The following is a 72,089-nucleotide window of genomic DNA, read 5'->3' on the forward strand; positions in this document are numbered from 1 at the left end:
CAAAAATTATAGTAAATATCAAAATTACTAAAAATATAAAAAATAAATTTATATTTATTGAAATTAATTTTCCACTAAAAAATTACTGAATTTTTTAATTATTGTTTGATAATATCATTAAATATTAATAAATTGACCAAAATTATTGAAAAAATCAATAACTACTTATTGATAAATATTACTGATAATTTTTTATTATTAAATTTGTATTTATTAATATTTTAATTAACTATTAATTTTTTAGTAATTATTGATTACAATAATTAATTTTCAAAAAAATCTGAAATTAAATTACCAAAATTAGTAATTTTCAACAAGTAGTTCTTAGTAATTAAAATTTTCAATTTACCAAAATTATGAAAAAATATAGTTTAGGTGTTGATATTTACTAAATGATATTCAATAATATCAGTAATTATTGAAAATATAAAAAGTATTTCATAAATTAATTTAATTAATTAGTTTACCCACGTTTTTTGTTTTTAGATGGTTTATAATATAGATTAAGAGGTGTTTTAGGAGGAATTTTAGATGGGAGTGATTGTTTAGGAGAAATATTAGGAGGGGTTTAGCCAATTGGTAACATGTGAGAGAGAGAGAGAGAGAGCACTCGGGATTTCCTACCCTCTCTCTACCTGCCGTGAATTGGAGCCACACATCTTTATTATGAATTAAGAGATGTGTGGCTCCAATTTATGACGGATAGAGAGTGGGTAGGAAAAGTTTGTAGGAAATCTGGGCTTGAGAAAGAGAGAGTTGGAATCAAGGTTCAAAGTATCAATACGTATCGGTTCGTATCGGCCGATACGTATCGTGCCGATGGCTTCCCAATACGCCCCTACAGGGGTTGTATCGGGTTAGACACTAGTTCAGAGGGTAGTCGGGCCTTAAACTGACCCCTCTGAATTGGTTTTGAAAAAAAAATAAATAAAACCTAAAAAAAGTACTGATACAAGCCAATACCAACGAATGGCCTGTGTCGATACTTTGAACCTTGGTTGGAGTGGAACTCTAGTGAAGAAGAGAGGGCTCCCACGTTGCAATATAGATCAAGAGGTGTTTTATGAAGAATTTTAGATGTGAGAGATTGCTTAGGAGAAATTTTAGGAGGGGGTTGGCTAAGTGATTGAGAACTTTAGAGAGAGAGATTTGGAGTGGTACTCTAGTGTAGAAGAGAGAGCTGCCACGTGGCTACATGGAAGGGCTAGGAAGGGGTAAGGGAGAAAGGAGAGAGGTTTAAGGAGAGAAGAAAGAACCTAACTGCTATATAAATATAATAAAATTGGACGGTCCATGTTAGCATGTCTCTCCTTTAAGAGAAACTATTTATCTATTTTCTCAATTTTTTGCATTTTTTCTCATTTTCTTTTATTTTAAAAATATAAAACAGTAATCATTACTATCTTGATTAGATTAATAAAGCTACACACTATTAGAGAGAAACATTTGAGTTTTCCAAGGCCTCTTATTTTAATGCATGTTATTATTACATTTAAAAAGACTTTAGAGAGAGAGAGCTTTGGGTTTTCCAAGACCTCTTATTTTAATGCAAGTTATTATTACATTTAAGAGAGAGAGAGAGAGTAGTAAAAACAATAAAAAAATTAATAGTTTAAAAATCCACTAAATTTTCACTAAAAATAAATATTAACAAAACTTAGTAAATATTAAAAATGTGTTTCAATTCCACTTAAAAATCAAACATAAAAACACTAATAAAAATAAAAAATTAAAATATAAAAATATTAATTGATGGTTCTAATAATATTATTAGATAACTTATGAGTTAAGACCTTTATTGTGCATAATGAACTTGATGAGGGCAGATTTGGCCCTCCAGTGAAATTGCGACACGTGGCACCTCGTGACAACTAGGGAAGCACCCAGGCAACAACTTACCAAGTTGGTGTCCCCCTCCCCGGGCACCGGTCTGGCTGGCCTGGCGAGACCTGCACGCGGCCTGGCGTGGCTCGTGCGGCCTGCGCGCGACCTGGCGCGGCCTGCACGACCTGGCTGGATCAGCCTGCCACAGGCGCCAACCTGGCAACCTGGCCCGGACACAGGCGCCGACCTGGCAATCTGGCCCGGACACAGGCGCCGACCTGACAACCTGGCCCGGACACAGGCACCGGCCTAGTAACCTGGCCCGGACACCGACCCGCCAACTGACACAGGCGCCGACCTGACAACCTGGCCCAGACACAGGCGCCGACCTGGCAACCTGGCCCGGACACCGACCCGCCGACAGACACAGGCACCGGCTTGGCAACCTGGCCCGAACACCGACCCGCCGACTGACACAGGCATCGACCTGACAACCTGGCCCAGGCGCCGACCTGGCCGCCTGGCACAGGCGCCAGCCTGACAACCTCGAGGAGTTCATCACCGTACCCCGGTTCTGACGGGATATGACGTCTTACCGTTTGATGGCTTTTCACCCACCTAACCCGCGAGGGCACCACTATATAAGGACTCCAACCCCCAAAGCCAAAGGGGAGGAAAAAGGATGGTAACCCCCGCTCTCTAGCTCTCTCCAAGCCCTCTGTAATCAGAATGCTAACTTAGGCATCGGAGAGTCCCCACCGGGAAAATACCCCCAGGTCCTCTGATTCAGTTCTCGCAGGTCCCTTAGCTCCCGCCGTCTACAAAGGAGAGAAAATCACCTCACGCGGAGGGTAGTCGGGTTGCGCTGCACCAGGGAGCTCCACCATCCTCTGAGTTGCAGATCGCCTAGGAGCAAGTCAAGTGACGAGTTCGCCACCAGGGAGTTCACCACCAGGCAGTTCGCCACTAGGCAGCTCGCCACCAGGCAGTTCCCCACCAGGCAGTTCGCCACCAGGGAGTTCGCCACCAGGCAGTTCGTCCCCAGGCAGTTCGTCCCCAAGCAGTTCGCCACCAGGGAGCACCACCAGGCAGTTCGCCATCAGGCAGTTCCCCACCAGGGAGTTCGCCACCAGGCAGTTCGCCCCCTGGCAGTTCGCCACCAGGCAGCTCGCCACCATGCAGTTCACCACCAGGCAGTTCGCCACCAGGCAGCTCGCCACCAGGCAGTTCGCCATCAGGCAGTTTGCCATCAGACAATTCGCCACCACGGAGTTCACCACCAGGCAGTTCGCCACCAGACAGTTTGCCACCAAGCAGTTCGCCACCAAGCAGTTCTCCCCCAGGCAGTTCACCCCCAAGCAGTTCACCACTAGGGAGTTCGCCCCCAGGCAGTTCGCCACCCGGCAGTTCGTCACCAAGTAGCTCGCCACTAGGTAGTTCGCCACCAAGCATTTCTCCCCCAGGGAGTTCACCACCAAGTAGCTCATCACCAAGGCACGTCAGCACCGGGTCAAGCAACGAGGTACTTAGCCAAAAAATTTATACATCACAAAAAATGGTACGTTACCAAAAACGGTTACATCAGAACTCAATAAAAATGATAAAAGTTAATGAAAATTTAAATGCAGAACCCATTTTATTAATAGTATTTTATTGCAAAAATTACTGAATAATAATGAAAAATGCCAACAATTAATTAAAAATAAGAAATTTAAATATAAAATATTAATTGAAAGTTTCAATAATATTATTAGATAACTTTGTATTAATGCATTTTTAATTAATTAATAATTTTTATGAGTTGAGACCTTTACTATGCATAATGAACTCAATAAAAATGATAAAAATTAAAAAAAATTTAAAATGCAGAACCTATTTTGTTATTAGTATTTTATTGCAAAAATTATTGAATAATAATGAAAAAATACCAATAATTAATTAAAAATCTGGAAATTTCGGAAAAACCTAAACATTATTAAAATACTACAAATAATTAAAAATATTGAAAAGTAAGAAGATTTTATGTTAATAAGGGTATTTACTGAAAATAATTAAAAATTACAATTAATAGTATTTTATTATTAAAAAATACCAAAAATTCTTAAAACAATACCCAAGCAAAAAATTATTCAAAATTAGTTGTATTTTTTATGAAATATGGTATTTATTTAGTTATTTAATTTATTTTTACTGAAAGCAAATGCAAATTAATTTTGTAGTGACTAATACGCAAAAATAAATGCTGAAAATACAGAAAATTAATGAAAAATACTTATACGCAAAAATTGCTGAATAATAATGAAAAAACACCAAAAATGAATTAAAAATCCGAAAATTATGAAAAACCTAAAGCTTAATTAAAATACTAATAATAATTAAAAAATTAAATTAATTGTATTTTATTGCATAAAAATACTGAATAATAATGAAAAAAATAATGTATTTTAATTATTAATAGTAATATAATTAACAACAATTATTTTTGAACTGTAATTAAAAGTAATTATAATTTAAGCTATAAATAGTAGAAAATTATATTTAATTACCAAAAAGTTATACTTAATTACCATAAAATTACATTTAATTAGTTTTAGCCCAGAAATTAGCAATATTTCTGAAAATATGATAATTTCCAGAAATTACTGTATTTTAAATAAATATAGTAATTTAATAATTACAATATTTTCAAAATTACTTATAAAAAGTAACAAATCATTTATAACATAACCTAACTCGATTAGATCTATAAATTTGCATGTTCAAGCAACTATTTTCTTTTGAGTTAGGTCTAGCTGAGATATGCACCATGCCCACACATTATTGGGGATAATCAAATTCAAACTCTAATTGGGTATCAAACTTTTGGAGTCCAATGATGGCTTTAGCAGATAGGGCCTGTTATGGACACAGCGCCCAGCAGCGCACTGCGACATAGTCATAGGCAGCAGCACGCCCAGCGGGCCGCACAGCAGCACGCACCGCACTGCAGCGCCTCACAGCAGCCCGGCAGCGCGCCGCACGCACTGCCCGGCAGCGTGTAGCACGCACCGCACGGCAGCAGCACGCACCTCACAGCAGCAGCACTGCGAGATGCGTGCACCGCCCGGTAGCAGCAGTAGGGCGGGGCCCACATGACAGCTCATCAGGGTAGGTCCACACTTATCTTACCACATCAGCTCTGCTCACCAACTCGCCGCCAGCTTCACCATTCCTTATCCCTTATCCTTATCTTATCTTATCTTCTTAAGTAAGAGTTGTGTTGCCATTAGGAGTAGGTAATTAGGAGTTTGAGTTTGAGTTGGATTACCCTAGCTTAGCCGAATCCAACAGGGAATTTCCTTCTGTAATCTCCTATTTAAGGAGCTACGAGTTGAAGTAAAGACATTCAGTTTTCGAGTCAAGAGAAGAGTGAGGAGAGTTCGGGTGGTCTCTTGGACAAATCACCCATTCGGTTTTCCACAATAGGTTCTGCACGCAAGGGAAGGCGCAAGGGAAAGTAGGGCTTTCCCCCCGTGGACCGACCTGTGACGAGATCCTACGCCCGGGCCCATAACAGAGCCCAAGCTAAACAACCCCTTATAAGCTCAACATGGAAGTTATATGCATATATGGTAAATGTTAGGGTAAATTTCTTAAACTACCCTTATGGTTTAGTTAATTGACTAAGTGTACCCTTACTGTTTCAAAATTGAGTAACTTTACCCCCTACTGTTTTTGACAATTGACTAATACATCTCTTTAGGGGTGTCAACAGTATTCGAAAATCCGATTTCGAAATCGATATTCGACATAATCGAATCGAATTCGGATAATTCAAATATCCTATTCTTACCGAATAGTTAATCGGATTCGAATTTGGATACGACCTAATTCGATTCGATAAATATTTGAATTCGACCGATTATTTAATACTTATATATAATATATAAAATATTTTATATGATATATATAATAATTAAGTTATATAAATAATTTATATATTTATATACTTTATATCAATAAAATATTTATTTTATATATTTATTAATTATCTAAAATAATTAATTAATCAAATTCGAATCGAATCAAATATTTGAATATTTAATCGGATTTGAATTTGGATATTAATATTCAATATCCGTCGAAATCGGTCCGTTTACACCCCTACATCCCTTACCATTAACGTATGTTAACAGAAAGACAAAAAAGACTATTTTACCCTTTATTCTTCTTCAAATTTTCAAAATAAAATCTTCGTCATCTAAGTCTAAGGTGTTCTGCATGGCACTGAGAGAACTCAGCAAGATCAAAGATGAAGGTTTAAGATTTTTAGGTTCTAGGGTTTCAAAACTTTGGTTATAGTGGAATTATAGAGAGAAGGAGAGGAAAGGAGAGAGAGAGACAAGAAGACAAGAAATGACGAGTAATTTCGGAAATGAACCCAATGACAATGGATCTATGGTAAAGGTCGTAAGTCGTAGGCGCCGACCAAAAGGTTCGCTGAATAGAAAAACGACTTCTACTGGCAGAAAAGTTCAAGATTCACGGGACGAAGAAGTAAGGAAAGTGACGACTAAGACCAAGAAAGGCAGGAGGGATGGATTTGTGGAGGAGCAACAAAAATAGATGTATTTCTACGAGAAAGAAAAAGAAGATGAATTTGCTGTTGACAAGAAGTAAACTGTTGCCGATATAGACATTAAGAATTCTGCCCAAAGTTTCTAGCCAAGAGAAGATTCACCGAAAGACGGAGGAATTCTGGCGGCTGTACAAAGACATTAAAAAGTTCTAGCACAGTGGGGAACAAATGTATTGACAACGTCAAAGGATCTCCCGCGCAGAAGCAACAGTGGGAATGCTTTGGATCACGTTCTCGAAGTAGTACAGATCGACCTTCAGTTCAATTCATTGCTGAAAGTTCACAACCATCCAAAAAGTGGTTGCCTAGGAAGGGAGGAGCTTCCTCACTCGTATGACCAAATGCCATAGTTGAGTGCAGAGAGATGAAATCTTGATTGTTTGATCAAGGCTCTTGCTCTCTGTTTCCCATGTATTGAGATTTCGAAATTGCGTTTCACAACTATCTTCCAAGAACAGATGCAATAGTCACAAGTATTGGGAACCGTCACAGGTGAGGTGACCTTCTCGCTGATAACATTGCCTTTGGGTTTTCGTGACGATGAGGATCAATGTTCAGTGGGTGTTGGAGCTGGTTTTCCGAATGATGCCGTGTTGCGACGAAGGGGATGAGGGTAATATTGGGTTTTGAAAAGAATTTATAGGTCACGTGGAGTCACATGTGCACAGATCGTGATGGAGTATTAACGGATGCTAACGATAGGGGTAGAAAACTAGTAAATTATCAGAAACAGTAAGGGTAGGTTAGTCAATTTTGGTAACAATAAGGGTACACTTAGTCAATTAGCTAAACCGTAAGGATAGTTTAAGAAATTTACCCTAAATATTATTATATAATACTTGAACAACAAATTTTATATTAATATATATAGAAATGTTATATACTTTGTTTATACTGTACTATAATTAAATAATAATTCTAATTTGTAAAAAATCATAGTTTTATAATTAACACGGGCTTCTTTATCAACAGAAAATGTGCAAGCCTAAGCCCGAGCCTGGCCCGACCATCGGTCCTAGATCTTGAGTCTGAACCATGCCCTTATATATAGCCCGAAGCTCGAGCCCAAGCCCGAAGCCCAACCTGTACACAAAATGTCTTATTTTCAATATACTTTTATAAACTACTATTATATTTAATTTAGTAATAATTTAATAAATTAATAAACTAATTATATTTCCTAATAGTAAATTGATATTTATTAATAATTTAAGAAGCATATATATACATATATATTTATTTATTATATATAATATAATTACTTTTTATATATGTAATAGTATCAGGTTAGGCTTTTTTGAGAAAGCCCGAGCTCAAGCCCACGAGCCTGAAATTTTGTCTAATCTTGAAAAATAACGGGTCAGGCTGCGTCGGGCCGTCGGGCTACCCGGCCCATGAATAGTCTAATTGTATACATAAAAAATCATATGAAATAAAAATTTAAACATCTTTTTCAATTTTTTTTAAATGAACCTTGATGAGGGGTAGTTTGGTCCTTCGAATTACATCACAACACATGGCTTCCAAGTGACACCTCAGCGCTGAGTAAGCAAATCACCTCGGCAGGTCAGCTAGTAGCACCTCACCAGCTAGGGCCAACCTAAAGGACCTCTGAGCAAGGAACGACCTACCTCAAGGACTAGTTGAGCCAAGAAAGGTACTATCGGTGATCTACAAGGCATGACCGCTGACTTATCACATAGATCCGTTGCCAGACCGAATTCTCCAGAATATTAATGAGTCGATCGTTAGGCTGGCCTACCCACATCACGCACATCAGAGTTAATTGGACGGACCTTAGCCTTGTACGTAGATTACATAACCGATGTCATTACTCTCTCCCAACTTAATGGAAACAGCTCTACGAGAATCTGGGACCCATTACAGAAGGTCTCTAATCAGAGAAGGTACACGCGATTAAGCTCTCGCATTCTCTAATCTTCTAAGCATCTCAAAGAACTCTTTGCTGACTTAAGCATCGGAGTGCCCATCCTGGGTAAAAGCAACCTGGGCACTCTAACTCTCTCTCTTGCAGAACTACATAGCTCGGCCAAACTTAGCTCGACCACTGACAAAGGAAACTTCCAATTCAGTGTTCGAGTCACTTGCCAATTGAGTGCCACTAAATCGCACACCATCAACTGGCGTTGTTTGTGGGAACCGCTACAAAAGGCTAAGTTCTCACCTCTCAATTGTTTTTAACAGCATCGATGGCTTCTTCAAGCAAGCAAGCAACCAACAACAATCTAGTCATTGGTGGACATGACCAACTCGGACTAATCCCAGAAGTTCCTTCAGTGACAATTGGATAAATTAACGTACCTTTGACTCCACCATGCGTCCCTCCTACCCTGAACCCAACCTTTCCACCATCTCAAGTGAACACGCCTCCTCCTGCGGTCGAGCCCTCCATGGCTCCTACTGGAGTTGATGTGCGCCCGTTCTATGACTTGGTGCAATGTGTCCGAGGGATCAATAATCAAACGAGGACATGGGAAGATAAGTTTGCCATCCTAATAGGGGGGCAACAACAGGAACAATAGCAGCAGACTCAGCAACAGAACCAACAAACATAACAACAGCGACCACAACAACATCAGAATGCCAAGCTGAACCCTAACCCGGCTCCTGTTCGGGTTCCTAGTCAGGTTCCTAACCAGGTTCCCAACCAAGTTCCTGACCAAAACCTGAACCAACCCCAGTGGAAAGCCGAGCTACCGGATCCATCAGAATTGAAATCGTCAGTTCATCCGAGGGGTCTAGAAGGAGGCATCACAAACGCACCCACCGTGCTTCGAAGAAGAGTCAACTCACTCCATCTGTGAGCGAGATGGACAGAAGAAATGAAAATAAGGAGCTAGCCAGGTGGGCAACTCGTCTAAGCGGTCATTATCTCACACCTCGCCACTGGCCCCTAAGATACTCAAAGCTCTGCGGCCTAAAGACTTTAGGGCCCCCAGCCTCGAATTCTACAATGGAACAACAAACCCTATGGACCATGTTGACAGTTTCCAGGCCTTAATGCAACTACACGGGGCCAACGATGCAAGCTTGTGCATGGCTTTCCCAACAACTCTCTGAGACACAGTTTGGCTGTGGTACTTAGGATTGGCCCATGACTCCATAAAAAGTTGGGATCAGTTTGCCAATCTATTTATCACTCAATTTGCCACCAATAAAAGGTGTCCTAAATCTGCAACCTGCCTACTAAACATCGTGCAGCGACCAAATGAGACGCTCTGTGAGTATATCAAAATATTCAACCTGGAATGTCTCCAAATCCCCAACCCAACTTGGCGGTACAGCTCACCGCGGCAGTGAAGAAGCACTAGGAGACAAGTTCTATGGAGAAGTTCTTCACCAAAGCAGACAAGTTCACCAAGGTGGAAGAAGCACTAGGATCCCAGTTAGAGTTGTTTAGGAAAAGGAAGTGAGTAGAAGAAGTAGGAAGGAGCAAACAATGGCGAAGGAGTAAGTCGCCAAGGAGAAGTCGGTCACCCCGCAGCAGGCGAAGCAAGCCGCCGAGAAGAAAGAGCAAGTCTCCTCATCAGAGTTTAGGATCGTGCCAACGATCTGGGACCCCACTTATACAAAATAGAAACTATACCACCCTAAATGCAAAAAGGGGCAAAATTTTAATGCATATTAAAACAACTAAATATGTAAAGTGGCCACCCAAGATGAAGGGTGACCTAACAAATAGGAACCCAAATAAATATTGTCATTTCCACCATAACATAGGTCACGACACTGAGAACTGCAAAAACTTGAAGGACAAGATCGAAGAGTTGACCCGTCGTAGGTACCTAAGACTGTTCATCAAAAGGGAAGAAACAGGCCGACCTACCGAGCAGTGCAGGGAGGCACTTTAGATAAGCAGGGAGCAAGAAAGAGACCACCCTCCCCGAGACCAACAACCTGTAGAGTGGCCCGTCTATGGGGTCATTAACATGATCACGAGAGGGCTAATTGTAGTAGAGTGTACAACTTCAACAGGCAGAAACTCAGTCTGAGACCTCGAACATGACAATGATAACTCGTCAAAGCACCCTTGCAAAGAAGAAGTAATCTACTTTACTGAAGGTGACACTCGCAGCATATAGTACCTGCACAATGATGCCCTGTTAGTGAAATTTACAATAAATGACTTTGAAGTCAAAAGAATTTTGGTTGACTCAAGCAACTCGACCGATATCATCTTCCAGGAAGAATTCGAGCAAATAGAGCTCGGCAAAAAGGATCTACAGCCAACCGACATACCCTTGGTTGGCTTCAACAGAGAAGTAGTCCAGTCCCTTAGCCGAGTGAGGGTACCAGTTGTAGCAAGCTCAACCCCCAACTTGGTCCGATTTGATACTTCCTTGTGGTTGCAACCTCCTCACCATATAATGCTATCTTGGTCGACAGTAGAAATGTCCGGCATAGACCCCTCCATAATAACTCATAAGTTAAATGTTGACCCCTCAGTTAGACCAGTCTGACAGAGGAAAAGGAACCTCGCCCCAGAAAGATGAAAGATAGTAGACGAGGAAGTAGGGAAGCTACTTATAGTAGACTTTGTTAGAGATGTCCAATATCTGAGCTAGATTGCAAACCCAATACTTGTAAAGAAGGCCAATGGCAAATGGTGCATGTGTGTCGATTACATAGACCTTAGTAGAGCCTACCTGAATGATAGCTTTCTGATGAGGGGCATTTTGGTCACCCCACACAATTATCGACACGTGGATGCTAGTGATAACACAACGTCCAACATAGCAGAGCAGATCACCAAAGTGACACATGGCAGTCAGCATCAAGTATGCGGTCGAGCTAGAGCGAGCTCGGCCCGCAACACCCAACATAGCTGAGCAGTTCACCAAAGTGACATGTGGTAGTTAGCATCAGGTATGCAATCGAGCTGAAGCGAGCTCACCCCACCTACTCGCCCGAAACTGTTCCGCGCATCGCGCCCGCTCAAACACCATTAATGTGACTATTGGAATAGCTCACCAAACCATACATCGTAGGTAAACCTGTTCATGGGCCGGGTGGCCCGACGGACCGGCCCGGCCCGGCCCGACCCCCAGATGGGCTTGAACAGGCTTTTTAGCCCGCGGGCTTAACCTCGGGCCAAAAAGCCCGGCCCGCATAAAATTCGAGCCGGTCTCGGGCTTTGCCAAAATAGCCCGGCCCGAGCCCGGCCCGACCTATAGTTAAACCTAAGTAAAAACCCTAGATGTCCATTTGAATAAATTTTTTGATTTGAGAATGTGGTTGATTCACTTGTAGGCCCATTGTTCATTTAAATAGGGGAAAAAACATCTAAATTAAAATAGAAAATGTCCATTTGAATAGGGAAAAATTCGAATTTCTTTTATTAAGTCGGGCTTCGGGCTCGGGCTTCGAACTCGGGCTCAGGCTCGGGCTTCGGGCTTTTTATCAGGGCCGGGCTCGAGCCCAAGTTGTAGGCCCGTTGGTCGGGCCGGGCTCGGGCTCGGGCCTAACATTTTTCTATTAATAAAGAGTCAAAGCCCGGCCCGAAACCGACCCAACCCGGCCCATGAACAGGTATAGTCGTAGGACTAACAGGCAACCTGCAAATGCCGCGCAAATCTAGCAACTAACACCTTAATGTGCCTGAAAATAAGGAAACAGCTCTACAAGGAGCTCAAGACAGTTACCTAAGTCCAGGAGCCTATATAAGACATCGAGATCCACTCAAAAAGGTAGGTACACTAATACTCTCAAGCTCCCTTACATTCTCAAAGATTACTCCGACACACTCACGAACTTAAGCATTAGAATACCCTCCCCGGGTAAAAGCTATCCGGGCACTCTCACCTTCTTCTCTTTTTACAGCTCTCTTCAACTCAGATACCCAGTTCGCAGCTCGTCTACACAGCTCAGCCCAACCAGATTGCTACCAGTTGGAGTCCGAATCATAGCACACGAGGGAGCGAACAGATTCTGTGCTTCATCTATTGGTGGACCTATTTTGTGCTTCATCACTTCCCACTTCCAAAAGTTGACCGCCTAGTAGATGCAACCTCAGGGTTCGAGTTGTTGAGTTTTATGGATGCATACTCCGGCTACAACTAGATTTCGATGGACCCGATCGACGAAGAAAAAAACGCGTTTGTAACTGAGATGGGCTTGTACTGTTACAAAGTCATGTCCTTTGGCCTAAAAAATATTGGGGCGACCTTCCAGCGTCTTGTAAATAATGTTTTTTCAAATTTAATCAAAAATAAAGTTGAGTGTTATGTAGATGATATGATTGTAAAAACTGAGTTTTTAAATTCTTTAATTTTCGACCTAGATAGCATTTTTAACGTCTTAAGAAAGTACAACATGAAACTCAACCCAAACAAGTTTGTCTTCACTGTCACGTCAAGTAAGTTTCTCAAATACATAGTAGCCCGATGTGGCATCAAGGCCAAGCCAGATAAAATCCAGGCAATCCTAGACATACGACCTTCAAGTTGGTCAAAGAAGTACACAAGTTAACTGGCTGAATAGCTGTCCTGAATCAATTTATGTCTAAGTCGGCTGGGCGGTGTCCCCCATTTTTTAAGGCCATAAAAAAGAACCAAGATTTTGAATGGACTGAAAAGTGCTAGCTCGTCTTTGATGAGCTAAAAAAGTATTTAAGTTCGCCACCTTTGTTGACCAAACCCGAGCCCGGGGACGAGCTTAAGCTCGGTCTCTCTACGAGCGATGAGGTAAACGGCTCGGTCCTTATTAGGGAAGTAGAAAAGGTATAACGTCCGGTATATTAGCAGCCCAAAAGCTAAGGCCTTACTTTTAGGCCCACACTATCGTAGTCTTGATTGATCAACCTTTGAGACAAATCCTGCAAAAGCATGAGGTCTCAGTGAGACTTACGAAATGGGCAATCGAACTCAGTGAATACAACATCTGGTTTGAGCCGCGACCAACAATCAAAGCGTTGGTCCTAGCAGATTTCGTTGTCAGGTGTACCTTCAGCTCGCCAACCCCTGAAGTTGCTGAGCTAGTAACCACTTTGGAGGCATTGACCAGTGTGGCACCTTCCCCGGCCCAAGAAGTCCCAACCTGGGATGAGGAGAACTAGATCCTCCATGTGGATGGGTCGTCCAACCAGTGTGGAAGTAGGATTAGACTAATCATCTTTGGGCCAAGCGAGGTAAAGTTGGAGTACGCCCTCCAGTTCGCATTTCGAGTTTCGAATAATGAAACTGAATACAAGGCACTTATAGTCGGGTTGTCACTAGCGAAGGAGGTCAGGGCCAAACATCTTGTAGTGTGCAGCAATTCACAACTAGTAGTTAACCAAGTGAATAGACAATATGAGGCCCAGGAGCCCACCATGTCGGCCTACTTGGCCAAGGTAAGGGAGCTCCTGCCCGACTTCCACTCTTGGCACATTCAGCAGATTCCAAGGTCAGAAAATACGGAAGCCAACACACTCTCAAAATTGGCTAGGGAGTTCGACTCTACGGAAAGGACGGTCTACATAGAAGACCTGCCACGCCTAACCATAGAAAGGGTGGTAGAAGAGGTTGTCCTTGTGTTGGCAACATAGTTGAGCTGAATAGACCCGTTCGTTGACTATCTGTGCCATGGGACCTTACCGAAAGTGCGTAATGCAGCCCGGAGGGTAGAGTGACAGGCAGCTCGCTATGTGATCGTAGGCAAATAGTTGTGTAGAAAATCGTTTACTCTCCCTACCTGCACTGCTTACGCCCAACTAAAGCAAACCAAATGCTGCGAGAGATTCATGAAGGTCTCTGTAAGGGACACTTGGGGGGCAAGGGCGCTTACCCAAAAGGCACTACGACAAGGCTACTTTTGGCCTACACTGAAAGTGGATGCAATTGAACTAGTGTAGAAGTGTGACAAGTGTCATCGGCACGCCAACATCCTACATCAACCAGCAGCCAACCTGAAATATCTTACGAGCCCATTTTCTTTTGCACAATGGAGGATCGACATACTTGGTCCCTTTCCACCCGTGACCAGGTAGAGAAAGTTCGTTACGATTGACTATTTCACAAAATGGGTGGAGGTCGAGCCACTGTTATCTATTACAGCTCGGAATGTGAAGAATTTTTTCTGGAGAAGCATCATCTGTAGATTCAGGCTACCTAAAGTACTAATCTCGGACAACGGTAAGCAATTTGAAGACATCAAGTTCCAAAACTGGTGTGCAGAGATGGGCATACAGTAGAACTTCACCTCAGTCACTCATCCCCAAGCTAACGGTCAGGTTGAAGTAACGAACAGGGAAATACTTCGTGTCCTTAAAGCTTCGCTCTCCCGAGCTAAAGGTTTGTGGATGGATGAGCTGCCCAGTGTCCTATGGGCCTACCGAACCACTATCAAGATGGCGATCGGTGAAACACCTTTCAACTTGACATACGGAACTGAAGTTGTGATCCCGACTGAAATCGAAGTATCGGCCTTACATTCTGAGACATACGACGAGGAGACCAATCAGGACGACTTACGAGCTAATCTCAACTTGGTAGAAGAGGTTCACGATTTGGCCTGCATTCGGACCACAGTATACCAACAACGAGTGGTTCAGTACTATAATGCCCGAATCAAGAGATGTCAATTTAGAGTTGGCGGCCTAGTACTCAGGAAGGTTATGGTACCTGAGCCCGGTGTAGGAAAGTTAGGTCCAAACTAGGAAGGCCCATATAGAATCTTCAAAGTAATCAACAAAAACGCATATCAAGCTTGAAACACTAGAAGGAAGTTAGTACCTCGTGCGTGGAATATAGACAACTTGAAGAGATATTATTTGTGAAAGAGTTCAAAAGTTCCAAGCTATGTCCATAAAATTATGAAATTTTACTAAGTAAGAAAGTGAAGCTATTCGTTCCAGCAACCTAAGCCGACCTCTTAGTAGCTCGGCCAAATGAAACTTAAGGGATGCCAAATTGCTTTTAGCACTAAGAAACCCAAGTCGACCTCCTAGTAGCTCGGCTAAATGAGACTTAAGGGATACCAAACCGCTTTCAGCACTAAAGCACCCAGGCTGACCTCACAGCAACTCGGCCAAATGAAATTTGGAGGATGCCAAATCGCTTTTATCACTAAAGCACTCGGGCTGACCTCCCTGCAGCTCGACCAAATATAACTCAAGGGAAATCCTGAATTGCCTCTTCGGCTCTAAGGCCCCTAAGATGAAGATGGTTCATACAACACAATATCTCAACAGAATTGAAAAAGTACAAAAAAAAGACGCAACATATACCAAAATGAGCTTCATTAAGATTGCGGAATAGGTACATAAAAAAAAAGAACTCCAAGAAACAAGTTTGTAATATAGAAGCACGCAAGCTCCAAGGAACATCTGATAGAAGCACACAAGCTCCCAGAAACATCAATTGAAGAAAAACATCTGACAAAAGCTCGGACTACCTCGGCTGACCTATTCATCATCACCACCTTACATCTCATTGTCGACATCGTTTTCCTCCTCGCCCTCTTCTTTGTCGTCTTCTCCCTCTTCCTCATACGGAGTCAAAGGCTCCTTGTCGACCTGCACCGCCAGCTCGTCCGACACATCCTAAATAGATAGATGGCCAAAGTTGAAGCTATGGTTCAAGGTTTTGAGGTAGTGGCATCAAAGTTAAAAAACTCTCTTCATAGTGGGAACAACGTTAACAACCTGCTCCTGGGCGTACTCAGGCGATAAACGAAAACACTCAACAGTTTCAACCTCGGTCTAACGGATGTCCTCATTATACTTTGTCCGTCGTTCCTCCAACTGGCAATCCAAAGTAGCAATGGTCTCCTTGGCCGCCTCTAGCTTGCGTTGCCTGTCGGCACTCAACCTAACAAAGCGATGATGATCCTCCTCAATGCTGAGTTGGATTCCTTGCACCTGACCCATAGTTTTTGCCTGGTCCAACAATACCTGACCCATAGTTTTTGCCTACCAGAAAAGAAAAGAACAGTTAGTACAAAGACGACAGGACAAGAGAACAGAAACATCATAAAGCAAAAAGACGAACCTGGAGGATGCACCAAGCCATCCTGGCACCGACCTCAGAAGGGTCCATACAACCGTAATATTGCATGTCTTTTGGAAGTAGCATGCCTCTCCCCATCCAAAGACCTACCAGGGGATCAATAAGGTGATTGAGTACAGAGACATTGATGTTGGGGACAAAACAGGGTAAGTCCGAGGTGTAGGGACCGACATGACGCTCCTCTTGGCCGACTTGGAACGAGGAGGCAATAGGATCCGTGGGGACCTGTTCAGTGTTCATGGGGTCGCTGCCTCCCTCGAGGTTGATTACATCAGGAGCGAAGGCCACTGACCTCACCTCAGCACTAGTCGGGGTACCCTCCATTGACATGCGATCGGCCCTCCTCTTCTTCCTGGATGTCTTCTTCTTTGCCGCTGCCAAAACTGACTCCATGCTCCCCATATCTGAACAAGACAAAGGGAAAATTAGCCAAGCTAAAATCAAGTTTTAAAACAAACGCAAAGGACATGTTGTCCGACCTATCAATGTGACTCAGGCCGGCCCGAATAAGCATATACTCGGCTAAGAATTTCTCTACCTAAAATCGCCAATGCGCAAGCCGTTGAACTTCAAGATGCAGACTATCGTCAAATTGTTCATTGACCTTTTGGCAATCCCTTTGCCATATGGTATCCATATTCCAGCCGGTTCTATGAGAAAGGAAGAAGTATTTGTTCTTCCAATCTTTGACCTTAGGTGGAAAGCCGTCCAACAGCTTGTAACTGCGGCGAAAGGGTAGGTAAAAATAGTAGGACACATGGGGGACCTTCTTTATAGTGCATAGCTTGGAGAAAATATCTATATCTAGGGGGACGTTTAGGTGATAACACAAGGAGATCAAGCCTACAAGTGTTCGAACAACATTCGGATGGAGTTGACCTAGAGAAACATTGAAAAATGAAAGCACCACGAAAATAAGGGGGTGCAAAGGAAAACAGAGGGTAGCGACCAGTGCCTCCTCAAAGACACAGACCTCATCTCGGCTATGACTCTATGGGTACTGATTTGGGTCGGGCTGAATATAGTCAAACTTCCTAGGTATTTGGTATGCAGTGTACAACTCTACTACACGCTTGCCACTCAACTCGGAATGACTGAACGGGGTTTCCACCTCTTGGGTGTTCACCTTCGCCTCTGGCTGAGACGTCGAAGTCTCGGCCTGAGAACCCTCTTGATCTTGTGACGAGGCTTCCCCTCTTACCCAATAGAAATTCAAAGATCTACCCTCAAAAGGACCCAAAAACATTACTACAAGGGAAATGGACTCACCAGTTGTTGGGGGACAAAAAGATAACACTAGCGACAACTAGGCTTTGGCAGGCAAACAAACGATGATACTCCAATAGAGCTCTCCTCCAACCGGTCACCTTCTCCCTCAGTGAAAGCTTCAAAACAGTGTGAGTGAGACCTTGGTGGGGACCCCCTATTTATAGTCTGCTAGGAAGAAAAATTAATGACTGAGTCACGCTAGTAGCGAATCAACGACTAAGAAGGCAACACCGTGCGTAGACTATTTAAATTTTGAATTTTGTGCGCCCATCTAGCGTGTCCCTTTCAAAATTTTGAAATTTGAATTTTACCATGGTCCCACCTGTCCTCAAGCCGGATCAAGTGGGCGAGCCGCTCAACTTACGAGTAGACTCGGCCCCCAGACGGGCTTGAACATGCAAATGAGACCGTGTGCTTGATCTCGGGCCAAAAAGCCTGGCCCGCAATAAATTCGAGCCAGGCTTGGGATTTGCCAAAATAGTCCAGCCCAACCTATAGACTAAACCCAAAAACCCTAATATCCTAACCCTTCTCATTCATCTCTTTCCACATTTCCTGTTAGCCGAATTGCCTAGTGCCGAACCTCTCTTCTCTTCACATCCTCCTCACACTCTCAAGAAGCCACAGAACCGACGAACATTCACCGATGCAACAACTCCGACAGACTGGCGGTGAGTCTTCTCTCTCTCTCTTTCTCTCTCTCTCTCTCTCTCTCTCTCTCTCGTTCCTCTTCTCACTTCTTCTCTTTCAAATCTCAGACACTGGCGAGGCGGCGAACATAGGCACTAGCAGCGGCGGCGAGTCCTCTCTCTCTCTCTCTCTTAGACGCGAACCGACTCCTCTTTTCACTGTCAAAATCGCATCTGACCGCGAACTGAGCACCAGCTGGTGAATCCTCTCTCTCTCACACACACACACAGACGCGAACTCAGCATTGGTGAACACAATCACCAGCGATGAGTTCTTTCTTCTGTTAGGTCAGGCTTCGGGCTCGGGCCCGGGCTTCGGGCTTTTTATTAGGGTTGGGCTCGGGCCCATGTTATAGGCCCGTTGGTCGGGCTGGGCTCGGGCTTGGGCCTAACAAAATCATGTTTATGAAGAGTAAAAGCCCAGCCCATGAACAAGTCTACTTACGAGCCAGCAAGACAAATTACCATATCGAGAGCTATCCCTTTGCCGAGTTGACGTTGACTTGGGTGTGGGGGGCAATCGGTGCGGGGTAATATGGTCCTTCAAATTACATCACGACACGTGGCTTCCAAGTGACACCTTGACGCTGAGTAAGTAGATCACCTCGGCAGGTCGGCTAGTAGCACCTCGCTAGGGCCAACCTAAGGTACCTCGGCCAAGTCGACTTAAAGGACCTTCGAGCAAGGAGTGACCTACCTCAGGGTCTAGCCGAGCCAAGAAAGGTACTATAGGCGACCTACAAGGCATGCTTGCTAACTTATCACATAGATCCATTGCCAAACTGAGTTCTTCGGGATATTAATGAGTCGACCATTAGGCCAGCCTACCCGCATCATGCACATCAAAGTCAATCGAGCGGACCTTAGCCTTATGCGCAGATTACATAACCGACATCATTAATCTCTCCCAACTTAACGGAAGTGACTCTACAAGAATCTGGGACCCGTTACAAAAGGTCTCTAATCACTTACACCTATATAAAGCCACCATTCCTCTTAGAGAAGGTACGCGCGATTAAGCTCTCACATTCTCTAATCTTCTAAGCATCTCAAATAACTCTTTGCTGACTTAAGCATCGAAGTGCCCACCCTGGGTAAAAGCAACTCGGGCACTCTAGCTCTCTCTTGCAGAACTATACATAGCTCAGCCAAACCTAGCTTGACCAAACTTAACTGATCCATTGATAGAGGAAACTTCTAGTTCAGCGTCCGAGTCACCTCCCAAGTGAGAGCCTCCAGATTGTGCACCATTAGACCTCTTATAGCTTGGCTCGGTCTATGACTTGGTCTAGCTCAAGGCTTGCCCCATGGACCAGCCTAGCCCACGATATGGTATGGACCTGTGTGGGCTTGGGCTATGGGTCGTGCTGAACCGACCCCCAAAATTACCCCAGGGGAGGGAAGCATGGCCCAGGATGCCCCGTGGGCAGCACGACATGACCCACACTTTATGCAGACCGCATGCGGGTCGTGCCATGTCGGCCCAACACAACCCGATTTATACCTCTACTTGAACTCGCCTAATATTGGGGACGAGGCGGGGAAATTCAAGGATTCTCCATCCTTGATGATGAGTGGGGTGACTTGCCCCTAAACTCGCCCGACATTGAGGAGTGGTTGCCTTGCCCTAAACCCGCCTGACACTGGGGATGAGGCAAGGATGGGGTAGAGTGTCTTGACTATGGAGAAGGGATAAGGATGGGGTGCCCCGCCCTGAACCCACCCTGTTGTCATTCTTATATAATTGTTAATTATTAGTTAAACTTATAAAAATGTTAGCTTTTGTAATTCTTTTTATTTATTTAAAGTTAATCAAAATTTCATTTAAAAATAATATATTAAAATTACTACAAATTATTAATAAAACTAAATTTATTAAAAATATTTGTTCATATTAAATTAACAATAATTATTTTCTATAAATCAATATTAAATGAAAAATTCAATTATTAAAATTTTAGATATTAACAATAACTTGAATACTTTTAGTTAATTAACAACAAATTATTAAATATTTCAGATTTTCCTATGCATTGCACGGGTCCCCGCTAGTATATATATATATATAGATAGATAGATAGATATAGATAGATAGATAGATAGATAGATAGATAGATAGATAGATAGATAGATAGATAGATAGATAGATATAGATATATAGATATATAAAGTGACTCAGTCCGCGTGGACCTGTCTCTCCTTCAAAATTCACCCCAAAATCCCCATTCTAATTTTCTCAGTTTTTTTGAATTTTTTATTTTTTTAAAAGCACATGATTAGACTCCTTAAACCAATCAGATTTCACACTTTCCACCCCCTAAAATCTCTCTCTCTCTCTCTCTCTCTCGTTCCCAAGCCCCCAATCCTTACTGTTACACTCATGTCTCATCCCTAGTAACTTCAAAGTCGTGAGAAGTGGGGAAGTTATTCATTGATAAAACATTGATAATTTCAAACATATTGGACTCTTTCCTCAGAGCAAGGGTGAAAACTCTTAACAGCAGCTTGGTCATTGTGAAAGTTTCCTCCCCCATCACCTCTCAGGTATGTAAGCATTCTTTTCTAATGTATTTCCATCGTCTTTCTAAACATGGGTGAAAACAGTGGAATATTTGTAATCTCTTCCGACGTTTTATGGTGAAATAAAGGGGGCTTCTTTTTTCAGATTTAGAGAGGGGGAAAGTTGGTCAATGGGATTTTGGTTCCCATTGACCAAGAATCCCATGTTCTTTTTTCAGTTTATGTGGGGACCAGGGAAAGTTTATTTTCCTGGGTATGGGTAAGTGATACCCATCTCCTAGGTGGGTAAATAACTTTCCCACCTAGAGGGAAAGTTGTCAACACTTAAATGGGACAAAAATGCCCTTTTAATAATGATTTTTTATGACTAAAATTGTCATTGCCTTATTTACATGAGAAATAAAAGAATATGGGTAAATGCACTTGCCCGGTTAAGTGTTTCCCAGGAAAAACTTACCCAGGTAACTGCATTTACCTGGATAAGTAACTTACCGAAAAGTGAATGGGACCAAAATGTTTTCCAGTATTATTTCCTTGCTGGTGTCATTCTGGCATGAATATGATGTAGACGGGTGAAAATCTGTGGAAGTTGGCCCCCCGTATGTGCTATTTGTAGGTGAAGAATAAAGGTATTTCGTGTTGGGACTTGTGCGTCCAATCCATACCGCATGAGTTTAGCGTTTGTGTGCAATCTGATCCAGACCCATACCATTGCAACTTCACAAGGGAATATTTTTATCCCAAAGACTTACTATGTTAGCTTTGAAAACCGGCCATTATAAATTTGCAGTAGCTTGGAGCTTGAGCTAAGGAGTTCATGTGAGTCGGTTTTGTTACAAATATAGACTAACAGTGTGATTTGGTCGATTTAGCAACCCAAAAATAAAGAGAAATGCCCCCTCTTTTTTGCTACTTTGGTCACTATATCAAGCGACCACTGTAGCTACTTTCGAAAATTAGGGCTTTACTATCCTTAGTGTCTTTTATAAAAGGAGGGAAGAAGGAGGGAGGAGTATTCGACGTTCACCGGCGATGGCGATGACGATGGTGATGATGGTGACAATGACAACTATGGATCTCTTTGAGATCTTAGATATGAAATCTGAGAACTGAGATCTTAGATCTGAAATCTATAATATTGCTTTCGTCTCGTCTCGTCTTTCTCTCTCTCTCTCTATCTATCTATCTATCTAGGATTTAATCTCAGATCTGAGTCTTAGTCTCTCCCCATCTCTGTTCTCCTTTCATCCTATAAAAACACGAGTCACTGCCCGGGTCAAACAGGTCAACGGTTCGACCGTCCAGGTCAACAGTTCTTTGACCAAATCAATGATTTCTGACCCATGAACGTGTTAAGGGTGAAATGGAACTGGTTGCTTGGACGATTTCCAGACCAAATGATCCGACCGTCCGAGTCAATGATGGTTCAAAAACATTGGGTTTAATAGAAATTTAGTTATTTATATTATTGTTTATTATTCTCATTGTTAATCACCTTTAATATTTAAAATTATCATTAACATTATCAGTGGTTATCACTAATTACCATTATTTAAAATTCAAGATTATTGAAAATAATTGAAAATTGTCATTATTTGAAAATGAATATTATTGCAAAATGGTGATAGTTGAAAATTACTGAAAATAATTATTCATAGTAAATGGATGTTAGTTGAAAATTGTAGAAAATATGATTGAAAATTGCAATTATTGAACATTACGGTTAATTGAAAATAATTGACAATTATTCAAAAATATTGATAATTACCAAAAATTAGTGTAAATTATAACTGAAAAGTGGGCTGTTTTTATTATTATTATTATTACTAATATTATTATTATTATTATTATTATTATTATTATTATTATTATTGTTATTATTGTTATTATTATTATTATTATTATTGTTATTATTATTATTGTTATTGTTATTATTGTTATTGTTATTATTATTATTATTTTATTGTTATTATTATTATTATTATTATTATTATTATTATTATTATTATTATATTAATGTGAACTTACTGTTAATTTCAATAAATTATAAAAAATAGCAACAGTTCTTTGACCAAATCAATGATTTCTGACCCATGAACGTGTTAAGGGTGAAATGGAACTGGTTGCTTGGACGATTTCCAGACCAAATGATCCGACCGTCTGAGTCAATGATGGTTCAAAAACATTGGGTTTAATAGAAATTTAGTTATTTATATTATTGTTTATTATTCTCATTGTTAATCACCTTTAATATTTAAAATTATCATTAACATTATCAGTGGTTATCACTAATTACCATTATTTAAAATTCAAGATTATTGAAAATAATTGAAAATTGTCATTATTTGAAAATGAATATTATTGCAAAATGGTGATAGTTGAAAATTACTGAAAATAATTATTCATAGTAAATGGATGTTAGTTGAAAATTGTAGAAAATATGATTGAAAATTGCAATTATTGAACATTACGGTTAATTGAAAATAATTGACAATTATTCAAAAATATTGATAATTACCAAAAATTAGTGTAAATTATAACTGAAAAGTGGGCTGTTTTTATTATTATTATTATTACTAATATTATTATTATTATTATTATTATTATTATTATTGTTATTATTGTTATTATTATTATTATTATTGTTATTATTATTATTGTTATTGTTATTGTTATTATTGTTATTGTTATTATTATTATTATTTTATTGTTATTATTATTATTATTATTATTATTATTATTATTATATTAATGTGAACTTACTATTAATTTCAATAAATTATAAAAAATAGCAACAGTTCTTTGACCAAATCAATGATTTCTGACCCATGAACATGTTAAGGGTGAAATGGAACTGGTTGCTTGGACGATTTCCAGACCAAATGATCCGACCGTCTGAGTCAATGATGGTTCAAAAACATTGGGTTTAATAGAAATTTAGTTATTTATATTATTGTTTATTATTCTCATTGTTAATCACCTTTAATATTTAAAATTATCATTAACATTATCAGTGGTTATCACTAATTACCATTATTTAAAATTCAAGATTATTGAAAATAATTGAAAATTGTCATTATTTGAAAATGAATATTATTGCAAAATGGTGATAGTTGAAAATTACTGAAAATAATTATTCATAGTAAATGGATGTTAGTTGAAAATTGTAGAAAATATGATTGAAAATTGCAATTATTGAACATTACGGTTAATTGAAAATAATTGACAATTATTCAAAAATATTGATAATTACCAAAAATTAGTGTAAATTATAACTGAAAAGTGGGCTGTTTTTATTATTATTATTATTACTAATATTATTATTATTATTATTATTATTATTATTATTATTATTATTATTATTATTATTATTATTATTATTATTATTATTATTGTTATTGTTATTGTTATTGTTATTATTGTTATTGTTATTGTTATTGTTATTATTATTATTATTATTATTATTATTATTATTATTATTGTTATTATTGTTATTATTGTTATTGTTATTATTATTATTATTGTTATTGTTCTTCTTCTTATTATTATTATTATTATTATTATTATTATTATTATATTAATGTGAACTTACTGTTAATTTCAATAAATTATAAAAAATAGCAAAAATTATATAAAACTACCAGAAATTATAGAAATTTATAGAAATATAACTAAAACAGTAATTCTCATAAATTATACAATTTACATATATTATAGAATTGTAGAATTTAATGATAATTCTCAAAATTTATAGAATTTTCATAATTACTGTTCACAATAGTTCACTATTAATTACTCTTAATTTTGAAAGAAAAATATTATAAATTATCATAATTATTGAAAATTGCCATATATTATTAATAATTTATTGTTTACAAGAAATTCTCATCAATTATAGAAATTGGCCAGAAATTGTCAATAATTATTGAAAATTACCCACAATTAATAGAAAATATAGAAAATTAGAGAAATTGTAGAAAAAGTACTAGAAACTATTGAAAACTATTGAACATTACCAGGAATTACCATAAATTTTAGAAAATTAAAGATTTTTAAGTAAAACAGTAATTTTCATAAATTATAGAAATTACCAGAAATTATAGAGATATTATAGAATTTTACCAGGAATTACCAGACATTATAGAAACTTATAGAATTTTCAATAAAACAGTAAGTCTCATAAATTATAGAAAAATAGTATGAAATTATCATTAATTACTGAAAATTCTCATAAATTATCAGTGATTTACTGTTAACATGAAATTCTCATAGATTGTTGAAATAATTACAAGAAATTATCAGTAGTTATTGAGAATTATTTGGAATTTACAAAAAAAAATCTAGATATGCAACTACTAGAAGTTATAGATTTTTATGGAAAAATACTGGGAATTACCTGAAACTATAGAAAATTATAAAATTTTAATAAATTATAGAAAATGATGTAAGGATTTACGTCGAAGAGAGATGTATAGATTTGCTATCAAATCAAACACAACCTAATTTTCAGATTTACATTGAATGTTATCCATTGGAAACAAATTCGATTTTTTTTTGGGTATATGTAACATCAATAAACTAGAATTAGGCCTTTTTTCGGCTTCGGCTTAGTTCTTAGATCCAGTGAAAAGAAAGTGTATAATTGGCCACTAGCCATTTTGAATGTTACTTTTTATTCCAAAAACTAAAATTCAAGTTCTGATTTACATTTGATAATCGGTCCCAATCAAAATCAATTTGAACAAATTGGATGAACCAATAAGGCATATTGAAATGGATCAATCCAAGTTAAGGTCGAAAGTATTTATTGGACTGGACCTAGATCATCTGGATTTATATTAAATCAAGTCGGATTGAACCAATGACTAGGTTTGAGTTAGACCACTCTAAATTAAAACCAATTTGAATAGATTGGACGGTCAACAATATATTGGTCTAGTCCAAAGTATTCATGGGATTAGATCGGACCTGATCCATCTATAATAGATCATATTGGACCGAGTCAGATTAGACCAATATCTAGTACCAGAGCCCTCCTACCAGGCAAAGCAAGCACTCATTAAGCGCTTATAAGAAAAAAATGCTTCTTAAAAATTTATCAAAAAAAAAAAGCTTCTTAAGAAGTTTGTTTAGAGAGGAAAATCCCCGCCAAACGCTTTTCTAGAGCCCTCCTACCAGCCCACGATAGTCGAGTGGCCCAAAAGAGTAAAGAACTCCCGTTTTCCGGTAAGGACGCAACTCTATTATGCCCACGAAGGCACGAAATGAATACTCAATTGCGGCTTTGTTAATTAACACTCAATAAATCAGCAGATCACAGCTAGGACCCACTCCATTATGCCCTAGAGCCTTCTCTCATGCCACGTTGTCATGGGGTAGATCTGCAGTGGAAGGAACTTGTGCAGCATCCAGGCCAAGGTAGGCCAGGACAAGCCTAATGTGTGTTTAGGGCTAGGAGTTGCCTGATGTGATGGCTCCACCAAGTTCAATAGCACTGGATCATGACCTCAGTTCGCATGGCCGGGGCTCTCTGCTGGCTCTGGCCGGTCCATGGGAGGCACCTCTTACGTGCTAAAGGGAGACAACCATGATGAGAAGCGACTAAGCGCCGATGAGAGGGACTCCTGTATGCCGATGATGATAGGCAACAGTTGGGCCGGAACACACCCGTGCACTATGGGCAACGGGATAGCTCAATCAACTCAGAGACAGGGCTGTTGAGGTGTAGGGACATGCTTAGGCCAGACCCACGTATAGAGCCTCCCTACCATGACGGTGGTGCAGTGCTGGTCCATGCACTGTCCCCATAAAGCAAATGTGCGTCCATGAGGAACCCTGGTAGCCATGCTAGCCATTAATCTGAGCCGCCCCGTAGGGGAAGTTGGTCTAAGAGTGCCAAGGTCAGACACCCAAGGAAGTCAACCACCCCTCAAAGAGTACGTTAAGCTTTTGGAGGTTTGCTTGAAGATAACATCACTTCTCCCAAAAATCTTATAAGCAAAAATGATGATGGTGTCCCTTAACGTAAGTCTGCCAAGCGTAGGCAAGGCTAAGCCTGTGTCAGACTGTGACAGGCTCCCCCACTCAAACCATTGCCATCCTCGACAATGGCTCCTTCTGTGAATGGGCGTCTGTGTCTCGCCTCATCCACGTGTGATCCAGTTGTGGGCGCGTCTGGTCAGCCCAGGTCTCGCCTATGTTGGTGTCCATTGATGGGGACAGAACCATTTCACCATGCCGGTCTACCTGGACCTCACCCCCTGTGTTGAGGTTACTCAAACCATGCAATGGCTATGCCATTGAGATGCGTGTGAGAAGGGCCCTCGAAGTTGGATGTGTATGCTTCGCGGAGGTCTTCCCCATGTATCTCTTTACCTCAAGGCCCGACCGTTTTCATGGTAGCTTTTCGGTGGTGCTACCGAATACGATGTGATAGGTCTACTCCTGCTGTTGGCGTGTGTGCTAAGTATCTTTTCACCATGCTGGCATGCAGACTTCACCTCGCCGTGGATTACTCAAACCTAATCATGGCTTATGCTCTGTTGGCCCTCAAAACTACACTTCACCTCATCGGTTCAGGCTACCTCTTTGCTCCAAGGGGGCCCCAATGTGTTCTGCCTCAAGGAGATCTGACTGCAATGTGAGTGCGAGTGTGGCAACTTTTACCCATGATGTTGCCGAACATGCACTCGCTTTGTGATGTGTGATGGTTGCTACGAATGTTCCACCTATGTGAGCTGAGCATGTCCTCCTGATGCGTTGCTGGTGTAGGGCCGCCATGCTCCAACGACCAGTGTACTCACTTTCTTAACATTCCAATATTGTGGCTTCAACTGATGACCTATTTGATGCAAAACTGCCACTTCAATGATATTTCTTGACCAATCATCGACACCAACCAATTTCGGACTGCTATCCTCGCCTTAGTTGTGCCTCAGACAAAGCTACGAAACAATGGCTCATCCGTCATGAAACCAAGATGTAGACGCACTGCCCACACCTCACCAAAATGAACAGCAACTAATGTCCGTGAGGAAGCATGGCACTCCCCCACTCAAATTGCCACAATATGCCTTCCATGAGATGGCCCATGCGTCTGCCCCCGCATGAGCGTTGCTTCGGGGTCATTGGAATGGGGACACGATGAATGGCCTCTTGCCATGCCTGATGTGTATGCTCGCTTGCTTGTACCCTAGTGGAAGTGTCGAGGGACCGCACCCCACGATGTGTTGCTTGTCGAGATTACTGTTTCAACTGGCTCTATATGCTTTTGCTCTGATACCAACTGTCACGAGGGTAGATCTACAACAGAAGGAACCCACATGGCATTCAGGCCAAGGTAGGCTAGGACAAGCCTGATGTGTGCTTAGGGCTAGGAGTTGCTCAATGTGATGGCTCCACCAAGTTCAATAGCACTGGATCATGACCTCAGTTCGCATGCCCGGGGCTCTCTGCTGGCTTTGGCCGGTCCATGGGAGGCGCTTCTTACGTGCTAAAGGGGGACGACCATGATGAGAGGTGACTAGGCGCCGATGAGAGGGACTCTTGCATGCCGATGATGTAGGCACCTGATGTGCCGATGATGATAGGCAACCTCTGGGCCGGAACACACCTGTGCGCTATGGGCAACAGGATAGTTCAATCAGCTCAAACACGGGGCTGGCGAGGTGTAGGGACGTGCTTAGGCCATACCCAAGTGTAGAGCCTCCCTACCATGACGGTGGCATAGTGCCGGTCCATATATTATCCCCATAGGCAAGTGTGCGCCCATGAGGAACCCGGGTAGCCATGCTAGTCATTAATCAGAGTTGCTCCGTAAGGGAAATTGGTTTAAGAGTGCCAAGGTCAGGCACCCAAGGAGGTCGATCACCCCTCTTCAAAGAGTACATTAAGCTTTTGGAAGTTTGCCTGAAAATAACATTACTTCTCCCAAAAATTTTATAAGAAAAAATAACGATGATGTCACTTAACATAAGCCCGCCGAGCGTGGACAAGACTAAACTTATGTCTTACCGTGACAACGTGGTAATAAATGGCCAATAACCATGATCCACGAAGATTTTCATTGAGTGAGTCAGCGGCTTCATGACTGTCCACAATTACAATAATCCACATCCTTTTTTACACTTGTAGTTGGTAGAAACTAGAACGAAGTCGAGACTCGGGAGGAGGAATCAACCCCCAGCTTAACCTGCATCTCTCCTCTGCTTCCTCACGCACATATTCCCGCCGGACCCGCCTTCACAATGCAGACGTTACTGCTACCCGTAGCAGCTCGTTCTCACGGAGGAGCGGCGGCAGCCCTTTTGGCCGGATCCTTACATCCTTCTCACTCCCCTCGTCTCCGTCACCGGACGCTCCCCTTCCGTCGCACCTCCGACCTTCCCTTATCTCCTCTCCGTTCCCTTGAGACGCGAACCAATTCTCCTTCCTTTTATATTTTTTTCGCCAAGGGAGACACCACTGCCTCCGCCTCCGCTTCCGGTCCTTTGTCCCCCTCCTTCCCTTCCCCAACCGACGAATCCGAAAAGGCCAAACTCGCTCAGGTTACTCTTTCCCTTCTCCTCTTTTTCATCTTTTCAATTGAGGATCTAAAGCCAAATCACCCGAATGCTCGTAAACCTTTTTCCCTTGTCAATCATTCGAATCCCTAACTGGATAATGCGATTTCACCTGTTTGTTATTTTGAAATGCATTAGCTTTAGCTTTATCATGTGTATCTCTTCTTTAATTTTCGAATACTTAGATTGTGGTTTTAACGTTTAGGTGGTCAAGAGACTAGAAAACACTTCGAGGTATTTCAAGAGGTTGGGTGGTTTAGGGTTTTGGGGTCAGCTGGTTTGCACTGTGGTGGCTGCTGTGATTCTATCATTCTCGGTGGTTATTACTGGGAAGATCTCATCACCAGCTACATTCTATGCTACTGCTGGAGGTATCGCTGCTGCATTCATTTCGGTCTTTTGGTCGTTTGGTTATATCCGTCTTTCCGACAGGCTTCGGAGAACTGCCAACGAGCCCGCAAAGGTACGACCAGATTCTGTGTAAGGTCCCAACAAATTGTTAATGGAATCGGTGCACTCCTTATCTCTCACATTGTTGTTATGAGATTCAGTTAAATATAGAAGAGAAAAGGGTAGCACTTTCATCAGAATGTATTGTAAATTTATGCCAAGAATATTTTGCAACAGAGTTAATTAGGATGCAATTCAATCTGAATATGCATTTGATTTGATTCTTTGGTTGGAATGACTGCACATTGGATTCTGCAGTGGCAAGCCTTGCTCCCTGTTGGGTGCAAGCTGAGTTTTTTTTTTTTTTTTTTAATTTAGAAAGGTAAAGATCAATATAATATGCATTAACGGAGAAGCAGAAGTGCGAGGGAGAGGTTTCCTCATCACAGTTCTAGCCTCTAGGGAAACACTAAGATCACCATCAAAGATTCAAAAACAAGGATATTGATACAATCCTCTTCTCCTCTGAGAAGAGAGGAGGGTTCCCTTGAGCTGTAATGCTGAAGCACCGCTCAAAGAGGGGTTCAAAACCTACTCACAGAGAAGGCACAAAGTAAAAGTAAAGGATAGAAATAATAAATGATCTATTAGGTAGGTGACTAGGTGATTCGAAATATATATAGAGGGTCCCTTCGGACCATTACAACAGAAAGATATGATTGCAAATGATTGCCATGATGGGAGAATGGTTGCTCCTAACAAATCTTCAACAGTCTCAGGTGCTTGCCCATGTGATTTGAATAGGCTCTGTAGCTTAGAGGCCATATGTATCATGCAGGTGAATCCCATGTTGCTTATTGGATCCTCTGCCACATGTTCTTTGCTATCAACAGCTCTTAACATTCATGCCCCGTTAGCCACAGCCTTGTTCTCAAGGCTGACATGGGGAAATTCATTGTGGAGGTCCTCCCAATGCTCCTAGATGGCTTCCATAGCTGTCATCCCTTCCTATTGAATAAAAGCTTGGTAATATGTTGGGCTGTTGCACTTCTCATTTCTACAATCCAAGATGGCTTTTGGGTAGGGAAGAAGAAGTCCATTAGGCAAAAGGGTGGTGAGGCAGGTTGGGTTAAGTGGTTGGTCCCAAATTTTTGACTTACCCAAGAAACATGGAAGAGGGAATTTCCAACCTTGAGTTGCAAGTCAAGCCTATGCATGATGACACCACCTTCTTAAAATGCCGAACACCCTGTAGTATCCTGCTGTCAGTTTATGTGAGTGGCATGTTTTGATGCCTTCTGGTGTTTGTTTGCACTTGAGAAGGTAAGAAGGAAGAAGGCCTCCAAGTAATGAAATGATCTGGGGTATACTGATCCTTGCAAAATCATGGGCTCCAGAACATTGCACAGGAACAGATCTCTCTCTCCAGGAAATGGCTTCAAATCTTTATATCCATCAAGATGTGATCCATTCCCAACAATGGTTGAACACATTTAATGGGCTGTATGTCTTGCCCATATAGTATTTCCCTGTTCAAGCTCCTGGCAATCTTTCCAACTGGCAGCTAATACAACCATCTCACCATAACCAAAGCCATTGATGCCATCAGGATGTTTGACCAAATTCTGCTTGGTCTTTGAATTGCAGTCAACAATACAACCAGAATACCACTTGTCTTCCAACGGCCAATAATCCTTGCAAATCAAGCCAACATTTGTGCTTAGGTCAATGTCTTCAAAACTCAACTCATCTCTCTGTTTGAATTGAAACAGAGAAAGCATTTGGGAGTCAAGTTTCAGGCCATAATCTAAAAATTTGTTCCTTCTTGCACCAATGGAGCTGTTCTCATCGTGACCACTGCCTTCTCTCAAGCAAGGGCCATCAAATCCGTGACAAACACTTGTTTCCACACCACTTATGATCAGCTCCACCCAATCAAACACGTTCTGAACTTTGTAAAATTTTCCATATCCCAAGGTGTCAAGCAAATGATTGGCCATGAACTTGATATTATTGGTTCATCAGATCACAGTTCATTCTCAGCAAAGCACATGGAAAAGCATTGCACATGATTCCATTGATTTGCTTCTCACTCCCATTTTGCCTTGACAGCTTGTACAATATACATGCAAACCTGCAATGTAGTTCCTTGTCTCTTGAGTCATGTGAGAAAGTTAAGCGTGGCATCACTCCATATTTCTTCAACCAGAATATTGGGCAGAAGCTGCTAGTCTCAACTTGCAAAACAGGTGGTTCTTGGCCACGCTCTTGATGTATGATTCCAACAAGAGGCTGTACATCTCAGAGTGGATGTTTTCAATAGTGATGTGGAAGCCATAAAAAACATGGGACTCTGAGATTTGGGTTTTGAGGCTTTTCAAAATGAACAAATGATAGCATTTTTTTTGATCAGTATGAATAAATAATAGCATCACAAGCAACAAAGAAAGCCATGACCCAGCAATAAAGTCTTTCTTGCCAAATGTTAGGATTTTCCAGTGATAGAGATCTTAGGGGAGATGGACAAAGCAGTTCAGGAATGGTTTTTTTGACTGGGCGAGGAGATGAACAGTTGCAGATGACAATTAATGGAACCTCAACAACAAGATTGTTTGCTTAGCCTCTCCCTCGCTTTAGGTGCTTGGTTTGCTTCAATAATCTGTAATGTTTTTAGATATGCTTCAATAATCTGTAATTTTGAGGGCAAGAAATTACCCAAAACAACACCCTGCCCTTATAACGTCTTTGAATCATGGCCAATGTGTTCTCTAAGGAAGACCTTCTGGTTGTTATCGATTGTATTGATGAAACGGTTAGGAAGCTGGTGGATCTCAGCCAATGATACATACCTCTTCTCTTGACTGGGAAGAGAAAGGCTTCCTCCTTCTTGATGCCAACTCGAACTTCTGGCTTTAGGTCTTCAACAAGGCATCTGATAGGGTAGATAGCAGGAGACTTGCATGCTCTATTGGGGATGTGCTGTAACTCCTTCTGATGCCTGTAGTAGAGAGGATGGCGAAGAGCTGCTTGAGCAAGTGGCATACCACGGCTATCTCAACCACTCAAAGTAGCAGAGATCTTTTTTGTAACAAGGTAAGCAATGGTGACAGGGGAGGGGGTTCTATACATGGGTTTTGAGGGTTTTGGGTTATGCCCAAAGGCAACCTGACATTTGATGCTAAAAGCAGGGGATGGGTGGTCTGATGTGGAGGCAATGGCTACTCGATTCCAAGATCCAAGAGGAGGATTGGGACCTAGACTTAAGGGCTGCTTGAGAGTTGAGAGTGCAAAACACTGTTACAGATGATGAAAGGGGATTGCAAATAGGTGGAGATAAGGAAGAGGGGCATGGTGAATGGATTAAGTTATGATGAGGTCTGTTCGAATAGGTTTCTTTCTGTCTTTAGGGAGGGGAGCGACAACTGGGGTTGAGATATCAGAACAGATGTAGATGCGATGATTAGTAGACTGGGGTTGGAAGACTAGTGGGTCTTGGCTTGAGGGGTGAAGGTCTTCACACTGCCCTTCTGAACCCTAGCTACTGCTTCACCAGTAGAGGCTACCAGACTCGGTGCTATTTTTAAATCTTCTGCCCCATTCAATGCTCCCTTAGGATGGGAGATTTACCGGAAGTGATCCTCCGGTGGGAAAAACAGGTTGAGTCTCTCCAGAATCTTGTTGAGATGGGAAAGAGTCTTCTCCTACAATTTCTCCACCTTGCTCAAACTATCCTCTAACTTGCTCATCCCTTCCCTTGGACTGAACAGATTTGATACCGTTTGATACAATCCTCTTCTCTGAGAAGAGAGGAGGGTTCCCTCAAGGTGTAATATTGAAGCACTGCTCAAAGAGGGATTCAAAACCTACTCATAGAGAAGGCACAAAGTAAAAATAAAGGATAGAAATGATTGATGATCTATTACGTAGGTGACTAGGTGATTCAAAATATATATAGAGAGAGGGTTGCCTTGGAACATTACGATGGAAAGCAAATAACAGAAAGATATGATTGCAAGTGATTGTCATGATGGGAGAATGGTTGTGCCTAACAAAATCTTCAACAGTCTCATAACGGTCTCAGGTGCTTGCCCATGTGATTTGTATAGGCTCTGTAGCTCAGAGGTAATGTGTATCATGTAGGTGAATCCTGCATTGCTTATTGGATCCTCTGCTACATGTCCTTTGCTATCAATGACTCGTAGAAGATAAGCAATTACAAACTGAAGGAGCTGTCCCAGGTAATTTCATCCCAATTACAATTAGCGACAAAATGAAGAAAGTTAAAACCAGCAAATCTGTTGGATATAGATACCCATCTTGCAATGCTCCTTTCCACCTATCACAAGTCAGGTGACATACCCATGAAACTCCAAAATCCAAATAGCTTCAGAAAGTGAGACCACACCCTCTGTGTGTAGCTACAATGAAGTAACAAATGCTGAACTGACTCCACTGCCTAGCCACACAGAAAACAACAATTTGTGATAACCAAACCTCTAACTCTGAGATTATCAATTGCGAGAATTTTCCACTTAATGGCTGTCCAAATGAAGAATGTCACCTTTGATGAGATTTTAACCTTCCAGATCCTACTCCAGGGAATTGGAGTACCATCAACCCCTTCCAGAATGCTGTAAAAAGGATCTAACTATGAATTTGCCTGTACTATCCCCATTTCACCACAAATAAACTTTCTCCAAAGGGTTGAAAGTGAACATTCTATTAAAGGAAATTCTTTATCAGCTTTTGTATGACATTGCTCTTCTTACATTTTTGGTCCTTGATTGGTTCATGCCTGTTATGGCAGGCGATGCACACAGTAAAGCCAATAGGGTGCATCTCCTTTAGCCAACATGATACTAAAGGGGACTATTTGCATTCTACTTGCAGATACTATGATAAATTCTATAATTCAACTCGATTCTGAAATCTAGCTGCAAACGAACTATGGGGTTTTGGGTGGTGGATTTTGTCAGAATGATTAGCATGCTATGCTAGTAATCCAAATTTTATGGGATTGGATTTTAGCATCCGATTCTATAAAATTTTAGAATGCTTCCAAAAATGGCCCTAGAGTTTGTCTTGAGCTAATTCTTTACCTGGTATTTTTTTATTGATTGATGAGGGGAAATTAAATTTGGGTCCAATATCATATCTAAATCTCACTTTTGTTGATATCTTATATTACAATAATGGGATAGTGGGTTCGTCATCTTTTCCCATTGACTTCTACTCTCCCTGGATTTTGACTTTTTTTAATCCTTTGGAAGGTTGGGTATCCAAATCTTAACTTCAATTTTATTGATTCTTTTATCCTATGTTACAATTCTGGGGTTGGAAGTGGAAACAAGGAATGGAAGTGAAAAAGCAATGGTTCTATCCCCCTCCACATCAAAGGAGTTGAAAATTCACTACAGTAGAAAACATGGGAAAAATCAATATCTCGACATTGATAATGAAGTTTAAGGCATTGGAAATGGAATATCAGTTGGGAATGATGGACTGCAATCAGCAACAGGTAGTAAATACAGAGGTTACTGGTGAAATGTTGGCTAGAAAGTATGGCCTTCTTATTTATTTATTTATTTATTTTGATGAGGAAAGTATGATTGTTTTTTTTTCCCTTTTTGTTCATCAATCACAAGTTTACAACAATCAATAATTTCATTTTTTTTTTGATAAATGAAGAATTTATTGGAGAAAGAAATTAGAAGCAACTTTTACAGAAGACACTTGGAGAGGCATGAGCTGTGACCTCTCCAACCTTTCAAATACTAAAAAAACACACACACACAAAAAAAAAAGATTACAGCTGAGCCCAATACAAATGTTCTCTCGTTGCCCCTTGCTTGGCTAAACAGTCAGCCATAGCATTAGCAGATCTCCCTACCCATTGTATTCTAACATACAAGTTTCTCGTCAAGCATTTGAATCTTTTAAGTTCATTTCTGAATCACCAAATTACAGCCTCTGGATTCTGTAACCACCCCCCACAACCACCTTAGATTCACCTTCTATTAGTAGCTGCTCCACTCCTATCTGTACAGCAAACTGTACCTGTTGTAGTGCAGCTAATAGTTCTGCCCTCGTGGAATCCCCCTCACCTAAAGGACCTGAAAAAGGAAGAGCCACAGAACCACTTCCATTACTTATAACCCCTCCCATCCGAGAAGGGCCTGGGTTGCCCAGTCTACTCCCATCAAAATTTAATTTCAGGAAGCCTTCAGGTGGGGGTACCTAGCTCATGTGCATCTTTGTCTTCAATGAGGAACTGCTTGCCACTTCTGCCCAATACCTCTACAGGTCATTAAAAGAAAACTGCTGAAATAACTCCAAAGATTTTAGCCACACCGTAGCCCTATACAGGATACAGTCCTTCAAATCTTGTTAGCTTCGCACCTTCACAATCAATAATTTCATTAAAAAATCAAAGATGGGAAACAACCTCATTTTGACAGAAAACCAAAGGGGATGATAAAAATACATTAGTAACCTGTCCAAACGGACATAAGAAACATGAGAAGAAAGTATGGTAATTGCCCATGAGTTTGAAGAAACAAAACCTAAGGGCAAATCACCACGCGAAGAGATTCTAATGGACTGAGTAACCAAGGTGATGGTTTAAAGTTAAGGCTTTGAGGGATTAAAAAGGAATTCTTTTTAAGAATCAAAATAGGGTAGGGTTTTGAAAAGGGAAAGGCAGAGCATGAAAGATGGATGTAGGTGGTTACCAGCTTTATTCAAGAAACTGAGGAGAAGGTATAGGTGGATGGTGATGCTTTGAAAATGGATCAGTGACAGATGATAATCTAGAGAAGGAATCACATCCTACATCTCTAGCAGTTGTTTCTCTTCATTAGTTCAATGAAGATGTAAATGGTGGAGGAATATAGCTGGTTGTAGCCATAGATGATGGAGGAATGACAGTCACAGATTGCATTGAGAGACTCTGTTAGGTTACTGCATAACACACGAGGCCAATTCGAGGGGGCCTAACCTCCTATTATAGAGAAAAGGCTAGAAGAAAAGAAGGAAGAAAGATAACTTTTCAGGATTCAAGGAAGGATACTCCTTAGTTGGGGATTGCTCTTGAAAACGAAATTGGGCTTGGCTTTTCTGGGACCAAGGATGTTTGTAGTGGTTTGGATGGTGGTAGAGATGAATACCAATGGAATTGAAGGTTTGATTGTTGATGCAGGGACTTGTGACCTAGAGACTTTTGCTTAAGTGATTGTTGGTAAGTTGGGCATGGACTTGGGTCAGAAGAGCTTTGCAACTATTGTATTTTTTTGATAAATAACTTCAAATTTTATTAAAACTGAAGGTGATTTTTTTTGAAGAGAAAAGAAAAATTTTATTAAAAATAAAAAGAGAGTACAATCTGATTAGGTGTCAAGGTGACACTCCAATATACTTGGTCCAAATTAAAAAGATTCGCATTACAAGCTTGAATCTCAAGAAGATCCCAGAAGTTTTCTATGAAGTCTGAAGTATTAATTTGCTCAAATTCTTGAAGAGATAGGACCCAGCTTGTGACGTGCTTTCCAACCGAAGCCACAACCACATCAAAACTCTTATCTTTATCCTTGAAAAGCCTTCTGTTCCTTTTGCACCATAATGTCCAACACATTGCAAATGGGGTGCAGCTCCAGATAATTTTATCTTTCTTGCTTCGGTTCTTCCTCTGAACCTTGGCCAAGAAGAAAATATCTCTGCTGTTGAGGAGGGCTGGAATATGGGGACTCCAAAGAGGAAAGAGTAAAACTTTCATATGAAATTTGCCACTTCGCATGAGATGAACAAATGAAAAGCAGTTCCCTCCTCCGACTTACATAAGTAGCAGTATCTAGCCATGCTGAAACCTCTTCTCTTCAAATGTTCTATTGTTAGAATACTGTCCAATGCAACCAGCAAAGCAAAAGCTTTAACTTCGGAGGGACTGGATTCCCCCACACTCCACTTATTTGACCAGTGGCCATTTCTTCTTTTGATAAGAGGTTATTGGGGTCTGGACATACATTTTGAAGAATTTGTAGGAGATCCAGACAGGCCATTAGTCTATCGTCTCTTAGACCTCTATGAAAACCAAAGTCCCAATTGTGACCCACAGGGAGTAAGGGAGGAACAATGAATTTTGACACTCATTTTTGTACAAGGATATAAGGAAAGAAAGAGATCCTTTAATAGGCAAGAGCCAACCCAAGTATCCTCCCAAAATTTAATAGAAGCCCTTGAGCAAACATCATACATGACAAAATGGAGTAGATGAGGTAGAATGCCACGAATAGATTTCCATGGTGAAGCTAAAGTAGTCCGATTAGATAAACTTGCACCCCAACCATTTCCCAACCTACCATGTATGCTGCCTACTACTTCATGCCACAATCTTTCCTTTTCCAACGGCCACCTCCATAGCCATTTTCCTAATAGAGCCATGTTCTTTTTGTCCACACTCCCAATACCCAACCCTCCCTCTTGGATGCTTCTATAAACAACCTTCCATTTAACCAAACGATCTTTTTTTCCAACATCCGGCTCCCATAAAGAGTCTTTCATCACCTTCTCAATTTGTTTGCCTCCTTTGAGGGATCCTAAAGACCGGAAAATTAGCATGCATATGGATTTGATCAAAGTAATCCTTCCTCCTAAGGATATATAATTCCTCTTCCAAGCTGCCAATCTCTTTGCACACTTCTCAACAATTGGGTTCTAGAACCTACTCTCTTTAGGGTTTGCTTCTAAGGGAAGTCCTAAGAAGGTCAAAGGCCAACTAGCAATGGAACACTCCAAAATATTTGCTATGGTATTTAATTCCCCTTCCTCCAAATTAAGCCCCACTATACAATTCTTCTCAAGATTAACTTTCAGGGTAGAATCAAGCTCAAACTTCCTCACCAAAACTTGCTCTCCTCCCTTGCTGAAAATTATAATATCATCTGAAAATGGAGGTGAGTAATTGGGACCTCCAATCTTCCACCCTTTAATTTTATTATGCCTGTCATCCTTTGAGATCATTCTACTAAACACATGAGCTATAGGGTGAATAGAAAAGGTGAAAGAGGATCTCCTTGATTCAATCTTCGACATCTTGGAAAAAAGTCTCTAACAATCCCGTTAATCAAAATAGAATAGTGACAAGAGTTAATACAACCAAAGATCCAATTACACCTTCTCTTCCCAAAACCACTACTTTTCATTACCTTGATAAGGAAGGCCCAATCCACCAAGTCATATGCTTTCTCTAGATTCAACTTACACACAAGGCCTTTCCTCCTCGGTCTCTTCAATTCCTCTACACATTCATTAGCAATGAGAATTTGATCAACTATTTGTCTCCACTGAATGAAAGCCCCTTGATTTTGACTAATTATGGCTGGAAGAACTAAGGGTCTGTTTGGTTTGTGGGAATAGGGGTCCGGAATTGAAATCAGAATCGGAATGGTCCAACTGTTTGGTTGGGCGTAATTGGGATTCCATTCCCATTCCTGGTGGAATGACATTCCCCCCTTTGAGGGAATGACCATTCCCTCCCCTCCCCTGGGAATGAGAATCCATTCCAACCAATTTTGATTCTGATCCAAACAGATGAGGGGAATAGACCTTTCTGATTCTGATTCCGATTTTGATTCCGACTGTGAACCAAATGAACCCTAATTTTATTCTCAATGAGAGAAACTTGACTATGATCTTGTAGATGCTAGTTACTAAACTTATTGGTCTAAAGTCCTTCGGATGATTGACATCAATGTTCTTTGGGACAAGGGCTAGAAAGGTTGCATTACCCTTGGACTATCGTTGAAGAGGCTGGAAAATGCAACAAAATTTCGGTGAGATCAAAAAGACCTAAAGGAGCAAATAATGGTCACGTAGTTCATGTAATTAAAGCTTTTCATCATTTGAAAGATGGTCTCCTTAGAGCATGTCCGTCTAATAGATTTAAGAGAACTTATAAGAGGAAGGGGTTGTAAGTCAAAATCAGAAATCACAAGAATATTGGAAGGAGTGGTCATATGATCAGGTACAAAAAAGGTTGGATAAGGTGGAGATGGGTTTGAACTCGGATTTCCAAAAAGTTAGTCCAAAATGAATGGGGAAGATACATTAGGGAAAGAGTCTGAAGCATTGAGGGTTTTGCTGGTGATAACTCTGATATTGAGACAGAGTTGTGGTTCCTTTCTAACCGAAGGGGTGAGGATTGCGTGACCCTGAATTAGATAGTGCCTTAACTTTGTTCCAAGGTTTGGAGAGGGTTTTCTTGGATCCTTCAAAGAGAGACAATCGGATTTAGACCCTTTCCCCATCGGGTATCTTTACCCGTGCATCCTTTTTCTTGTCCTTAAATCCATTTGGGTGATAATTTGGGTCAACTTTTCGGTTAAAGAGGTTGGAGTAAGCCAATTCTGCCTAGGATTGGTGGTTTCTGCTGGGAAGTGTTTTTGGAAAGGATTAACACCTCTGACCTTCTCCAAAGAAAGAGACCTAAGTGATGCTTATTCCCTCATTGATGTATTCTGTGCAAGGCCAAGGGTGAGTCCTGCCATCACTTATTAATCTCCTACCCCTTAGTATCTTCAATTTGGGTTTGGTTTCTTTCCTTGTTTGGGTGTAGGTGGAACCCCTATCAAATATACAAAGCCTATTTGACCCCTTCTTTGTCAGCTTGCAGAAAAAGAGGGGTCGAACTTTATGGAGGTGGATCAGGGCTGCTGTGTGTTGGACAATATGGAAAGAGAGAAATCAAAGAATCTTTGCAGAAAAAGAGAGTAGGGATGCTCTGATTGAAGTAATCACGGTTAGAGTGGTCCATTGGGTGGAAACCTTAAAATTATTCGAGGATATTTCTGTTGTAGATTTGTTGAGAAGTTGGAAGGTAGTAGCTGATTCTGCTCCTAATAAGGTTGTAACAAGTTCTGTTAATTATCCCCAAAAAAAGGTTGTAACAAGGCCAAGCTGGTCTTCTCCTACCAATGGTTTTATTAAGCTAAACTTTGATGGCAGCTGTTAAGAGAATCTGGGGCCCTTCAGGAATTGGAGGAGTTTTCAAAAATGGGGTTGGCAGAATTATTGGTCTTTTTTCAGGACTGATTGGTGTGGGAGACTCTTTGAGGGCTGGAATTTTAGATGCTTTGGAAGGGGCTCAAAAAGTGAAGGAGATGAATATTAGAAAACTAATAATTGAAGGGGATTCAAAGTTGGTCATCAGCTGGCTGCAAAAGGAAGAGGATCTGGGTTGGCGGGAATACATTAATGAAAAAAGAAGGTTTAAATGGTTAACACAGGAAATGGAAGTGAACTCGAATGGGGTGAAAAGAGATGCCAACTATGTTGCTGATGCACTAGACAAACAAGGGGTGGGAAGATAACAATTGTTTTGGTCTGTGTTGTAATATCTTGAACTCATTGACCTACCTCTAGTGGGAGGAAGTTTTACTTGGACAATTAATTAGGATAATCCAACTCTTGTCAGGCTAGATAGATTTCTGGTTTCTGAAAACTGGGATGAGCTCTTCCCTGATTTCAAGCAAGTGATACTTCCGAGACCCGTCTCAGACCACGCTCCAATCCAGCTGATCTGTGGTAGTAGGAACAGAATTGAAGCTCCTTTTAAGTTCGAGAATGCATGGTTTGAAGAGGCTGACTTCCTGTTGTTATTAAGATCATTTTGGTGTGAAGTGCAGGTGGAAGGGTCTAGTTCATTTGTTTTAGCGAAAAAGTTGGGGGCAGTTAAGGAAAAATTGAAAATCTGGAAAATGGAAAATAATTTTAACTCAGAAACATAAAAGAGAGCTTGTCTTGGCCTAATTGATGAAATTGACAGAGCTGAGGAAACAGGCCCAATTTCATAAGAGTTAAAATTGAAAAGAATTCAAGCAAAGGCAATTTTTGACAAATTGGTAGTCAAGGAGGAACTGAAGTGGATACAGAGGGCCAAATCAGAATGGCTGAAAGCAGGGGATAGGAACACTCACTATTTCCATAAGTTGGCAAATGCAAAAAACAGAATTTCTACAATTAGCAAGCTTATTTGGGATGAAAAGGTGGGTGAATCAGTTGCAGAAATCAAAGCAATTGCAACTTCTTTCTATAAAAACCTTTATAAGGAAAATTGGAAATGCAGACCTTTCCCCATAAACCTTCCTTTTAAAAGATTGAGTGAAGATCAAGATGTTTCCTTGAAAAACCTTTTTTTGAGGAAGAGATTAAGATGGCAATCAGCAACTTGGACAATGATAAATCTCCTGGGCCTGATGGGTTCTCCAACATGTTTTATGTTAAGTGTTGGGATTTTTGTGAAGCAAGATATTCTAAATGCTTTTCAGACCTTCCATTCAAGTGCTTCTCTACAAAGGAGTTTGAACAATGTATTTATCACTCATTCCCAAGACTCTACAAAGGAGTTTGAACAATGTATTTATCACTCATTCCCAAGATTGAAGGGGCTGTCATTTAAAAGATTTTTGGCCAATAAGCCTTTTGAACAAGTTCTATAAGATTTTGGCCAAGGTCTTAGCTAAGAGGATGAGGGGGGTGTTAGATTGTGTGATTTCAAACAATCAAAGTGCCTTTGTGCTGGGTGGGCAAATGATTGACTCGGTTCTAATTGCAAATGAGTTAATAGACTCTAGGAAGAGAGAGGGGATGCCTAGTCTGGTGTATAAGCTGGATACAGAAAAAGCTTACGATCATGTCAATTGGAGATGCTTAGATAGAGTTTTGGAAAAAATGAATTTTGGGCAAAAGTGGAGAAACTGGATGAAAGTTTGTGTGTCCTCTCCCAAATTTTCCATTCTAATAAATGGCCAATCAGCAGGTTTCTTTGAGAGTTCTAGAGGGCTCAGGTAGGGAGACCCCCTCTCCCCCCTTCTCTTTATTCGTATTGCTGAAATTCTATCTCTTTTTAGTCAGAAGGCAGCTGACTCAGGCTTGTGGGAAGGGTTTGCAATCTCCCTAGGGGGGGAGTTAATATCCTTCAATTTGCAGATGATACTTGATACCTTATTCTTCATTGATGCTTCTCAGGAGCAACTGGAAAATCTTCTTGGGATTCTCAGCTGGTTTGAAGTAGTGACAGGTTTGAAAGTTAACCTCAATAAAAGCCAAATCATCCCAGTGGGTCAGGTTCCTAACCTGGGAGAGTGTGCCAATATTATGGCTTGTCGGGTGGAACAACTTCCTGTGAAATATTTGGGCCTTCCATTGGGGGCTAAATGCTCTTCTTCAACCATTGGGATCCAATAATTGAAAGATTGGAAAAGAAATTGTCTTCATTGAAGGCAAAATACCTTTCCTTTGGAGGTAGAGTGACCCTTCTAAAAAGTACTCTCTCCAACCTTCCTACTTATTTTCTCTCCCTTTTCCCTATCCCATCAAAAGTGGCAAAAGGAATAGAGAATCTCCAAAAAGAATTTCTTGTGGAGGGGTTGGGAGGAAGAAAAGAAGATCCACCTTGTGAATTGGAATCAAATTTGTCTCCCTAGGGAGGAAGGGGGCCTAGGCTTAAGAAGGCTTAAGGTGACTAATTTGGCTATGCTTTGTAAATGGATCTAGAGATTTGCCACTGAAGGGGGAGCCTGGTGGAGAAGCCTGATAGCTTTTAAATTCAGGGTTGAGTGGGGAAACTGGAGAACAAGAGATCCTCCTCTTAACTGGGGCTACTCTTTATGGAAAAGCTCATTGGTACTTGGATGATGGGGGAATCAGTCTCAAAGTTGGTAAAGGGGACAGGGTTAGATTTTGGAAAGATCATTGGTACTTGGATCATCCCTTGGCTGAAGAGTTTCCTCTTATCTATCAGTGCACCTCCAATCAGAATGCTTCGGTGGCTGATTTATACACAGTCTATGGCAACAAGGTGACATGGGTTCCCTAGTTTAGAAGAGGTCTTTTCGATTGGAAAGTTCAAGAAGCTACGAGTTTGCTGGAACTTTACAGGTTCAAAACATCGACTTTAATCAGGATGATCAGTGGAATTGGACCTGGTCCAAAGAGGGTAGTTTCTCCGTAAAATCTATGGCCAGTAGACTCAGTAGTAGAGTGGCAGTGGGGGGGGGGGGCTTTCCTTCTAAGCAGGTTTGGAATTCAGTTAATCCATCAAAAGTAAATTTCCTTGTCTGGACGATGGCCTTGAATAAATGCCTGTCCAGAACTAATCTAGAAAGAAGAGGCTTGCAGATCCTGGATAAGTCTTGTGCCCTTTGCGATGCACATCTTGAGTCTACCTATCATCTCTGCATTCACTGCCCGTTTGCTGCCTAGGTGTGGGGATATGTTGGGTCATGCCAAAGTCTGTTAAGGATATGCTCTGTAGCTGGAAGATCAGTAATATGAAGAAAAGAGGGAAGCTGGTCTGGACTTCCATCCTGACAGCAGTGCTCTGGGCTATTTGGTCTGAGAGAAAACAACAGAATTTTTAATCAAAGAGTGAGAGGGCCAGAGGAAATATGTCAGATGGTTGTTTGTAAACTGATATCCTGGATTTCAGTCACCCCAGAATTCAAACATGTAAATGTAGCTCAGTTATTGAGAAATCAGTCAATTTGGTGCTTGTAATGGGGGGGGGGGGGTTCTCAGGCTTGCCTTGTTGGCATGTTCCTGTTTTGTACTCTTAAAGTTTTTAATCTAATAAATTTACCTTACCTTTTCAAAAAAAAAAAAAAAAATTGTTTGGGGAGAGTTAAACATAGTTGTCAAGGCGACAAGGTGCCCTTGGAGGCTCGCCTCGCCCAGTCACCAAGCAGTTTTGCATACTGTGTAATAAAATACTTTTATATTGTTATTTTTTTGAGATTATATTTTATAAGATAGACATTATTAAAGAAAAATATTCATTTTTTGTGTTTATAAACTAATTTCTCTTTATTATTTTCTTATTTGTTAGGGTTTAATCAACACAAATATTGCTAATTGCTGTATTGAACCCTCAATGACTTCATAATCTGAACAAGTAAGCAAGGGAAGAACTTAAAAGTTTGTCTAATCAACACATTTCTTCTTCCACTTCTTCTTCTTCTTCTTCTTCTTCTTCTTCTTCCACCTTTTCTTTTCTTCTTTTCCTATAACAAAAATAGGGGTTCAGCCCCTATATTTTTTGAATTTTCTTTCCTTTATTCTTTTTCTTCTCATAAATATGTTGATTTTCTAGACTTAAACACGAAGTTTAGAATTTTCTTATGAAAATTATGGATAGTTATTAAAGAAAGTTGGTTATGGAACCTAGGGAACTACCCTAGGATGTGTCATTTTTACTTAAAAAAATCCATCGCCTAGGCGACAAGGCGACAAGGCGCCCCCCTTGTCAACTAGCCTCGCCTTGGCGCCTTGAAAACTATGGAGTTAAGAGAGTTTATCTCTCCCTTCTCTTTGTACTTCTCTATTTTAATTAATGAATGTTTTTTCAGTTATTCATAAAAAAAACTCTGATATCGAGACAGAGGTGGTATTGGAAGTTGATTGAATTTTGGATGGATGGTTGATGGGATGTGGATAGGATTTGGGATGTAGGTGGTTCTTGGAGGTTTTTGTGGTGGGTTTTTTCTGCTTGTCAGTAGTTCTGGATGTGGGAAGGTCTGTTTTTGGAGATGTCAACTATCAAGGAGGGCTTTTGGTTTTGGGGGTTATGATCTCATTTCTTGTGGGCGATAATATCTTATCAACTTGAACTCCACCAGTGTGGGCTTGTCTTACACCACTGGTCCCAAGCCCAGATAAAGGAGGGTTGCATAAGGTTGGCAACCGACACTAAACTTTTGCCAAACTCTTATCATCATGGATCCTGATTTGTCTTTTTGTGCTCATGCTAGGGCATCATCCAGAAACAATGTACCACACCTTAACATTAGTGTCAAATGGGCAAAGGTATGCTGCACCCATAATTTAACAATGGTTATGACATTAAACAGAATGGAATGGTGAAACTGGATTCATGTAGCCGACACCATATAGTTGAGATAAGGCTTGAATGATGATGGGTTATGTAGTTTCAAAGGGAGGGCAGCAGTTTTGGTTTTATATTGAAAATTTTAAAGGGATTTTTCCTGGGTTATATGTAGTTTTATTGGGTTTTGACATTTTTTTTTAATTTATTTATTGGGTTAGGGTGTGGAGGAGTGAAGTTTGTTGTTAAAGGATTGAAAGCTTTTGTTGTGTCAGGTATGGGCATTGAACTTTTGGGTGCAATATCTTGTCACCTTGCTGTTTTTTCTACTCTCTAATAAAATTTTCATTTTTTTTTTATTTATTATAAAAATGATATCTTGTCACCTTTCCTGTTTCTTTTTATTTTAATAAAAGATTCAATTTTCTTTGCAATAAATAAGTAAATAAATAAACTTTCATTGCCATGCCTATAGTTTGCAGTAGCCTGTAGGAAAATTTTCATGCTATGATGTATGATCAACCTCAATTACTTAGTCCCATGGATCTTTGCTACATAACTGATTATACAATTACCATGGATGTTTTCAAGGAAGCTTTGGTTCATTGTCTTCCAGAAGTATGAATCTTTTGTTGGACCACACTATGGATTTTGTACAAGTTATCAATTTTAGTCATTTTTTTTTGTGTGTGTGTGTGTGTGTAATTTGAATCCTTAGCAAGCAAACACCAGTAAAAAAATCCTCAGCAATTTGAAAGAGCACTGTTGACTTTATTGGAATTCCACTAAAGTAAACAATGATAGAATTGCTGATATTATTAATAGAAAGTGCTACTGCTTCTGTAGAAATTGAGAGCTTTAAGGAAAAGGTCATTGTTGAGAAAGATGGCTTATCATTGTGTCTGTGACCGAAAATTAGGCTCCATTTGGACAAGCTTTTTGTTATGGATGCATTCGTGGGAAGGACATACCGCTGCCGACAACGGCAATGAGGAGGGGCCCACGTGACAACTTATCTTGCCAGCTCTTACCTTATCCCATCTATTCTTACTTTATCTATTAGAAATAGGAGTTAAGTTCTGTTCTTAGTAGAAGTTTGTTTACCTATTAGAAGTAGGAGTTTGATTTGGATTATCCTAGCCTAGTCGAATTCAATAAGGAGTCACCTCTTGTAATCTCCTATTTAAGGAGCTGTGAATTGGGAATAAAGGCACTCAGTTTTTTCAGTCAAAGGAAGAGTGAGGAGAGTTCGAGTGATCTCTTGGACAAATCACCCATTAGGTTGCCACAATAGGGTCTGCACGCAAAGGGAGGCACAAGGGGAAGCTAAAGGTTCTCCCCGTGGACCGACTCGTGACGAGATCCTACGCTCGGGCCCATAACATCTTGGTATCAGAGCCTACCTGTCATGGGGGTAGTTCTACAGCGGAAGAAACCCGTGCGGCGTCCTGGCCAAGGCAGGCCAGGACAAGCCTTTATGCGCTTAGGGGCTAGGAGTTGCCCGATGGGATGGCTCCACCAACGTCAGTAGCATTGGATCATGACCTCAAGTCCAATGGCCGGGGCACTCTCCTGGCTCAGACCGGTCCATGGGAGGCGCCGCTTACGTGCTAAAGGGGGACAACCATAATGGAAGGCGACCATGCGCCGATGAGGTGACTTGGCACCGATGTGAAGGGTCTCCTGTATGCCGATGATGACAGGCACCTGTGTGCCATGATGATAGGCAACCGCTTGGGCCGGAGCACACCCGTGCGCTAGGGGCAACGGGATAGCTCAATCAGCTTGGGCAAGGGGCTGGCGAGGTAAAGGGACATGCTTGAGCCAAGCCTGCATGCCAAGCCTCCCTTGAGTATCGGTAGCGCAGTGCCGGTCCAACACTGTCCCCATGAGATAGTGTGCGCCCATGAGGAACCCTGGTAGCCATGCTAGCCGTTAACCAGGGCCGCCCCGCAAGGGGATGAAGGTCTAGGAGTGCCAAGGTTAGGCACCCAAGGAGGTCGACCACCCCTCCTCAAAGAGTACGTTAAGCTTTTGGTGGTCTGCCTGAAGATGACATCAGTTCTCCCAAAAATCTTACAGGCGAAAATGACGGACATGTCCCTAACGTAAGCCTGCCAAGCGTAGGCAAGGCTAAGCCTGTGCTGAACCGTAACAGGCTCCCCCACTCAATCCATTGTCGTCCTCGACAATGGGTCTTCCTCGTGAATGGGCGTCTGTGTCCTGTGCCATCCACTTCCTTGCCAGTTCCAGGGCTCGTCTGGCTAGCCCGGGTCTTGCCTATATTGGTGTCCATTTATGGGGACGGAACCATTTCACCATGCCGGCCTGCCTGGACTTCACCCCCAGTGTCGAGGTTACTCAAACTGCGCAATGGCTATGCCGATGAACTGTGAAAGAAGGGCCCTCGAAGAAATGTGTGTGGTGCTTCGCGGAGGTCCGCCCCATGTATCATCTTACCTCAAGGCTCAACCATCTTCTTGGTAGCTTTTCAGTGATGCTACCGAACACGTTGATAGGTCTACTCCTGCTGTTGGCGATGGATGCTGGGTGTACCCTTTCACCATGCTGGCCTGTGGTCTTCACCTCGCCCTGCGCGGGTTACTCAAACCTAGTCATGGTTTATGCTCTCACGGCCCTCGAAACTACGCTTCACCTCGCTGGTTTGGGCTACATGTTCGCTCCGAGGGGGCCCCACGCTGTTGCCTCAAGAAGATGTGACCGCTTCAAACGCGAGTGTGGCAACTTTTACCCATGAGTTGCCGAACATGCACTCGCCTTGTGATAAGCTTCTGCTGCTGCAAGTGTTCAACCTGAAAACTGAGCATGTCCACCTGATACTTTGCCGGTGTAGGGCCGCCATGCTGCAACGGCTAGCGTAACCACATTCCTAACAAGGCCCACGCGTCTGCCCCCGCATGAGGACAACAACCAATGCGTCTGCACCCGCAAGGGAAGCTGTTTTAGGGTCATTGGAATGGGAACGCGAACATTGAATGGCCTCTTGATAGGTCTGATAAACAATCTGCTCGGGCAGTGTACCCACATTCCTATCAAGGCTCACGCGTCTGCCACCGCATGAGGACAACGACCATCGCGTCTGCAACCGCGAGGGAAGCTGTTTTAATGTCATTGGAATGGGGACACGAACTATGAAATGGCCTCTTGCCAGGCCTGATCTGAATTCTGCTCGATCCTGGGTGGAGGTGACTAGGGACCGCACCCCACAAAATGCTGCTTGCCGAAATGACTGCTTCAACTGGCTCTGGGCTAATTTGCTGAAAACCAACTGCTGTTGCAATTAGCCAACTCGCTCTGATACCAACTGTCACGGGGGTAGTTCTACAGCGGAAGAAACCCGTGCGGCGTCCTGGCCAAGGCAGGCCAGGACAAGCCTTTATGCGCTTAGAGGCTAGGAGTTGCCCGATGGGATGGCTCCACCAACGTCAGTAGCACTGGATCATGACCTCAAGTCCAATGGCCGGGGCACTCTCCTGGCTCAGACCGGTCCATGGGAGGCGCCGCTTACGTGCTAAAGGGGGACAACCATAATGAAAGGCGACCGTGCGCCGATGAGGTGACTTGGCACCGATGTGAAGGGTCTCCTGTATGCCGATGATGACAGGCACCTGTGTGCCATGATGATAGGCAACCGCTTGGGCCGGAGCACACCCGTGCGCTAGGGGCAACGGGATAGCTCAATCAGCTTGGGCAAGGGGCTGGCGAGGTAAAGGGACATGCTTGAGCCAGGCCCGCATGCCAAGCCTCCCTTGAGTATCGGTAGCGCAGTGCCGGTCCAACACTGTCCCCATGAGATAGTGTGCGCCCATGAGGAACCCTGGTAGCCATGCTAGCCGTTAACCAGGGCCGCCTCACAAGGGGATGAAGGTCTAGGAGTGCCAAGGTTAGGCACCCAAGGAGGTCGACCACCCCTCCTCAAAGAGTACGTTAAGCTTTTGGTGGTCTGCCTGAAGATGACATCAGTTCTCCCAAAAATCTTACAGGCGAAAATGACGGACATGTCCCTAACGTAAGCCTGCCAAGCGTAGGCAAGGCTAAGCCTGTGCTGAACTGTAACATACCGTCATGGGAGATCTGGAGCCGCTATCATCCAGGGTCCACGAACTGGAGCATAGGCTCGCAGAAACCAACATGGAGGTTCGTGAGGTCAAAGACGATGTCCGGGAGCTGCGATGCTTGCTGGAAACGTTTCTCTCTAACAAAGAAACGAACTCTGAGGGAACCGCCACCACCAATAGTCGCCGGCTGGACTGGGCAGAGATGTCCAGCGAACATCAGATCGCCGCCCCGACAACCATAGTTATTCCCAAGTATAGTCGGCTAGAATTTCCGTCTTACAACGACACCGAAGACCCATTAGGATGGTTATATCGCTTGAAGCGCACTGATGGCAAAGACAATGTCAGTTTGGCCGCCTTCCACCTAACGGAAGAGGCACAACTCTGGTTCTATCGTCTGGAGCAGGAAGAACCCGGGCTCAGTTGGGAGCAATTTAAATCCTATTGCCTCCTCAGGTTTGGACCCCCGTTGACAAGCAACCTGCTGGGCGAGTTAATTAACCTCAAGCAAACTGGAGCCGTGGCAGAATACCAACACTAGTTCCAAACCCTTCTCGCCAGGGCAGCCTCGGTATGCCCAGATCAGCAGGTAGATATGTTCACCGCGGGGTTAGCAGAACCCCTAAGGGTGGACGTGGAGATGCAACACCCTCCTAACCTGGTCACAACGATGAACCTCGCACGCGCCTTCGAACGGAAACTGCAGCTCACCCACGGAACCCTCAGTATAGGTCGGCCAGCAACGACCTGGGCGCCTTCGAAGACAACAGGAGTGTCTCCTTCAACCGCCAGCAGGGAACAAAGGCCTCCAACCAGTAACCCTTCCAGATCGGCATCAAGTATAGGGAGTAGCAGGACAACACCCCCCATTAGACGACTGTCTCGAGCCGAGATGGCAAAACGGCATGCAAGAGGGCAGTGCTTCAACTGCGATGATCTGTACTCCTCTGGGCACAGGTGCAAGAAGCTATTCTGTCTTCTGGAAGACGAACCCGAAGAGGACGAGGATGAACCTGCAACATCAGATCCCGAGATTTCCCTCCACGCAATCATGGGAATCAAAACCTCCCAAACCATGCAACTAAGGACGCTGGTAGCAAGGAAACCAGTACGCATTCTCGTAGACTCCGGAAGCACCCACAACTTTGTCAGTGAATAGGCTGCCCGCCAGTTAGAATTACCGATGGAAATCAGGCCGCAATTACAGCTAGCTGTGGCAAACAGGGAAAGAGTTCACATTCCCGAAATCTGCAAGGACACCAAAATTCAGGTCGGATCAGAATCTTTCCTTGCTGATTTATTCGTACTCTCCTTGGATGAATTCGACATTGTCCTGGCAGTCAAGTGGCTGATCACTCTAGGGCCAATCCTATGGATTTCAACGCCCTGACAATGACATTCCACCTGGATGGAAAACCAGTTACATGGCAGGGAACCAGAATAAGAACAAAGATGCAGTTGCATACACTTCAAGGTGAACTTGCGCACAACAGATGTGGAGAGGCTTCTCACGGATTTCTTTGCAGTATTCCAAGAACCCAAGGGGTTCCCCCCGTCCAGAGCCTGCGATCATCGGATCCCTCTGCTAGCCATATCAGATCTCGTCGTCGTCCGACCCTATCGCTACCCACACCGACAGAAGGATGAAATAGAAAGGCAGTGTGCGGATATGTTACAGCAGGGGATCATCCGTCCCAGTCGGACGGTCAAGGATAAATTTCCTATCCCCATCGTAGATGAGCTATTGGACGAACTCCATGGTGCCCAATACTTCTCAAAATTAGACCTCCGGTTGGGTTACTTCCAGGTCCGGATGACTCCCGAAGATATAGAGAAAACGGCATTCAGAACACATCATGGCCATTTTGAATTCCTAGTTATGCCATTCGGCCTCAGCAACGCTCCTTCCACGTTCCAGTCCTTGATGAACGAGGTATTTCACTCCCACCTCCGCAGATTTGTCTTGGTATTCTTTGGCGACATCCTAGTCTATAGCAAGTCGTGGGTAGAACACGTGCAGCATCTTCGGATCGTTTTTGAACTCCTGCGACAACACCGACTCTTAAGCGATCCAAATGCTCCTTTGGGGAATGCCGGGTCCTTTACTTAGGACATGTGATCAGCGGGCAAGGGGTCACTGTGGATGACTCCAAGATTCAGGCGATCAAGGAATGGCTCAGACCGCAATCCGCCAAGGCTCTCCGCGGGTTCCTAGGGTTGACGGGTTACTACCGCAAGTTTGTACAAAATTACGGACTTTTGGCAGCCCCGCTAACCAATCTGCTCAAGAAAAATGCCTTCCACTGGGATAATACAACCGATGCAACCTTTGCGAGTTTAAGAGAAGCCCTCTCTCCTCCACGCTGGTTCTATAGTTGCCAAACTTTGAGCTCGAGTTCACAGTCGAATACGATGCATCCGGCACCGGCATCGACGCCATACTACAGCAGCAAGGACATCCAGTCGCCTTCTTCAGCCGCAAACTGGCTGACTGCCACCTTAAATTACCCGCCTACGAACGTGAACTGATTGGGCTAGCTAAGGCAGTGCAGCACTGGAGGCCATACTTATGGGGAAGGTCCTTCGTCGTCAAGATGGACCACTACAACCTCAAATATTTGTTGGAACAACGGCTTACCACTTCGCCGCAACAACATTGGGTTAGCAAATTACTTGGTTTCGATTTTCGGGTGGACTACAAGGCGGGAACCTTGAACCATGCAACAGATGCCTTGTCTCGCTGAGAAGAAGACAATATGCTCCTCCACGCGATCTCCCAACCCCGAGCCACCCTGTTGGAAGACATCCGGAACACATTGCCGCAATCACCGGAGTGGAACGATCTTGTCCAGAAAATACAGTTCGGAACGACCAACCCAAACTGGTCCATGCACGACGGGTTGGCACTATACAAGGGACGAATATATCTCCCAGCCGACTGTCCCTTAATTCCCTCTGTCATCTCCAGCATACACAACTCCACGCATGAAGGTGTCCAGAAAACATTGCACCGCATCCACACTGATTTCCACTGGCAGGGTATGAGGGCTTCAGTGCGGGACTTCATTCAGAATTGCTCTATGTGCCAACAACAAAAGTGGGAAAACTTGCACCCAACAGGCCTTCTCCAACCACTTTCACTCCCAACTCAGATCTGGGCCGATATTTCCATGGACTTCATTGAGGGCCTACCCAAGGTTGGCGGGAAATCGGTCTTATTCGTGGTGGTGGATCGTTTTTCCAAGTATGCTCATTTCCTTCCCTTATCCCACCATATAGCGCGGTTTCAGTTGCCCACGCCTTCTTCACCCATATTTTCCGATTGCATGGGCTACCCGAATCCATCGTCAGTGACAGGGACCCGATTTTTACTAGCACCTTCTGGAAGGAGCTATTTCGACTGTAAGGAACAGCCCTAGCCTTCTCCTCTGCCTACCATCCGCAGACTGACGGCCAAACGGAGGTGGTAAACCGAACAATAGAGATGTACCTCCGCTGTTTTGTGGGAGACCAGCCACGGCGTTGGGTGGAGTACCTCCCGTGGGCCGAATACTATTACAACACGTCTTATCACTCCTCTCTTGGCATGACTCCCTTTCGGGTTGTTCTCCCCGTCTATTGTCTTACGAACCCGGTTCAACACGGTTGGAAGAAGTGGATCGAAGCCTACAGGACCGCGATGCCCTCCTAGCCGAAGTCTCCCTACACTTACAGCAGGCTTAGGCACGCATGAAGAATGCCTACGATCAGCGCCATAGAGAAGTAACCTTTGAACCCGGACAGTTCGTATGGCTGAAGCTCCAACCCTATCGGCAACACTCCCTCAGATGCAGAGCTTTCCCTAAACTGGCTCCCAAATTCTACGGGCCCTTCAAGATTTTACGGCAGATCGGGAAGGTTGCATATCAACTCGAGCTACCAGAACACGACAGACTCCATGATACCTTCCACCCCTAAAGGACGGCAGACCCATTCTCCAACCTCGGGCTCTTGTCCGGTCCCGCGTCAATCGGGGTACCTTAGAAGTCCTAGTGGAGTGGGACGAACTACCATCAGCTGAGGCCACCTGGATTCCCTGGTCTGATCTTCACAACGCCTATCTAGATCTCGAGCTTGGGGACAAGCTTGTTGCCCAGGAGGGTTGTGATGTTATGGATGCATTCATGGGAAGGACATACCTCTGCCGGCAGCAGCAATGAGGAGGGGCCCACGTGACAACTTATCTTGCCACGACAGCTTATCTTGCCAGCTCTTACCTTATCCCATCTATTCTTACTTTATCTATTAGAAATAGGAGTTAAGTTCTGTTCTTAGTAGAAGTTTGTTTACCTATTAGAAGTAGGAGTTTGATTTGGATTATCCTAGCCTAGTCGAATTCAATAAGGAGTCACCTCTTGTAATCTCCTATTTAAGGAGCTGTGAATTGGTAATAAAGGCATTCAGTTTTTTCAGTCAAAGGAAGAGTGAGGAGAGTTCGGGTGATCTCTTGGACAAATCACCCATTAGGTTGCCACAATAGGGTCTGCACGCAAAGGGAAGCGCAAGGGGAAGCTAGAGGTTCTCCCCGTGGACCGACCCGTGACGAGATCCTACGCCCGGGCCCATAACACTTTTGCTTTTGAGCTTTGGGCTGTGGGAAACAAATATGAGCCATAAAGTTTTTAGAGCATTTGGTAGTAATTGCTTTTGAAAACATAACCATCTAAAGCCAAAAAACTTTTAAGCCCTGAAGCACAAAGCCTAGAATTGGGGATTTGAGGTTTTGGGCTTTAAAAACGTAAATCCTGAAACTTATCCCATTACAACCTTAGTGGCTTTTAGATGCCAAAGGGTAGGGTGAGATTAAAATGATTTGCTCCATCCTTTCAAAATTGCAAGCTCTCCTAGGGGCTGTTTGATAATGGCTGAAGTGGCCGAACTGAATGACCTACAGCCTTTTCTTTTAGTGGTTAAGATAATTGATTAATAGAATATTTGAGAATTTAGTAATCAATATAACTTCAGCTTCAGCAATTAAGGAGCTCAGACCCTCGTTAACTTAGTCACTAGAAGACGAAGTAATAGACCATTCAGTTCAGCCATTTCAGCTGTTATGAAAAGATCCCTTAGTTAATTCCTTAGGCAGTATGATGACACTGTTCTGGTTCTTATTGATTGGATTAAGAACGATGGTAAAATTGCTAATGAAAATTGAGTGGAACTCAAGCAACACCTGATAACAGTTGCCTTTGGTTGCGTTGTGGACACCAACAAATAGAAGTAAAATAATTTTCCTCATCATCCTTTTTTTATACTTTTTTACCTTTTTTTGTGCATGTGTGTTTCTTTTCTTTCCTTTTCTCTTTTCTGTTTCTTTGTGTTGGGGGATAGAGTAAGCTTGTAGTATCCTTGTTGTCTTCGTCATCTCCTTTTTTGTGTTTTTATCAAATGAAAGATTATAATGCAAGATACAGATACCCACATGGACATAGATAGAGAAATGGGGATAATCACTCTCCATTTCATAAAATCCTGAATAATACCAGTACAGGTATCCCATATTAGATATAGTTTTTTTGGGTGCTAAATGTCATTTCTCAACACTTATGTTTTGCCAAATTAATTAAATTTCCAACATTTACAGATTATTATAGTACAATTTGTTTAAATCAATGCCAGTTTATATATTTTAAAGTGTTAATGCAATAAAGTACATCTAAAAGTGTCTATGTAACGGTTATCCAGGTATCATAGATGAAAGATGAATATACGGTTGCATTCATGCCTTTGAAGTCCACAAACTCTTAAAAAGTGTTTAGAATTGAAATAGAGGAAAAATTGAGATGCCAAGGCCATGAACTTTTGCTTTGTCAAAAATGGTTGGGATGCTCATAAGCTTCAATTAGGCTCGTAGTTAGTGAACTTTATTCCCCAAGATGACAGTCTCAAGAAATTTTAACCAATACGTCTCATTGGCCTTACAAGACATACCAAATTTCTGAATATTATGTAGTTAAATGAGCATAATTTATAAAGGGAAGGGAGAAGAAAGAGAAATGTTGTGTCTGAGGTGATATCACTTCACAAAAATATACGAATATCTAGTGTCTACCGAATGAAAATGAATTCCCATACATGTTTTGCATATGATTTTGCAGGCTCCTCCACGAGCTGAAGTGGTGAAGAGTTTAAGGAATGGCATAGTGGTAAACCTTTTGGGATTGGGTGCTGCTATTCTAGGCATGCAAGCTACAGTTGGATTATTGGTTGCCAAGGCTCTTACTTCCTCAGCAAATCCCTACTACCAGGGTATCTCTCCTGGTTATAGTCCTGTGCTAGCCTTGGATGTATTCTTAGTCCAGGTACACTTCCTAATTTCTATATCCAACTTGCAAGTCTGTATATCACCTTTACCCATTGTTTATTTTCTTGAATTTTCTTTGTTCATCTTCAACACATTATGCATTATATATTTAAGGACCTCAATCCGTTTAGCAACACATCAATGTTGTATGAAGATAATAATAGTCTCAAAATGGAGGGACATGACATGCAATTATCTAAGGTTGTGTTTGGTACCGTTACCACTTGCAATATTTTAGGTTGGCCAATACAAATTTTATGAGATAATGAGAATGTATTTTTTCTACTACAAATGCTTTGAGTTATCAATACAACATTTGGTACCATCAAATTTGGTGTTAGTATAAATGCCAACATCCAAACCAATGCCTATATTTTTAGGGAAGTGGTTATCTGGTGTGATGTGACAAGCTAATTTCTCAAAAATTTGTATTGAACAACCTAAAATGTTGCAAGTAGAAGTGGCAATGGTACCAAACACAACCAAAATAATGGCGCATTTTGAATTTCCAAATATGCTTGCATATTACCTTCCATGTGAAGTGCTAGGCAAACCTGGGGGGTATTAACGGCTTTACATCGATTTCCAATGTCCTGAGTTGAGTCCTGATAGAACAGGTGAATTTCTGATTGTGTCCATGATTAATTATTGCAATAATGCCTAGATAATTGAGTATGGAGAATTTAGATAGATGTTAAGTGCAATAATTCTTTTTATACCTACCCCCTCATTCTTCTATCTTTTGCAGGCCTCAGCCAACACTATTCTATCCCATTTCTTGGGGCTTGTTTTCTCATTGGAGCTCCTGCGTTCAGTAACACTATCACCTTCCGAAGGGGTTCCAGTTCCCAAATTTGCCTAAGCTTCTGGCCTTTTTAAGCCTTGAAGAGATTTATATGTTGTCCCAGTGTGGAGTCAGATTGTCTTCAACAAAGGGACTATTGCGAGTTTTTATACCAAAGTTGAAAGTTGAAACTAATGTAATTCTAAGAACGTTTACTTGTAATTTAAGGGGGCATATTTCTTCTATTTGCTTAAAAGAATAAAGTGGCAAGGTATGGCAGAATTTACCATCTTCAATACAATGTTCATGGCTAATAAGAAAGTGAGAGCCAAATAATTCATATTATCCAATCTTACAAAACGAAGAATCCGAAAACAATACATATAATAGAACATTTTAAATGGTGGCGTTTAGTTATACTGATAAAAAACGGTGGCGTTAGACCGTTAATTATTATGAATTTGTTCGATCGTTGGGAGCCCCGTTAGTTATTATGATAGTTGGATTGGAAGTATCTTGCATACCTGTATGTTTTCAATGCGAGGCTGGATGGCCGTGCTTTTTTGATGTTTGTAATCTCAGTTTTTTTTGCTTTTAGGAGTCTCTCTCAACTCTCAAGGTATTTAGTCGCCTAAATCTCCCATAGGGGCTGGGCTGTATTTCTTTTTTCGGAATAGCACATCCGCATACTATTAATTTTCCTTCAAGGTCAGTGATGAGACTCGATTCTGCATCTCCACAGGAACAATCCAACTTTTATACCAACTGAGACATTCCTTAGTTTTACTTATCTTGAGTTGTGAGATTAGGTTATAGACAGGGCACAATGACCTATAAATTTCTGGGCTGAATTTTTGTGAAGTTGCTCCAATCATAGTGGTACACAAAGGTTTATACATATGTTTTTTTTTCTTCATTCTCTCGGGTGGATATGAATTAATAATTAAAGGGTTGCTTGATTGCACTTTTCAGAGGTCTGAATCTGAAAATGTTGCTTTTCAGATCTTCACACCTGTTTGGTTTTACCTCTTAAACTTGATTTGAATTTTGTTTTCAGATCTGAAAACCTTAGACCTTGGGTCGGCTCTTAACATGCTCAGACGCATTTCAGAGCCGGTGCATAGTCAAAGCTATCCTTCCAATATTTTGGAAATGACACACACTACCCCTCATTAACCCCAAACCCAAAAATGCCTCTTTCTCTCTCTCTCCCTGTCTTCCCACTTCCCACCATCGTCGCTGCAAGTTGCAGCAGCAGTTCTCTCTCGCTCTCTCCCCCTGCCTTCCCGCCACCGTTGCTACAAGTTGCAGCGTCTCTCTCTCTCTCTCCCCTATCTTCCCGTTTCTCATCACCGCCACTGCAAGCGGTTCTCTCTCTCCCTGTCTTCCCGCTGCAACCGTCGCGACAACTCTGGTTTGTGTTTGAATCGAGGAGATGATGAACAATAGATTAGGGTAAATGAAGAAGATAGGTTAGGTTGTATTAATTTTATTAATTATTTTAATCATATTAATATTTTTTATCAGTGGTTAATTATTTTTTATTGTGTTATTTATAATTATTAATTATTTTTAGTAATTATTATCAATAATGATTTATTTTACAATTTTCATTCGTGTTATTTCAGTAATAATAATAATTAAATAATTAAATAATTATTTTAATTTTATTAAATTTTAATCATATTAGTATTTTATTGTTTATTATTAATTTTTATTTTTTTTGATATTTTAATTAGTGATTAATTATTTTTATTAATTTTTTGTATAATTTTGATATTATTCTGAATTTGATAAATTATTTTATATGAAATAGTGCTAACTGCATTCAAAATTATAAAATAGCTTGTTCTAGGGGTAAAATAGTAAAACAAAGCAATTTCAAATGTTGCACAATTGATCCAACACAAACAACATTATCTATTCAGATCCTTTAAAAAGTAGAAAAGAATCTATGCCTCTTTTCAAATTTTAGACACTTAATATCTTTTTAACTTTTTAGATCTGAAAATTCAGATTTATCAAATGCCACCTAAATTGAGAAATGCTAGTTCAAATTTGGTTCAACTAAAAAATTCATATTGTTTGAGTTTGGCTTTGGCTTGAACTTGATAGTGAATCAAGTTTGGTATAAAAAATATTTCTTATTATATGTGTAAAAAATTAAAAATATTATATATAAGTTTGATTTAATTGATTAGACTCATGAGTTTCATGAATCAAGCCTCATATCATTTAAGATTGGCTTGATTAACAATCAAGCCTATCAAGTCTTTCTTTTTTTCTTTTTTTGATAGAAAACCTATCAATTCTATGTATTTGATGATGCACGATCTGGTGCTCCCTACTGGCAGACAGCTTGGACACCAGATTAGGTAGGTTGTGTGGTTAAATTGCAAGAAAACGGATATCAAAGTGTTTGGGTAGCTTGACCTATGGTGGGCACTCCAATACTTAAGCTAGCGAACCGGTAATTGTTTGCAATAGAGCAAGAGAGTTAGAGTGCTTAGAAAGATAAATCATGTGTACATTTTTCTATGAATGGGGGATGCCTTTGTATAGGTTAGTTGTCGTGAGCCTCACAAAGTACGTCTGAGATCTCCGGTCCATCTGGTTTAGAGGTGGTTTCACACCCAGAGATGGACTCCACGTAAGCGGATAGTGTTTATCTAGTCGCATCGAAGCGGACGGGGTGATAATCGGCTTTTCTGATGTGGCATCGTGATCCCAGGGATGTTGGAGACAATAACCCGCTCATAGAGGTCGCCCGGCACATCAAGCAAGTCGCTAGTTGAACTCGGGTCAGGTCGGTAGAAGCAGGTTGCCTCTTATGCCGACCTGATGTCTTGTCAGGTCATTCGCAGTGCAGTTTACCGAGGTGGTGCCGAGGTCATTAGGGCGGATGCGAGGTGTTCGAGGCGCTCCCAAGGTTTGCTTATGTGGTGCTGTGGTGTTAATTGACTGTTTTGAGATGCCACATGTCATCATGTCATCATGTCACTGGAGGGTCAAATCCCCCTCATCAATATTGAATTCAAATTCTGCTCAAAGTTCAATTTAAACCGAGTCAAATCAAGCTTCTTATTAACCAAGCTCGAATGACTTGTGAATGGTTTGATTAATACCCACCCCTATCTGTTAATCCACGTTGAATTGGTCGGTTGCTGGCGCATAACATCTCTCATCCATCGTAGAAGAGCTTGTGCATTAAAAACTAAATAAATAAATGAAAGAGATGGTTCAGGTTTTGTCGATGATACAGTTGGATGAGGATTGAGAAGAGCTTTCTAAATGAACAATCTCCATGTTATAACTTACAAAAAATCGCGCTGGATATTGAGAATGTGGTGGTAGTGCTAGTGCATTAATAGTGCTAGAAGCAAAACATATGTGGCCAAAGCGCGTGAGGTTATTGCAGATTTGCAGAAAGACGCCTAAGACCTGTTCATGGTTTAGGCCGGGCTGAGCTTTATCTCTTTATTAAGAGAAAATGACCCGGCCTGATTAGACCATCATGTCTAAATCTTAAACCTGAGCCCAGGCTCGAACCTGGACCCTGATCTAAACAGATATAATTAATAATATATTATCATATGCCATTCCAAATGGGCGTATTTATCATTACTTCATTGATATATTTCATATAAATAGTTTGATTAATGTTTTTAGATGGAAAATTAATGATGTGGTATGCATTTTATCAAATTTTATAATAATTTAATTAATTTTAATCAAATGAAACTCTTTATTATTATACCCAATTATTGCTTATAAAAGAGTATGAGAACCAAGATTTTATCTAACTGATTGAATCACAAATTAATTGTAATAAGAGCAACAAATTTCCTATGTTGTATTTATTTGTTTTTTTTGGTATTGAATCGTATGCCATTGTCCCCCATAGGGACCTTAGTTTATTTATTTTTCTTCGGCAAAGCATAGCACTTCAGCAACACTCTAATAAATCTCCCCCTCCCCCAAAGTTGGTGGTAACAAGTAGCGGGATTCAAATCCACATCTCTACTGGGACAATTCAGTTAATGTACAAACTGAAGCACCACTCAGTTGGCGTATGTTATATTCATTAATTATTAGATTCACCTAAATTACCAAAATTATAAAAATTGATTTACCTAAATTACCAAAATTATTTATACCATACATATTTGTATTTATACTCCTTTCAAATACAAGATACATATTATACTAATACAAATACATAATTTGAAAGGATTACAAATACAAATACATACAAAATACATGGTTTTGCACTCTACATACAATGTTTAGAAATACAATGTTTTTGGTGCAAACACATTATAAATACAAAGGTTTAGAAATATACACTAACATATTTGTATTTGTATTGTAGGGAAAAACCTTTTGAGTTTAGGAGTAAAAATACAAATATGTACAAATACAAATATGTAGAGTACAAAGCTTTGTATTTTGTATTATTTTGTATGGATTTGCACTGTAAGTATTTGCATTATTATACTTACGGAGCAGAGACAGAATGGACGTTGTCGTTCCATTATTACCACTATGGATGAATTATGATTCAATTCAACCTAGCACTCAGCTTCACCAACTACCATCTTTTTCTGATCCTCCTGCATTATTTTTTATTGCATCACCATTAACTATGAAACATGTTAATTGTCGTTTGAAGAAGGCGACTTCTGTTTTTGTTGACTTCCAAATTCCTATGGTCATTTGGCTCAGTTTGAGAAGAATACAAATACAAAACATGAAAACAATGCAATCGATTTGGATGATGTCCTTTCTCTGTGCTCCATTGCTCTTACTTCTCAAATACTAGTAGACAATCATGCGCCTCTAAAAAGTGCAAAGAGGTCAGTACAGGCTACAGGGATGAGTTGAGGCCTGAGGAACCAAGGAACAGGCAATATATAATTATATATTATCAACTAATCTCCAATTTCATTCTCACATCTCGATCCAAACTAAACTCACTAATTACTGAAACCCTTGATTTTATTATCAGAGAAAGTAGAAACAGAAATAATTATAAAGAGAATAATAAGGATTGAATGATCGAACAGGAGGAGTAGAGTGTAGAGAGAATTCTAGTGCTTCCGGGCACCCACAAATCTGGCCGGACTGAAGGGAGTAAGATCGACAATGCTGGCTCGCCCATCCAAAACAAGCTCCGCCATTGCAGCCCCGGTGGCAGGGCCATTCAAGATGCCCCAACAGCTATGCCCGGTTGCAACATAACAACCCTTGGCATTGGGAACCTCCCCGATCACCGGTTTACTGTCATCGGTACATGGCAAGAAGCATGCCTGTCCAATCTTTAGATTTGCTTCCCCTTCCCCGAGATAGCTCGACACTGATCCAGCCACTCTCCTAAGCACCTTAATGGATTCAGGATCACCCATCACTTGCTCGGGGTCGTCCGGCACCTCCGCTTCCTTCGACATCCCACACAAGTATACCTCCCCTAATAAAATTGTTTACAATTCCCAAAATCAATTTCGAGAGCTAAACATGCTGAAAGAATTACCATTTACCAGAGAGAGAGAACAGAGAAGCCTACCTGTAGGACGAGGGTACACTTCGGGATCCATGGGCTTTCCTCCCTGTGCGGGATAATAACTGAGGAAGAGCGCATGAGGAGTTATGGCTCCGGGCTCCCGCGGCTCTAGAACAATGCTATGAGCCTTGAGACCATATACCCTGAAAAGGGAAGATAGCAGAGGTAAACGACCAGACCATGGGCCCAGAGCCAACACCACGGCATCTGCCGCGATCACCCGCTCCCCATCCTTGAGCACCACGGCTGTTGCTCGACCTCCCTCCACCTCAATCCGCTCAACCTCTCCGATCACAACCTCCAAGCCGTGTTTGGCCATGGCAGACGAAAGCAATGTTCGAGTGAAGAGCAGCGGGTGGACTTGGGCGGTGGTCTCTGTTGTACCGATTGTCCTAGGGTTCCGAGCAGGTCCGTCCACCCAAGGAGGGAGAATGGAGCGAGAAGTGCTGGTGGGTTGCTGCTCCTCGGTGACCATGAGGCTGAGGGTGTCAAGTGGACGGTAACCGTAAGCTTGTGGACCATCAAGTTCAAGGGCAAGGGAGCGATGGAGGTTGAAGCTGGTACGAGCGAGATTGAAGAGGGATCCGTCATCGCACCAATCAAGGGCGAGGAAGCCACCGGCTTTTCCGGAGGCGGCGCAAGCGATGGAGGATTTCTCAACAATAGTGACGGCGGCACCCTTCTTGGCTAAGAAGTAGGCGGTGCAGACGCCGATGACTCCACCACCGCAAACCACCACTCTCTGCTGCTGCTGTGGCTGTTCCATGGATGAAGAAGCTCGGGCAAACACAAGAGTAGAGAATTTGAAGGTACTACGAAGGGGTGGTCGGAGTAGAGCTGCATTAATAAACGGTGAAGGCACCGCCTTGTCTACCATGAGTCGTCTCTAACTGCTCTTATATACGTATATTTATATATCGAATTGAATTAAGAATGAGCTACCGACACAAAAGGGAACTACTACTGCTATTCCAGTCCAGGAGGCAAGTGACCAAGTGAAATCTCTCTCTCTCTCTCTCTCTCTCTCTCTCTCTCATACGTAACCGATACCACAAATGAAAGATGGGATAGGATCTCTGTTTCAAGTTCAACTACTACCACAAAGAAAACGTCTATAAGAAGTTGTACCACTTTAATTTTGAACCATCTTCACAGCCCAGAATAAGGCAAGACCAAGGAACTTGGGACTTCCGATAGAAGCTCCATAGACCATAGCCTTGCAATGTTGTTTTGTCGTAAATATCCAAATCCATGACTTCAGACGGATGACTCCATGAAACACATCTAACAGCTTAAGAAGCCAAATCCATGGATTTTGGTTTCCCAACATAGAAAGAAGCGAAGCACCGAGAGAATCATAGGCAACATAAATTCAAGATCCTTGACTGACCCTCAAAAGGAAAATTTTCCAACCACTAGGCCCTCGCCCTCTCCCTCAGCCAAAACGAAAACATCCACTCTTTCGACGGCCAAGTGCAAGAAATGACACAATGGGTTTTTTAAAAACTACGGTGAACACCCAAAAGGGCCAAAACTACGTAAAGAAACCTGAAAAGGCTGAGGCCATGCTTGGTTTGAAAGAAAGGAAAATTTTCCAACCACTAGGCCCTCGCCCTCTCCCTCAGCCAAAACGAAAACATCCACTCTTTCGACGGCCAAGTGCAAGAAATGACACAATGGGTTTTTTAAAAACTACGGTGAACACCCAAAAGGGCCAAAACTACGTAAAGAAACCTGAAAGGCTGAGGCCATGCTTGGTTTGAAAGAAAAGGTAAGGAAAGGAAGGGAGACCGAAGACGTAGGGAAGCTTATACAAGTTTTGTAAAGGCTTTCTTACCTTTTCTTTTCTTTCCCTACTTTTCCCTTCAAACCAACCATAACCTAAAAGAAAAAGAGCAACTTTATAAAATGGTTGGATGCTCATGATGGTCAGTCACACGGGCTCAAATACTTCATCACTGTAATCCGCCACCGCCGGGAATTTCCACAAGTTATTGAACAATTGATTAATCAAATTCTTGTTAATAAGGTGCAATTAATTTATAATAGGGATTAATCTCAACATACTGCTATGTCTCGTATTCCCTTGGCCTCAAAGGGTTACTTTAGCAGACCTGCATCTAAACAGGCCATACATGGAGGCATTCAATTTCAATAACATATTCTATTCATGCTTTGCTAGTCTAATTAGATGTATGTATATAGATTTGAAAGAAATAATCATGTATGATCCCATATGGTTGGGCTAAGGCTTCGATTAATGTTCAAGAGAAATAACTTCACCTGCCTTAAAAACATCCGGATCCTAGTAAAACTCGTGCCAACAACCCCAGGGGGCTTCAAAAGTTCAAGAAACAATGATAGAAAAAAACAAATATACATCTAGGCAGAATGGCAGATTGAGACATTTGGCTATGGCCTACTGAATTAAACACTGCAGATTGCTCACACCAGCTTCATTCAATGGAGCAGGAAGCAAGATACGTAGCATGTGAATGGACCCAAAGGGTGGCACTGGCATCAGCCATTCAGGGTGCACCATGCGAGAACCAACTCATCCAACAAAGTTCAGTAATCAGTACGTGTTACTTCCCGAACACCTCGCGGACACCAGATTTAGTTGGGATATACTTTGCTAACAACTGGATGAGAAGAGAGAGAGGCAAAAGTACAATCAGACTGTGTAACTAGATGTTCCCAATTAATTTAGGTCCAACTCTTACCTCCACATATCAGATGGTGCACTCATGACACTGATAAATTAATAGATGGGTGTCAATGTCATGTATACAAGCCATTCAACAGGGCTGTTTGAAAGGCAAGGAATAAGAGATAAGATCTCCCCTCCCCCCCCCCCCCCCCCCCCCCAAAAAAAAAAAAAAGAAAAGAAAAGAAAAAACAAGGAAAACAAAACTGCAAATAGGGAATGAATAACCTTGCCTCACTTTTCATCTTCACCACTATCTGAGTCATTGTCAGCTGAAGAGTCTTTCTCTTGCTCTCCCCCACCAGCATTCATTTTAGCTTTCTTCTCCTTCCTTCTTTGTTTCTTCTTTTGGCGTTTCAAGCGCTTCTTTGCAGTTCTCTCTTCTGCAGCTTTCATTCTTTCTTCCCTTCTCATATTAAACTCAGCTAGTTCCTTTCTTTTCTGGTAGTCTGCATCCATCCTAGCAAGCCGATCTTGCTCCTTCCGTCTCATTTGCCGATACTGTTGTAACAAGAATTTCAGATAAATGATATCCAGGAATACTATCTTTTTTTTGAAGAAAAGGTAAATGTCCAGGAATACTAATAAAGGAATCATAATAGAACTTTGGGTTCAAGAATAGGATTAATACTAATGATAAAAAAAAATAGGATTAATACTATTTGGTATGGCAAATTTACAAATGTGTCCATTGCAGATTTGAATACTATTTAAAGAATAACAGTTCACCCATCTAACACTCATACTAAATGAATGCAGAAGCAAATGGAAAAATTCAATGCATGGTGCCCTCCTGAATAAAGCACAAAATTTCAACCAGGACTCTAGAATCTGGTTTCAGAAGGGAAACTGTGAACCATATTTCAAGATTTCATTCAAAATCCTGGAGGAAACCCAAGTACCATTAATAGAAAATCTCACGAGGGATCTCCTGAAAGCAAAAATCTGAACATTCTGAAAGCACGGGCATCCAGCCACACATTCAGAACATTTTACCTGTGAATTTAATATACATGCAAGGAAGATATTTCTGATATTTTTCTATAAGGACAATATTTCCATGTGTAGCTGGATGCCATGTTCTCAGAGTTCTGCTTTCAGGAGATCCAGGCCTGAAAAGCTCAATTCTTTTTTCCTCTCCTATTTCTATTTACTCTTTATTTCCTCTCTTCTAACTCTTCTATGCCTATCATTTTTTTTCTCTATCTTAGACCAAAATAAAGGCCTTTCTATTTGTTGTAGATGAAACCAAAGAATGTTATGAGACTAGATAAATGCATGGTTTAAAATGCTGGCATATTTACAGATATACATGACATATTTTATATTTCCATTTCCATGAGTACTGATATGAAATATTACTAGAATCAATATATTCCCTAGTGTTGTATCTTTGTAATTTCTTTTTTCATTTCTTGAAGTTCTTTGTGACTCTTGGAAGATAAGTGTGTTTGTCTTCCACTTGTAAATTTTCTACTGATGAATTAATGAAAGTGTTATTGATAAAATATATATATATATATTCCCTAGTGAAAACTATCGATGCTACGTGGAGGAGTAGACAAGATGGTCAGGTTGGAAAAATCCTAAAGCGCAGTGAGTTGGGTTGAAGTCTGTAAGCCTGTCAGATGTGGTGGTTTGGGCATCAGAAAGGTAAAGCAATTCAATCTCTCCCTCCTTCGAAGATGGTTATGGGGGGTTCTTTAGTGATCCAGACAGTCTTTGGAGAAGATCATTGTCAGTAAGTATGGTGTTGAAAGCAATGGGTGGGATGCAGATATTCTAGAAATTACTTATGGCTGCAGCCTTTGGAGAGGTACTTGCAAAGCCCATCCTCATTTTCTGAGATGCATAAAACATAAGGATGGTGATGGAAGAAGAGTTAGCTTCTGGAGAGATGCGTGGTGTGATGACTCTACTTTGAAAGCCTTATTTCCTGGTCTATAAAGATTAGCATGCAACAAGTATACAACAGTTGCAGACTCCTATAATATTGTTAGAGGCAATCCTGTGTGGACTCCTGTGTTCAGAAGAAATTTCAATGATTGGGAATTGGGACAAATTTTTGAACTGCTATCCTTGATCCAGAATCAGAATTGCAATGTTCAGGGGAGGGACTCCAGAGTTTGGAAATGGCACAGTTCTGGTAAGTTCTCAGTTAATCCTTTCTACAAGAAACTAACTGAAGTCGAGGGACTTTCCTTATAAGGAGGTTTGGAGTACTGTGGCATCCTCAAAGGTCAAGTTCTTTACATCGTTGGTGGTGCTGAGCAAATGTTAATCAAAAGAATACTTATTGAGAAGGGGCATGACCTTGGATAACACTGATTGTCCTCTCTGTGAAGAGCAGCTTGAATCTTCTAGTCATTTGCTCATCCACCGTAAATATTCACTAGAAGAATATGGACTCATTTTCATGATGCAATTCAATGGCAGGGAAGTCATTCTAATTCTGTTAGTGAGCACCTGGGTGGGTGGCATGTTCAAAATATGATCAGGAAATGCATGTTAGCTTGGGCAGTGATACCTCTGGCCATCTTTTGAGCTACATGGATGGAAAGAAATGCTCAGCTTTTTGAGAGCAAAAAGAGCTCAGTGGTATCTTTAACTAATTCTGCTTTTGGCCTGATTAGGGACTGGCTCTCTGCTAGCAATATAATCAGTGGAGAGTTCTGTCAATCCTTTTTGTCCATAGAGTTCTTTGAATATTAATACCCTGTGATCTGATGTACAGAATCTCATTGTACAAGGGCGTTCGTAATGATAATTAATACGATACTTTATATTACCTTTTTCAAAAGAAAAGTATACAAGATGGTATTATAATATGATGAATGAGATAGAATTTTTTTGGATGTGATATTAAATCTTTGTTTTTATTTGTATAATAGATCATTTGGTTGATCTATTAAAAATCATTTGGACATTCTGTGAGCTTAAATTTCACTTATCTTCTTCCATGTAGTTTTAACTCATAAAGTCTATAAAACTACTTCACAGCACATTGTTTTGTCTATTAATCTTATTTTCTTTGTTTTGTTTGATGGTTTGGAACAAGATAATAATATAAAAGTGTATCCATATTTTATTTTCATTTATAAAATAGGGTAAATTTCTTAAACTACTCTTATGGTTTAGTTAATTGACCAAGTGTACCCTTACTGTTTGAAAATTGACTAACGCTACCCTTACTGTTTATGACAATTGACTAATACTTCCCTTACCATTAGCGACCGCTAACAGAAAGACAAAAAAGACTATTTTACCCTTTATACTTCTTCAAATTTTCAAAATAAAACAGGGAAAAGGGGAAAGAAATGCTGGTTCATAAGAAGCAGAAATTCTAGAAACTTACATGGAAGAACTCCAGCCGGTCCCTTGTGTTCTCGAGTGCAGTTTTAGCCACATCAAAGCTCTTCATTTTTGCAATCGCTACCTTTGTCTTCTCCAACTTCAAGAGCTCCTAAACTGAACCCTGATGTGGAAGCTCTTCATTTTTTGCAACCTTTGCTCCTGCAAGCCCAACTCGCCGTCACCATCAGCCACCTACCACCATACCCGAGTGTGATGAGTCTGATGCCTCCACAGTTGATTCAGTTGGTCCTATTGCTTCTCCTTCTTCGCCTATATTTAACCTAGTGAAGTCTGTGACTGAGCAAAACTCAAGCCAGGATGCTGTTGTAAGTCTTGGAGGGATGAGCTGGGACGGGGATCAGAGTTTGAGCTCGAAAGCGAAAGGGTGAAACCTTGAGAGGGAGAGAGGATTCACGAAATAGGAATGGATGATCTAGAACTCACACTTGGGAGTGGAAAAACTCAGAAACTTAGTGGGGGATACTGAAGATGTTAAAAATGAAAAGAAGAGCTTGTTCCATTGATAGCCATTTCACCATCCAATGTAATTGGATGTTGGTTTTATTTGGCTAGGTGTTGGCAAGCACCAGAACCCTTGTGTTCGGCCAGGTGTTTGGCCATTGGTAGCCATTTCACTCACTATGTTCTGGGCTAAATGACAATGCCGGCGCTAGAACCCAGATTCAAGACCCATTGGAGGATGATCATCAATAGTCCTGGTTACCGAACAGATGGAATCCATCTCTGTGTCAGATCGATGTTTCAGGGAACTACTGAAAGATTTCTAAATGGCAAGGAACAAGGGGAGTGAGGTGGGAAGCTAGAACTACATTTTCTTCTATTCTTCATAGGTTTCTTGTGTTCTTCTCTTCCTTTGAACTTGAAGCGATCAGAGGATCCAATTAGGTTGAAAGCTTAAATGTAGAAATGGACTACATTTTTACTTAAAAAAGTTATAGAGTTGCTAGACTGAAATTGATTTCGGCGAGTTTCCTCAACCTATCTCCAATTATCTGTAACATGTCAGCTTCGTTGTTTGATAATGGTGGTGATCTTGATTCCGGAGGGATTGCCGGCTTGTTGTTACTCAACGGGGTAGAGAGCGAAAAGGATGACTAACACCGGAACTAATTGTGGGATTTCCATTGCTAAAGCTACCATGAGTGCCAGCGAGCCCAGCCCCCTTGATTCAAACGTTGAGAATGGCATCAGAGAGAGAAAAACTCAGACGATGGTGTTGCTATCAAAGAAGAGAAGGAATAGAGGAAGTGAAGAGAAGAGGGATGGAGGGTAGTATTGGGTTTTAAAAATATTTATATGTCACGTGGTGTCACGTGTGTACGGATTTTGACGCAACATTGACGGACGTTAACGACAGGGCTAGAACTAGTCAATTGTCAGAAACAGTAGGGATACTTTAAGACAATAGTCAAACGTAGGGGTAGAGTTAGCCAATTAACTAAACCTTAGGGGTACTTTTAAGAAATTTGCCCTATAAAATATCATTGTATAGTTCAATATATTTTACAATGTTTTCACCACCTCTATAATTTTTTCATGTTTCCTATATTTAGATGCCCAACATTCCATCGACACCAACATTTTAAACCTTGGATAAATATTAACAACTGCACTGATTCACTTTAGCCACTAGCCAGCTAGTCCAATGCTGTCACCCAGGCAAGCCCCTTAAGTGTGATTTACCTGTTAGCTAGGTAGCCCCTTAAGTGTGATATGTGATTACCTGTTAGTTAGGTCCAATTCATTATTGAACCAAGTGCAAACTCAATCATTTTTTTGATGAATATGCAAACTCAATCATTTAAGCTGGTTATAGATAATGACATCAAGAAATAAGGGTCATTACTTGGCATAATGGTAAAATCTAGGACTGCCGAGCCTGAGAACGTTGGTTCAAGTCTGAGAGTAGCCACTTTGTGCAAGAAATGCCGAAGGCTAGAACCATATAAACTCTACCACTCCCAGAACCCCAGATAGCTGGGAAAGCGGGACCAACATTGGGCAATGGCCTCTTTTACAGTGGCATCAAAAGTTGGTTTAAGTGAGATTATGTTATAGAAAGTTTAATATTGTTGTTTTAAAGAACTACAACAAACAAACATCTCCAAATAAATGGCCTTCTTTGCAATAGGATCTGAATGCCAATTTATATTAACTCCAAAAGTATCACTAGTCAGTTTTCCCAATGATATGTGGTCCATGGCTTCCCAGTATTCAGGCATCCAAAAGTGTCTTAAGGAACACCTAAGGCACACAGACAAGTCTCATTTTGTGGGGGTGCACTGTGCACCTTACCTGAATACAGGTGCACCTTACCTTGTTCATTGTATTGTTTTGATGAGTTAACCTTGAATAAGTAATTTATTTCAGAGTTTTGATTAGGGGCCATTGCTTAGTGAAATAGTAAAATCTTCAGGATGACAAGCATGAGAATGCAGGTTCGAGCATGGGAGTAGCCACTTTTGAGTCTACCCACCCTTCCATCTCCATATTTCTGGGACCAACATTGGATAATGGCCTTTTTATCCAATGGTGCTTGGAATTTAAATGGTTGAGCCTATGTGCAAGTTCTTATATATTAATTTTTCCTTCATTGTTTTTTCCAAAATGGTGCCTCACTTCATTCAGGCACACACACCTTGACTTGCACTTATTAGCTAAATACTCATTCCACTAGAACTAGAAGGGTGCCAACTAGCTCTTACCAACTTATCAATAAAAGGTGATATGAGATTCAATGTAGCATGCTACTGGTCATACACCACTCTGTATTGTAATAGTGAAATGCCCTTATAGGTTGAGGTTTAAGAAACCATCATGCATAAGATTCTTTTTCTATCAAATATTATACCTACGACTTTGGCAATGATGCATTTAAGATGATTTATCACTGTTCCTTTCTTACTAAATGCACCATGCAACTGCATGGACGATAACTAGTACATAATTTTCCTTCTCCTTCCAGTATATGCCTAACTGCAACTGAGAAGACAACCACTAACAGGGAGATTTCTGTTAACATTCCACCAATGGATGTAGTTTAGATTATGAGCTACCGCATTCAAATGCCAGGAAAAACTAAATGAAATGATACTATTTCAGGTGATTTTGGAAAACCTACCTATCTAATACTCTTAATTTTCTCTTCGCATAACTAAGTTCCTTTGTATGTCATTGAGGTTGGGTTTTTACTTTTAGTGTTTCTTAAATTGTCTTCGTTGAGTTCTCCCATGCCCATATAGAGAAGAATAACTGCTTAGCAGTGGATGGACAAAGGTTTAAACATTTTCTCATACTAACATCCCCCTATCTTACTAAAATAACAAGAACAGATGATAAACGGTAAAAGATAAAAAGAGAGCATACCAAAAAGGTCGGGATTGAATAACTTTAACCAAACAACCCGCCCATAAAACGAGAATAGCAATTTCAACTAGAGAAAGAAAAGGAAAGGGAATTTTGAGATGCAGGGTTTGGGGGCACCGAAAG

General features: G+C 41.3%; 3 protein-coding genes across 6 annotated transcripts in view; 1 reads left to right on the forward strand and 2 right to left on the reverse strand.

Moving 5' to 3' along the window:
• Positions 1-29,045: 29,045 nt before the first annotated feature.
• Positions 29,046-57,300, forward strand: LOC104588143 (protein TIC 21, chloroplastic-like). Its single transcript, XM_010245964.3, has 4 exons — positions 29,046-29,473; positions 29,694-29,951; positions 55,969-56,172; positions 56,923-57,300. Exons 1-4 carry the CDS (start codon positions 29,174-29,176, stop codon positions 57,034-57,036), a joined length of 876 nt encoding a protein of 291 aa, XP_010244266.1. The 5' UTR covers positions 29,046-29,173; the 3' UTR covers positions 57,037-57,300.
• A 4,427-nt stretch (positions 57,301-61,727) lies between these two features.
• Positions 61,728-64,170, reverse strand: LOC104588144 (FAD-dependent oxidoreductase family protein). The gene is made up of 2 exons (XM_010245965.3): positions 62,522-64,170; positions 61,728-62,425 (listed from the first exon to the last, which is right to left on the reverse strand). The coding sequence occupies exons 1-2, from the start codon at positions 63,393-63,395 to the stop codon at positions 62,049-62,051; spliced, it is 1,251 nt and encodes a 416-aa protein (XP_010244267.1). The 5' UTR covers positions 63,396-64,170; the 3' UTR covers positions 61,728-62,048.
• A 571-nt stretch (positions 64,171-64,741) lies between these two features.
• Positions 64,742-72,089, reverse strand: part of LOC104588146 (uncharacterized) — a 7,887-nt gene continuing 539 nt past the window's right edge. The window contains exons 2-4 of one of the 4 annotated variants that reach the window (XM_088894094.1): positions 65,454-65,726; positions 65,242-65,271; positions 64,742-65,160 (exon numbers count right to left, since the gene is read on the reverse strand). In XM_088894094.1, coding sequence (XP_088750220.1) covers positions 65,460-65,726 — 267 coding nt within the window. In that variant the 3' untranslated portion in view covers positions 64,742-65,160; positions 65,242-65,271; positions 65,454-65,459. Of the gene's footprint in view, positions 65,272-65,453; positions 65,727-72,089 lie in introns of all 4 variants that reach the window. The other 3 variants (XM_010245966.3, XM_010245967.3, XM_088894093.1) reach the window with 3 other exon arrangements.

The sequence above is a fragment of the Nelumbo nucifera genome, chromosome 1 (assembly GCF_055504915.1).
Source record: "Nelumbo nucifera cultivar China Antique chromosome 1, China Antique-T2T, whole genome shotgun sequence".
Lineage (NCBI taxonomy): Eukaryota > Viridiplantae > Streptophyta > Magnoliopsida > Proteales > Nelumbonaceae > Nelumbo > Nelumbo nucifera.

Excerpts from the sequence above, each read along its gene's own strand:
- LOC104588143 (XM_010245964.3), top strand. The coding sequence starts at position 29,174 with ATGCAGACGTTACTGCTACCCGTAGCAGCTCGTTCTCACGGAGGAGCG. Across the intron at positions 29,474-29,693 it reads AAAAGGCCAAACTCGCTCAG|GTGGTCAAGAGACTAGAAAA; the intron begins GTTACTCTTTCC and ends TTTAACGTTTAG. Across the intron at positions 29,952-55,968 it reads CTGCCAACGAGCCCGCAAAG|GCTCCTCCACGAGCTGAAGT; the intron begins GTACGACCAGAT and ends ATGATTTTGCAG.
- LOC104588144 (XM_010245965.3), bottom strand. The coding sequence starts at position 63,395 with ATGGTAGACAAGGCGGTGCCTTCACCGTTTATTAATGCAGCTCTACTC. Across the intron at positions 62,426-62,521 it reads AGTGTACCCTCGTCCTACAG|GGGAGGTATACTTGTGTGGG; the intron begins GTAGGCTTCTCT and ends CAATTTTATTAG.